This window comes from Xenopus tropicalis, chromosome 5 (genome assembly GCF_000004195.4).
Source record: "Xenopus tropicalis strain Nigerian chromosome 5, UCB_Xtro_10.0, whole genome shotgun sequence".
NCBI lineage: Eukaryota > Metazoa > Chordata > Amphibia > Anura > Pipidae > Xenopus > Xenopus tropicalis.
Window position 1 is genome coordinate 92,807,640 of NC_030681.2, and position 72,089 is coordinate 92,879,728.

The window sequence follows — 72,089 nt, forward strand, 5'->3', positions numbered from 1 at the left end:
GCACAGACCTAGCAACTTATGAAGCAAATGGGCTTGCAGGAAAGGACAACACATTTCAATCTCACCTAGGCAGGAGTTGAACTCTCAACCCTATACTTGCAAGGCGGCACCTTAAGCCCTAGGCCACAGGAGAAACACTGCAAGCCTTGGAAATTTGTTGACTGGTGGTTCTTCATAATGATGCAAAGTTAATGTACCTAAAGCAACTAGAGAGGAAGCAGTTATTGAGCTTGCAAGTTTCCTCTAACACAGATGGAGAGACCTTTCTCAGAGAGCCAAGGCATTTCAACCAGACCAAATCAAGAACTGAACTCTTGACCCCACGCTCGCTAAGGCAGCCGCCTTAAGCCCTAGGCCACTGGAGAAACACAGCAAGCCTTCAAAATTTGTTGGCTGGTGGTTCTTCATGATGATGATGATGAAGCAAAGTCAATGTACCAAAAGCATATAGTAACTAGAGATGAAGCAAGTATTGAACTTGCAACCTTCTTCTTATAACACAGTGGCTCTTCCCATTACACCGCTGAAGCCGTACAGTGATTTTGCAAATTAGGCAGAAAGGGCGCCATTCTTTACAACTAAGAAGGCACCCGGCAAACAGAGCAGCGGTTAAGACACCCGTCCATGGAGCGCAAGGTCCTGAGTTCAATTCCCACCAGAGCACCAGAAGAGCCACTGGTTGAGAACAGTACCCCAAGTAAGGTCTAAGAGTTGAAGCATGGAGTTGAGCAACCAATCACAGAAGCACCACCCCAGGCAATCCCAGCTCCCCCCACACACACACAAGCACACTGGACCCTCATCCATGAAGACAAGCAAGGCTCCTCCAACCACAGTTGTGCAGCAGCAGCAGCATTAGTAGCCCAGAGTGAAGAGGACCATGGGAGGTTCTAACACAAGTGGATAATCAGGGAGCCCCTCATAGATGCCTGTGTTGGAAAGAAAGGGGATCTTGGAACATGCAATCATATGCCGCCAAGCCAAGCTAGTTTTTGCCAACAGCATCTGATGCTTCCTTGCCACTTCTGGAAAAGCTGCCAATCAAGCCACCACTACGCTGTTGAAGACTCAGGCTTGGCTGGGCAAGGGGTCCTTCTTGAAGAACCAAGACAATTGTAACCTAACCATCCTAAAAAGACAGAAGTGGGAAGAATCTGTAATTTAATTCTCAACCTTCTTCTTCTTATATTGCAGCTTCCCTTACCACCACATCGCTGAAGCTCTACACTAAGGATGCAGGCATCCTAACCCTGAACTGGCTGCTGACGCACGCCCGTTTTGGCAAATTTGTTGGCGAAAGCAAAGTCACGCCGCTGACAGTAGCATCCCAAAAACACTGAGGAATCTGGGATCGCCCTCAGAAGCAAGGCCATAGGCCAGGTTCAGCAATGTACAGGCAGACAGCCCTTCACAATGAGTCAAAGCATCTCAACGTGTCTGAGGTGGTACTTGAACTTTCTGTTGGCAAGGGAGCCAACCTAACCGCTAGGCTGCTGAAGGCATTGTCCAGGTTGGGTATATTTGTTGGCTAGTGGTCCATCACGATGGTAAAGCAAATTCACTCTAACAAAAACATCCCAAAAAGCACCTCGCAAGCAAAAGCACAGACCTAGCAACTTATGAAGCAAATGGGCTTGCAGGAAGGGACAACACATTTCAATCTCACCTAGGCAGGAGTTGAACTCTCAACCCTATACTTGCAAGGCAGCACCTTAAGCCCTAGGCCACAGGAGAAACACTGCAAGCCTTGGAAATTTGTTGACTGGTGGTTCTTCATAATGATGCAAAGTTAATGTACCTAAAGCAACTAGAGAGGAAGCAGTTATTGAGCTTGCAAGTTTCCTCTAACACAGATGGAAAGACCTTTCTCAGAGAGCCAAGGCATTTCAACCAGACCAAATCAAGAACTGAACTCTTGACCCCACGCTCGCCAGGCAGCCGCCTTAAGCCCTAGGCCACTGGAGAAACACAGCAAGCCTTCAAAATTTGTTGGCTGGTGGTTCTTCATGATGATGATGATGATGATGATGAAGCAAAGTCAATGTACCAAAAGCATATAGCAACTAGAGATGAAGCAAGTATTGAACTTGCAACCTTCTTCTTATAACACAGCGGCTCTTCCCACTACACCGCTGAAGCCGTACAGTGATTTTGCAAATTAGGCAGAAAGGGCGCCATTCTTTCCGACTAAGAAGGCACCCGGCAAACAGAGCAGCGGTTAAGGCACCCGTCCATGGAGCGCAAGGTCCTGAGTTCAATTCCTACCAGAGCACCAGAAGAGCCACTGGTTGAGAACAGTACCCCAAGGAAGGTCTACGAGTGGAAGCATGGAGTTGAGCAACCAATCACAGAAGCACCACCCCAGGCAATCCCACACACACACAAGCACACTGGACCCTCATCCATGAAGACAAGCAAGGCTCCTCCAACCACAGTTGTGCAGCAGCAGCAGCAGTAGTAGCAGCCCAGAGTGAAGAGGACCATGGGAGGTGCTAACACAAGTGAATAATCAGGGAGCCCCTCATAGATGCCTGTGTGTGAAAGAAAGGGGGTTTTGGAACATGCAATCATATGCCGCCAAGCCAAGCTAGTTTTTGCCAACAGCATCTGATGCTTCCTTGCCACTTCTGGAAAAGCTGCCAATCAAGCCACCACTACGCTGTTGAAGACTCAGGCTTGGCTGGGCAAGGGGTCCTTCTTGAAGAACCAAGACAATTGTAACCTAACCATCCTAAAAAGACAGAAGTGGGAAGAATCTGTAATTTAATTCTCAACCTTCTTCTTCTTATATTGCAGCTTCCCTTACCACCACATCGCTGAAGCTCTACACTAAGGATGCAGGCATCCTAACCCTGAACTGGCTGCTGACGCACGCCCGTTTTGGCAAATTTGTTGGCGAAAGCAAAGTCACGCCGCTGACAGTAGCATCCCAAAAACACTGAGGAATCTGGGATCGCCCTCAGAAGCAAGGCCATAGGCCAGGTTCAGCAATGTACAGGCAGACAGCCCTTCACAATGAGTCAAAGCATCTCAACGTGTCTGAGGTGGTACTTGAACTTTCTGTTGGCAAGGGAGCCAACTTAACCGCTAGGCTGCTGAAGGCATTGTCCAGGTTGGGTATATTTGTTGGCTAGTGGTCCATCACGATGGTAAAGCAAATTCACTCTAACAAAAACATCCCAAAAAGCACCTCGCAAGCAAAAGCACAGACCTAGCAACTTATGAAGCAAATGGGCTTGCAGGAATGGACAACACATTTCAATCTCACCTAGGCAGGAGTTGAACTCTCAACCCTATACTTGCCAGGCGGCACCTTAAGCCCTAGGCCACAGGTGAAACACTGCAAGCCTTGGAAATTTGTTGACTGGTGGTTCTTCATGATGATGCAAAGTTAATGTACCTAAAGCATCTAGAGAGGAAGCAGTTATTGAGCTTGCAAGTTTCCTCTAACACAGATGGAGAGACCTTTCTCAGAGAGCCAAGGCATTTCAACCAGACCAAATCAAGAACTGAACTCTTGACCCCACGCTCGCCAGGCAGCCGCCTTAAGCCCTAGGCCACTGGAGAAACACAGCAAGCCTTCAAAATTTGTTGGCTGGTGGTTCTTCATGATGATGATGAAGCAAAGTCAATGTACCAAAAGCATATAGTAACTAGAGATGAAGCAAGTATTGAACTTGCAACCTTCTTCTTATAACACAGCGGCTCTTCCCACTACACCGCTGAAGCCGTACGGTGATTTTGCAAATTAGGCAGAAAGGGCGCCATTCTTTCCAACTAAGAAGGCACCCGGCAAACAGAGCAGCGGTTAAGGCACCCGTCCATGGAGCGCAAGGTCCTGAGTTCAATTCCCACCAGAGCACCAGAAGAGCCACTGGTTGAGAACAGTACCCCAAGGAAGGTCTAAGAGTGGAAGCATCGAGTTGAGCCACCAACATCAAGAAGCAACCAATCACAGAAGCACCACCCCAGGCAATCTCAGCTCCCCCCACCCACACACAAGCACACTGGACCCTCATCCATGAAGACAAGCAAGGCTCCTCCAACCACAGTTGTGCAGCAGCAGCAGCAGCAGCAGCAGCAGTAGTAGCCCAGAGTGAAGAGGACCATGGGAGGTGCTAACACAAGTGAATAATCAGGGAGCTCTTCATAGATGCCTGTGTTGGAAAGAAAGGGGGTTTTGGAACATGCAATCATATGCCGCCAAGCCAAGCTAGTTTTTGCCAACAGCATCTGATGCTTCCTTGCCACTTCTGGAAAAGCTGCCAATCAAGCCACCACTACGCTGTTGAAGACTCAGGCTTGGCTGGGCAAGGGGTCCTTCTTGAAGAACCAAGACAATTGTAACCTAACCATCCTAAAAAGACAGAAGTGGGAAGAATCTGTAATTTAATTCTCAACCTTCTTCTTCTTATATTGCAGCTTCCCTTACCACCACATCGCTGAAGCTCTACACTAAGGATGCAGGCATCCTAACCCTGAACTGGCTGCTGACGCACGCCCGTTTTGGCAAATTTGTTGGCGAAAGCAAAGTCACGCCGCTGACAGTAGCATCCCAAAAACACTGAGGAATCTGGGATCGCCCTCAGAAGCAAGGCCATAGGCCAGGTTCAGCAATGTACAGGCAGACAGCCCTTCACAATGAGTCAAAGCATCTCAACGTGTCTGAGGTGGTACTTGAACTTTCTGTTGGCAAGGGAGCCAACTTAACCGCTAGGCTGCTGAAGGCATTGTCCAGGTTGGGTATATTTGTTGGCTAGTGGTCCATCACGATGGTAAAGCAAATTCACTCTAACAAAAACATCCCAAAAAGAACCTCGCAAGCAAAAGCACAGACCTAGCAACTTATGAAGCAAATGGGCTTGCAGGAATGGACAACACATTTCAATCTCACCTAGGCAGGAGTTGAACTCTCAACCCTATACTTGCCAGGCAGCACCTTAAGCCCTAGGCCACAGGAGAAACACTGCGAGCCTTGGAAATTTGTTGACTGGTGGTTCTTCATGATGATGCAAAGTTAATGTACCTAAAGCAACTAGAGAGGAAGCAGTTATTGAGCTTGCAAGTTTCCTCTAACACAGATGGAGAGACCTTTCTCAGAGAGCCAAGGCATTTCAACCAGACCAAATCAAGAACTGAACTCTTGACCCCACGCTCGCCAGGCAGCCGCCTTAAGCCCTAGGCCACTGGAGAAACACAGCAAGCCTTCAAAATTTGTTGGCTGGTGGTTCTTCATGATGATGATGAAGCAAAGTCAATGTACCAAAAGCATATAGTAACTAGAGATGAAGCAAGTATTGAACTTGCAACCTTCTTCTTATAACACAGCGGCTCTTCCCACTACACCGCTGAAAACGTACGGTGATTTTGCAAATTAGGCAGAAAGGGCGCCATTCTTTCCGACTAAGTAGGCACCCGGCAAACAGAGCAGCGGTAAAGGCACCCGTCCATGGAGCGCAAGGTCCTGAGTTCAATTCCCACCAGAGCACCAGAAGAGCCACTGGTTGAGATGAGTACCCCAAGGAAGGTCTAAGAGTGGAAGCATGGAGTTGAGCCACCAACATCAAGAAGCAACCAATCACAGAAGCACAACCCCAGGGAATCTCAGCTCCCCCCACCCACACACAAGCACACTGGACCCTCATCCATGAAGACAAGCAAGGCTCCTCCTACCACAGTTGTGCAGCAGCAGCAGCAGCAGCAGCAGTAGTAGCCCAGAGTGAAGAGGACCATGGGAGGTGCTAACACAAGTGAATAATCAGGGAGTCCCTCGTAGATGCCTGTGTTGGAAAGTAAGGGGGTTTTGGAACATGCAATCATATGCCGCCAAGCTAGTTTTTGCCAACAGCATCTGATGCTTCCTTGCCACTTCTGGAAAAGCTGCCAATCAAGCCACCACTACGCTGTTGAAGACTCAGGCTTGGCTGGGCAAGGGGTCCTTCTTGAAGAACCAAGACAATTGTAACCTAACCATCCTAAAAGACAGAAGTGGGAAGAATCTGTAATTTAATTCTCAACCTTCTTCTTCTTATATTGCAGCTTCCCTTACCACCACATCGCTGAAGCTCTACACTAAGGATGCAGGCATCCTAACCCTGAACTGGCTGCTGACGCACGCCCGTTTTGGCAAATTTGATGGCGAAAGCAAAGTCACGCCGCTGACAGTAGCATCCCAAAAACACTGAGGAATCTGGGATCGCCCTCAGAAGCAAGGCCATAGGCCAGGTTCAGCAATGTACAGGCAGACAGCCCTTCACAATGAGTCAAAGCATCTCAACGTGTCTGAGGTGGTACTTGAACTTTCTGTTGGCAAGGGAGCCAACTTAACCGCTAGGCTGCTGAAGGCATTGTCCAGGTTGGGTATATTTGTTGGCTAGTGGTCCATCACGATGGTAAAGCAAATTCACTCTAACAAAAACATCCCAAAAAGCACCTCGCAAGCAAAAGCACAGACCTAGCAACTTATGAAGCAAATGGGCTTGCAGGAAGGGACAACACATTTCAATCTCACCTAGGCAGGAGTTGAACTCTCAACCCTATACTTGCAAGGCGGCACCTTAAGCCCTAGGCCACAGGAGAAACACTGCAAGCCTTGGAAATTTGTTGACTGGTGGTTCATCATAATGATGCAAAGTTAATGTACCTAAAGCATAAAGTAACTAGAGAGGAAGCAGTTATTGAGCTTGCAAGTTTCCTCTAACACAGATGGAGAGACCTTTCTCAGAGAGCCAAGGCATTTCAACCAGACCAAATCAAGAACTGAACTCTTGACCCCACGCTCGCCAGGCAGCCGCCTTAAGCCCTAGGCCACTGGAGAAACATAGCAAGCCTTCAAAATTTGATGGCTGGTGGTTCTTCATGATGATGATGATGATGATGATGATGAAGCAAAGTCAATGTACCAAAAGCATATAGTAACTAGAGATGAAGCAAGTATTGAACTTGCAACCTTCTTCTTATAACACAGTGGGGCTCATTTATCAACGCAACGCAGCGCACAAACGGACGCAATCATTATTATGCGCCATTATTTACGCACACGCAATTGCATATGCGTTACATTGCGCTGTGTGTTTTTTTTTACGGCAGTTCTTTTATTGCGCATGTCGCAAATACTGGGCAATAATGTCGCAAATATTTAAATTGTGGGGGTGGGTGTGGCCAGGGGCGTGCTCTAACTGCGCGATTTTTGCGCGAGCGCGCCCTTTGCGAGTGTATGAACGCTATTTGCGCTTATATATGCGCAAATGTGCGCAGGTGTAGCTGCATTAAACTTTTAACGCCAGTTCATTTGTGGCGTATATTTGCGCGTTCTTCACCACTTGCGTTAGTATAGTCGCATATTTGCGCTAAAATGAAATTAGTGCAATATTTATAGTAATTAATTTATGTATGTCATTAATAAACTATGTTAATGTCTCTCAAACTTATGATATGTTAATTCTAATTATGAATGAACTATGATTGTTAATTTGTTTATAATGTTTCAATACATTTGTAATATTTTTTCATCTTTGTTTTTTTATAAACACAGTTGCCCTTGATATGAAATGTTAATGTGAGTCTTTCATATCTTTTTTTAATTTAAACAACAACTTCCTAACAAAAAGGTTGTTTTGTTAGGAAGCATGTAGTTGTTATGGATTTCTTACATTACCACCATTGTTCTCTCATATTAATAATGTTACATATATTTGCACATAATGCGTAATTGTTTAAAAAAAAAAAATATTCCTATTAATTATTTCATCCATTTATTGATTAGATCAAGTGTATTTACAGTTCAGTAACATAAAAGGGGCATATGTCTTTATTAGTACCGTTATTAATAGTAAATGATACACCCATAGGGGGTTATGTAATAAAGGGAGTAGTAAGGTTGCCAAGTACCAGTAAATGATAGCAACAAATTAATAGTTATAATTTTCTGCTCACCTTTTTTAAAAGCAAACATATTTTTGTTTGCTATGGGTTACTTAGTGTCATTTCTTACATATGTGATTTATATTTTTTTATAACAATACAGAACTTTATAAAATAAATGTAACCCTGAAAGAGTGTGTGACTATTATGAATTGCTCAGTTTGATTAAGTACTGGAATATTTTTTTAATAATTGAATGCAGACATCATTTATGTTGTCATCTTTATTTCATATTTCTTTATATTAACAGGTTAATATTTTTTTTTTTTTAAATAATAGACACGATTTACAGTTTTTTTCTTTGCAAATGTTCTTCCACAGTTCTGCCAATTATGCATCTGCAAAATAATAAATTCAATACATGTCAAAATATGAATTATTTATATTTGCACAAACATATCATTATGCTTTACATTTTGCACTATGCCTTTCTTTCTTGTATTTTTTTCTATTTAATAAATTTGTCGTTTGACATAACATTGTGTACAGATGGTCATTCTAACAGAATAGTGCTTTACTACTTACACTTTGAATAATCTGTGACATTTATCTTCTTTTTTCAATGTACAAAATTTGTAGATGTTGTTATTTTGTCTTTTCTTTTTTGTTTGTAAATGAGCTCGGGCTGAATTATCATTAATGTTGTAGCCTTTTATAAATTTCTTAAGTAGTTGTTACCTTTCTGCTAATTGTCCCTGCTGAGCTTAATTCATTAATCTCATTAAAGGCCAATTATTTTCAAACAACATTAACTTACATTCGATGTATGCTGTAGGGCAGTGCTGTCCAACTTCTGCGTTGCCGAGGGCTGGAATTTCTCTCGCATCCACTCCCCCTTTAAACCACACCCACTTCAAACCACACCTATTTTATCACAATGGTGGTAGTGCAGCAAAAACCCAAATGCATGGTCCTCACTGCGGGGATATCAACCACCATTCATATGTGAAAGAATTATATTATGTCATATTAAGACACACCCTTAAATCCATATAGTTCCTCCTCCCCGTGGAAAGCAAAGAAACCCCCAGCATATAATTACACACCTTAGGGACCATTTAATGGCTATTTCCAACTGCTAACAAACTCCCACAACAAACTTCTGCAAGGTTCACCTCCCACAGGCACCATAGGGCAGGCAGAGCCATCAAAACAGCCAGACAGGTGGGGGGCCACACAGAGGGGGGTCACGGGCCGCCAGTTGGACAGCACTGCTGCAGAGAATATTTAACTAAAAATTAATATTTCACTTCAGATGTAGCATATTGCACTCTGGGCTGCTTGAGTGAAACTGCAGAATCAGGAATTTGCAATATTAACATTCAATAAACTTACCAGTAAAAAAATCACGAATAAGTTGCCTGCGTATCAGCACGCCTTCTTGATTTATTTCACTATTTGGCTCAATGACATCCTCTGATTGTGGTGTCAGATCCTGTGCAATCTCCATGTTTTCCTTATGCAGGAGGGCAAAATTATGCAGTATGCAGCAACAAAAAATAATCTGACAGACTTTTTCAGGTTTGTACATTAAGGCACCCCCTGTTTTGTCCAAACATCTGAATCGACTCTTCAGAATTCCAAAGGTTCTTTCAATGATACACCTTGTGGCTTTATGGCTGCTATTAAAATTCTCTTCTGATTCATTTTGTGGATTAAGTAGTGGTGTTATAAGCCATGGTTTAACGGAATAACCACTGTCTCCTTAAAACATGAAAAATAAGAAATTACAAAAGTTGCCCTTTAATTAATGTTTTACATCTGACTAAAATGTAAATTAAAAACTATACCAACCAAGCAGCCATCCACTTCCAGCTTCTCCTGATTGCAGCCTTTCATGCAAGTGTGAGTTTCTAAATATAAAAGAGTCGTGTGTTGATCCAGGGAATTTTGAAACAACATCCAGGATTCTGCACGATGCATCACAGACAACCTATTTTGTTGATATTAAATGAGAAGGAAAGGCTAGTAAAGAGTTAATTTAAAGCTCCAGGCATACCTGCATTTTTACTTTAAATCAAGTTTACAATCAATAAGGTTAACATGTAAAAGTTTTAATTATATATAAAAATATATTGTCACCTACCTGTACATTAATGGAATGAAACCCTTTACGATTATAATAAAATCGCTCTTTGTCAGCTGGTGGAATGAGAGCTACATGAGTGCAGTCAATGGCCCCAATGACATTTGGCATTTGAGCAATACTGTAGAAATCACTCTTCATTTTGGCCAAATTTGCAGGATCCATGTCATATTTGAGCAGCTCTGGTGCTAAACTGCAAATACCAGCCAGGACAAATTTTAAATGTTTAGAAAATGATGGCTGACTGTAGCCAGTGCATGCACTAATTGTTGTCTGGAATGAGCCCGATGCAAGAAAGTGTAATGTCCCTAATAGTTTTGAAATTCCAGGAATAGGAAGGCTGCGCTTTGTGGTTGGCTCTAGGTAATGTTTGATTTTGTCATATAATTCACAAATAGCTGTTCGACCTAGCCTGTATCTCAGTCTGATTTCCTCATCTGTTAATTGGGACAAAACAGTGCGAGCATTAAATTTTCGGGCAACTCTCAGCCTAGGTCTTTCAATATGATCTGAATCATCAAAATAATCTATTAGCATTGCTAATAGGACATGGTGGTGATTATTAAATAAAGCCATGTATCTCTGAAAAATATCCTCACAGAACTAAACCTGCTCGCGGTGTTTTCAACGCACATTTGCGTCACTACGCACGCGGAATATGTGGCCGGTACGCCACGAATAGCAAATGCGTTTATATGGACGCAAACACACCTACTATGCGCCAATTAAGCAGCATATGTGTGATTTTTAAAATACAAATAATACAAAAAAATGTTCATAAGATCACACCGTTTTGATATGACACTTGCAAATGTAACAATTAAAAAATATTTCTTTAATTTTTACATTGTTTATTTAATTTCTAGTTAGTTACAGTGGGGCCAGTGCTGTGTATCAGTGCCAGTGTTATAGTTGCAGGGCCTGAATATCTGCCATCTGTACCCAACAATTCTCACTGCATATAATGTGCCTTGGATGTCAGTACCCACTGCCTGCCTGTCTATCAAACTAACTTTAACACATCTAAGGCCTCCGACACACAGGGAGATTATTCACCTGCAACAACACAGATTTTTCTATGACAAATAATATCCCCGTGTGACACAGACCTAAAGGGGTGTTTCAATTTTAATGTAATGTTTGTGTTTACATTGGTCTATTGCTAAAAAATTTGCAATTGGTCTTCATAATTTATTTTTTATAAATTAATTTGTATTGTTATTCTGCCTCTTTCCATAGTTCAAATGGGGGTTAAAAACACTACTTGTTTACTAGTGTAAATACCACCCCAAGTAACCAAATAGCTGGTAAAATCAAAAATTTTGAGCTGATGAACAGAAACCTGAATGAAAAACCATTAAAATTAAAAAAATTGCAAATAGTCTCAATATCAATGCTGCCTACATTAAAAATTAATTGAAAGGTGAACTATGTGTTTGAACTAACTGATCACACTTATGGACTTAATTGATCAACACAAATGTACACATTAGATTTAGGTCAGTATGTGTATGGCCCATGTGTAGCCTAAACAAACGAAGAAATCACCCTCCACCTATGCTTGAAACTCTTTAACCATATTATTTTGGTGAAGTGTGTAACTGAATGCTAAAATTGCTCTTGAATGTCACCTTATCAAAACACAGTCTACTGTTTATCCCTGGCTGCATGACACAATAATTATTTAGGAGTTAAAAAAAAATACAATTCAATCAAAAGCTGATCAACAAATTAAATTTTTATTTGTGTTAACAAAAAAAAAAACAATCATTGTTGATTGATGAAACAAAAAATATTTTGCTTATTGCCTCCTCCAGCAAGTCAGATCTGCAAATATGCTAACACAATAAAATACAAAAAATATAGAAATTATATATCTAAATAACTTAAAAGCCAGTTCAAAATAACAGAATGCATATTTCAAAAGAACCTTGAATTTAAGTTTATGCTAATAGGAAAAAACCTATTTGTTGTTTTGAATGTTTTTTGGTTTCCCTCTTTTTTGACTGGCTAATTCAACATTACATTTCCTCTTTCGTGTTGAGCGCCTGAGGAGTTTTGGTTCCTGAGAATTCTCCTGAGAATGTGCCTCTGTGTCACACTTTGGTTTGCCACCGTCACAGCATTGGGCATCTTGCTGGCTTAATAGATTTTCAACTAAACATGTATCGTTCGGTGCATTGTTTTGCTTTTGGGTAACGGACAATGGTGAATTTGGTTTACTTGTCAATTCTATTGTGTTAGTTTCTTCTTGTTTTGGCAAATCCCCTGTGTCAGATTCAAACAAACTACTATTTAGATCATCCACAATGTAATCAGTTTTGTCCGTTTCTACTGCCAGTACAAGGTGCCTTTCCAATTTCAAAAAGTCCAAAAAGGCTAACTCAACAGACTTCATAGAGGAGCACATGCTTTGTAATATGTTACTGTTGTCTCGTGCCAGTTTGAGTTGTTCTTTAGATACTGACAAGATCTCATTTAATACATTTAAACATTTATCTTGTGCAGGTCCTGTTTCCTTGCACAGATGTAACATTTCTTCTAGAATCACTTTTTTTTGACTGTCAATGCACACAAATGGTTTGGTATGGATTTTTGAAGTGGAGGCGATATCCTCATTATTTGTGTCTTGAATAGCGTCCTCATCCATGAATAATTTTTCAATTAGAGCTAGAAAAAAATAAAAAAAAAATTATAAAAAATTATATATATATATATATATATATATATATATATATATATATATATATAAAATACAGACATAGTAAAACTTAAGTTGTGTTAAAGGATATTTTGAAGGGTAGTAGATAAGTGGATTTTCTCAAAATATGCCTAATATACTACTAAGAAGTATATTAAAAGTGTTGTTGTAAGCTTGCAAATAGTTTCACAATTAGCATTATGAAGGAAATAATGGCTAATATAAAGATGTATATTAATAAATTAAATAAAAGGAAAATACAAATGTTTTTAAGTGTTATAGTTAAATAATTTTTAATGTTTACTTAAAAATGTGCACAAATCTCAATCAATTCTGTCTCTCGTACTTTACTTAATACATATTTTATATAATAACTTTTTATTACCATATGTGCCGACAGATTTGAGATCACTACTATCAAGCGTAGAATCCCCTTTAATTAAGAGCTCGGGTATGGTCTCTTGTACCTTAAAGAAAAACATAATTTTTAATTTAAACCATTAAAAGTAGTTAAGTGCTGACAATGCTATTGGTTTGTTAACATGTCTACACTGAAACTAAACTCATATCATTTCAAATTCATCAACACAGAAAGATAGTGATAGAAAGACAGATAAATATTATAATACACCTAAAAACATTTCAGTGGCAAAATAAATGACAGCTACGTGGTTTGCTGAATACTTGGTCATATTTAATAATGCAATATTAATAATTTTAGTGTAATCACTTTATATTATGTATTCATCTATGGTTTTTTGTTATTTTACTTAGAAGTGTCTAAAATTATTCTTGCATTAAGTAGAGCTGGTTTTTTATTTAAATTTTTGGATAATTATTTAATTTCATTTACCTGCGTTTCAAACCGATTAAGAGATGCAGTGTTCTCTTCACCACCACCAGTTTTGTGTCTTATTTTCTCAAGTTGGCCGAGTTTATCCTTTGTACGTCTTTAATTAGGGAATAAAAATAGTACATTAAATATTGCAACAATACAAATGTTCATGATGCCTTATAATACACTTGATTTCACAAGTCATGTGACAAGTTAACTCACTAAGCTACTATTCTAACAAATATCACTAAGTAGCATTTGTAAGAATATAATTTATTGGATAGTCACCAGGTCACAAGCATTCAGGATAACTTGTCCAATACCTGTATATACATTTTGACATTAATATATTATTGAGCAAATGGTATTGTTTAAAAACAGGCTAAAATAATGAATTACACTTTTTTAAAGCAAGAAAAGTTTTTATTATTAATAACTATTAAATAACTGTAGGGACCCATAGGGTTCAGCTCCCTATGGCCTTATTTCCCTACCTCTTCACATCTTTACTGTTATTGGATAGAGCCCACTATGCTCAGGTTACCGTTCTAAAGCTATTCCCTATAGGTTTAGCCTATTGGAATTGAATAACTTTTTAGGAATACTTACCGGCGAATATCCAGCCACCGTTTCTTAAGCTGAATAATTGATCTTGGCTTAACTCCAACAGCACAAACTTTACTTCTGATGGTTTCCCATATTTGTTTTTTCCTTTGATTAGTAAGTTTTGAAGCCAAAGATCCATAGAGCATCTCATATTTCTCAGTGACCTTAAAACAAAAATGTTTACAAATATTAATACGATATACAACACAGATAGACCTGCATTAATATTTCTGTAATTTTACTAATGTTATATAAAGCACATTGCCAACAGACATAACACATAGTATCCACTCATTTCTATTTAACTAGTCTTATGTTTAATAAACAAAACATTTGGAGATACTCTTGTGTACTGATAATGGCCAATTATATTGTTATTATGTATGGAGTTTTGCCCCTTTTTTTTTTATAAAATATTAAACATAATTAATATAAACTTTTAATTGTGAATTTTTCATAAACACAATCACAATGTTAATAAATCTAAATTTTTGAAAACCTTTTCAGCTACTATTTTGACTTTTTTGAAAAATAAAACAAATATCAATTAAATTAAATTGCATGCATCCTGATACATGACACATGTTAAATTCATTAATGAAATATAAAAACAAAAACAGGATACACTTACTTCACGAATTAAGACTTCTAATTCTTCATCAGAAAATTTTGACATTCGCTTCTGGCTACTCTCAATAAGGCCAGATTTGGAATGGCCTTTTAAGTCTTCTGAATCCTCACTGGAAGATAAATCCTCACACTGGTTCCTCAAATTGTTGCCTAATTCTTCATATTCCAATACATTTTGGTCACAAGCAACACTTTTATGTTTAGATTTAGTTTGGCACTTTTTAAACGGAATCACATTCTCTGCTTTGTCAGTAGTAGAAGTGTTTTCAGACAAACCTTGGCAAATCCGATTTTCCTCAGTCACAGGTGGTTCAGCGCTTGCAGACTTTGTAGACTCCAAAATAATTGTTGGTCCAGCTAATTGTGGAACACTACTTACCACAGATGTGAGGTTTGTAGCTGTGGGAGCATTATTCAGGGAGCCTGCACTCTGAATTGTAGACTGAGCTCGAATAAAAGGCAAAAACTGCAGCAACTGTTGGAATTCTTTGTCAGTAAGTTGTTCTGCCATATTTTTCTCCTCCTGGAAACTTTTCATACACAACCTTCATGCACAAAACTTCTTGCAAAAATGTTTTCAACAAACGCACTTTCGCGCCATAAATTGCGCATAACAGCGTTATGACGCAGCACGCACCCGTAGCGACGCAACTTATCTTTCTTGCGTCTGCTTTGACTTTATTTGCGTCTATAGCGGCGCTTCTTCGATAGGTTAGCTGGGTGTGGCAAATGCGTGACGTCACAGGCGCACTGGATCTCGGCCGATTGCTAGTCTCAGAGAAAGATAGAGGAGCACTATGGCAGACAGTCAAAGAAGTCAAGCATTCTCTTCAAGAGAAATTTATTTTCTTGTCAAAATTTTAGATAAGAGAAGGTAAGCATGTGTTTAATAGACTAAATTAATTTATATAAATCTAATGAAGTTAATACTTTTAAAGGTCATTTGATTGTTGGAATATTATTTTCAAAACTTTCTCTCAATGATAACAGTATAAACTTAGACTTCATTCATGATCAATTATTTGGATTATTATACCATTAGCAAGATTGTGTTAAGAACAATTAGGAAATAATAAAATTATAACTTTAAAGAAATAGGGATTCAATTATTATACAATACACCAGAAAATGCAACCTGCCCTTTCCAAGTTTGTGCTTCCAAATTTATAATTTGACTTGTGCTGTTTTATATCTATGTGCAGATATGACCGCATCCCAAGCTATGCGCAAAACTATCACTTTATGCGTATTAGCATAATTCAGGAGGTGCAAAAAATTATTGCAGAAAAAACAGGTCGTATGCGAACATTACGCCAACTACAACGGCGCTGGAATGACTTAAATAGACGAGAAAAGGAACGAATAAAGCAGATCCGCCACAGAATAATGTTAAGTAAGTGGATTTAATATGACCCATGTTATTGAACTGACCAAATCTGTTATAACGCACAATAAGACCAAGTTTTTGAACAATTTTCAGATATAGCGGCACATTTACGAAGGCACAAACGCTCCAAGCGTACGTGCATGGATTTTTTCATGCGTCTGGGCAATTTTTTGTTGCGCGCGCAACTTTTTGCACGACTGTGCGATTTTTAGCGCGTCCAAAACAAAAATTCTGAAAGGCTCTGCCACTGTTTCCAATGGTTTGTTCCAAAAATTTGGTGACTTTCAGATCGCAAATACAATATTATCGTGACTAATACGATTTTTTCATGACTAATATGATTTTTTTCATAAGCATTTTTGTGATATTTGCAATATTCAAAAAATTTGGGATCCAATCAAAATTTTGCCCATTCGGGATTCAAATTCAGGTTTTGATAAATGTGCCCCATAGTTTATTTAATTTGAACAAAAATATCTAACATTTGTGTGCTAATGTCCCATGTGAAGTTTCATTTGTCCAGATTGTACTCTAGATCAGTTAGGACTCTGATCACATCTATTAAAATTAGGTAATGCAAAATAACATTGTGGCAGGACATCCAGTGGTTATGTTGTGGGGTTAAATAAGTCCTGAGTGTATTTATTTGATTTAAAACATATTTGAATAAGAACATTTATATCTTATATCTTATTTTTTTCACATAGACTGTGCAGAGACAAACAGCTCTTAGACATAGAAATACTATTAATAAATTATTTATATTTGTTTGTTATTATAAAAATACTAATTTCATGCATTTGATTATATTGTAATAAAATTCCATGACCACTATAACATTCTCCCTTAATATGACGTAAATTTTTTTTTTTTTTATGAACATCCCCAATAAGGATTAGGTGAATTACTTCATTAAAATATAATTGTATATTTATTTTTTAACAATTTTAATTTTCATTTCAATAGATAGACAACACATAATGAAAAAGAGGTGTAGTAAAAGGACACACCACCATTCCAATGTATCATCTGATAAGATACCTGGGGCCCAGACTACATCCAAAGCTCAAGCACATCCTACAGTGAAAGAGCCAGTAGCCGGACCATCTGGCCTGCAAGCTCAAGGAAAAAAAGGTCAAAATTGCAATCTAAACCACCTGAACACCAGCCTGTAAAAAAATCAGCAGGCAAAATACCTCAACAACACATTTTATCACAGGCTGTACAAGTAGAAGAGCAACAGGCAGAAGCTGAGGTATGTGCCCATATCACTTTGCCCTCAACTACACCTCAGCCTTATATACAACCGGCAGCCTATGATGATCAGGCTTCTGATCCTTTAGAGCCTGCATCTCAACACCATGACGAGCAGCCTGAATTGCCAACATCTGATGATATTTCAGATATGTTTTCTACACACATGTCATCACCACAAGCTTCGGCAGGACCAGAGGCTGAAATTGAGGCATGTAGCAGCTATGCCGAAATCCCACTCTCTAACTCACAAGAGTCAGTTTTGTGTGTCAATATGGAGGCATCCAAAGTTCCTTCATCATATTGTAGTTATTGTCATTCCTCTTTACTTGAGAAAATCGATGTTATTCGTCAAGAGATGGAAGTGTTCAAACAGGAAATTTTTTTGAAAATTGATGATAAATTTGCTAGTCTGGAACAAATAAAAAATAATTAAGTGTGTTACGACAGAAAAGTTAAAATCCCAAAAAAACATGTTTATTATAACATAATGTTAAATAAAACTACTGTTTGTTTGCATAATTGTTTCTTTATTCTTTATTTTATCCTTTATACAGAAATGCATCATATCTGGATGTTCAGCACCTGTAGATTACATTACTCATAGAGCACCCTGAGTGGGGCAGGAGGGGTCTATACTTTAAGGGATAATTACAGGGGCCATAAATCTCACTGGCAAAAACAAACAGCACAATATAACACAATAACACACAGTACTCTGTCAGGCAACCACCCCTGGTATCTTCCTCACCCCCCTCCCAGGACATATTGCACTTTTGTTTACTTCTTGGGTCCTAGATTTAATTAATGGGGTGCAGGGCCGCCATCAGAAATCACGGGGCCCCTCACAACAACATTTTCTGGGCCCCCCTCCCACCAGTACAAAGGACTCACAAACATGAGACATTGGTAGCCAGCAGGCCCCCCCTAGTCAGGGCCGGATTTCTACTTGGGGCGCCCCAAGGCCGCCACCATTCGGCGCCCCCCCACCCCCGCCGCGTAAACGCGAATGCGCATGCGCCTAACTTGCGCATGCGCGAACAACCCCTATCGCTAATGCGCATGCGCAAGCGCCTAACTTAGAACTCCCATACGGAGCAGTGGGGAGATGTCCCCATTGCTCCGTATGGGAGCAAAATGTTAACATTTGCTTGCGGCGGGGCGGCATGCCGCCCCTGTGTATTTGCTGCCCTAGGCCCGGGCCTTTGTGGCCTTGCCACAAATCCGGGCCTGCCCCTAGTACATTGGTAGTCAGCAGTGCCCAAACCCTAGTACATTGGTAGCCAGCACAGCACAGCCCCCCTTGTCTACGGTGGCTCCTCCGTTCACGATAGCACTGCACTTCTGAGTTGCGAAAGACGCCAGGTCTTTTTATAAGGTTGTGCCCCGTGCGTACTGACATGCATGTATGCACGGAGCGTGACCAATAGGATCACCTGCTGACCACCAATGACAGGGCCCGGAATTGATTTAAGGGGGCCCGAGCTAATAAGAAAACTGTAGCCCCCTTTTAAAGTTAAAATTGTCCGGGCCCGGGACAACTGTACCCCTGTGCCCCCCTAATGGCGGCCCTGATGGGGTGTAAGGCTATACTGTGGGAAGGGAGTTTAGCCACCCACGGTTAGCAAAGGGTTAATGTTATACTGAGGGAGGGGAGTTCAAGGCCTTGTAAGGAATAGGAGGATCATTAAATGTTAACTAAGATGCATTTCAGTTTAACATAGGCTACACGATAACAATCATAAAGCCAAGTTAGGCGCAAATAAAGGCGCAACACCGTCGCACTATGCGAAACAACGAACGCAAAAACCACACCGTTTGCGTCCATATATGCGCTACAAATGCGCCGTGACCTTGCGCCATCCATGCACATAATTTATCATACTGTTTGCGACCTCACGTGCGCAATTCTGCGGCCACATAAACGGATTTGTGCGTGGCGCATCTGTTTGCGTTCAAATTAACGCATGAAACGGTAAGCGACCGTGTTTGCGATATACTGATAAATATGCTTATGCGCAGGGCAAAAATTATGCGTCTGCGACTACTACTGCGCTGCGTTGCGTTGATAAATGAGCCCCAGTGGCTCTTCCCACTACACCGCTGAAGCCGTACGGTGATTTTGCAAATTAGGCAGAAAGGGCGCCATTCTTTCCAACTAAGAAGGCACCCGGCAAACAGAGCAGCGGTTAAGGCACCCGTCCATGGAGCGCAAGGTCCTGAGTTCAATTCCCACCAGAGCACCAGAAGAGCCACTGGTTGAGAACAGTACCCCAAGGAAGGTCTAAGAGTGGAAGCATCGAGTTGAGCCACCAACATCAAGAAGCAACCAATCACAGAAGCACCACCCCAGGCAATCTCAGCTCCCCCCACCCACACACAAGCACACTGGACCCTCATCCATGAAGACAAGCAAGGCTCCTCCAACCACAGTTGTGCAGCAGCAGTAGTAGTAGCCCAGAGTGAAGAGGACCATGGGAGGTGCTAACACAAGTGAATAATCAGGGAGCCCTTCATAGATGCCTGTGTTGGAAAGAAAGGGGGTTTTGGAACATGCAATCATATGCCGCCAAGCTAGTTTTTGCCAACAGCATCTGATGCTTCCTTGCCACTTCTGGAAAAGCTGCCAATCAAGCCACCACTACGCTGTTGAAGACTCAGGCTTGGCTGGGCAAGCGGTCCTTCTTGAAGAACCAAGACAATTGTAACCTAACCATCCTAAAAAGACAGAAGTGGGAAGAATCTGTAATTTAATTCTCAACCTTCTTCTTCTTATATTGCAGCTTCCCTTACCACCACATCGCTGAAGCTCTACACTAAGGATGCAGGCATCCTAACCCTGAACTGGCTGCTGACGCACGCCCGTTTTGGCAAATTTGTTGGCGAAAGCAAAGTCACGCCGCTGACAGTAGCATCCCAAAAACACTGAGGAATCTGGGATCGCCCTCAGAAGCAAGGCCATAGGCCAGGTTCAGCAATGTACAGGCAGACAGCCCTTCACAATGAGTCAAAGCATCTCAACGTGTCTGAGGTGGTACTTGAACTTTCTGTTGGCAAGGGAGCCAACTTAACCGCTAGGCTGCTGAAGGCATTGTCCAGGTTGGGTATATTTGTTGGCTAGTGGTCCATCACGATGGTAAAGCAAATTCACTCTACCAAAAACATCCCAAAAAGCACCTCGCAAGCAAAAGCACAGACCTAGCAACTTATGAAGCAAATGGGCTTGCAGGAAGGGACAACACATTTCAATCTCACCTAGGCAGGAGTTGAACTCTCAACCCTATACTTGCAAGGCGGCACCTTAAGCCCTAGGCCACAGGAGAAACACTGCAAGCCTTGGAAATTTGTTGACTGGTGGTTCTTCATAATGATGCAAAGTTAATGTACCTAAAGCATAAAGTAACTAGAGAGGAAGCAGTTATTGAGCTTGCAAGTTTCTTGTTACACAGATTGAGAGACATTCCTCAGAGAGCTAAGGCATTTCAACCAGACCAAGTCAGGAATTGAACTCTTAATTACACACTCACCAGACAGCCGCCTTAAGCCCTAGGCCACTGGAGAAACACAGCAAGCCTTCAAAATTTGTTGGATGGTGGTTCTTCATGATGATGATGATGATGATGAAGCAAAGTCAATGTACCAAAAGCATATAGTAACTAGAGATGAAGCAAGTATTGAACTCTCAACCTTCTTCTTATAACACAGCGGCTCTTCCCACTACACCGCTGAAGTTGCACAATGATTTTGCAAATTAGGCAGAAAGGGTGCCATTCTTGCCCGCCCATGGAGCGCACGGTCCTGAGTTCAAGTCCCACCAGAGCACCAGAAGAGCCACTGGTTGAGAAGAGTACCCCAAGGAAGGTCTACGAGTGGAAGCATGGAGTTGAACCACCAACATAAAGAAGCAACCAATCACAGAAGCACCACCCCATGCAATCTCAGCTCCCCCCCAACCACACACAAGCACACTGGACCCTCATCCATGAAGACAAGCAAGGCTCCTCCAACCACAGTTGTGCAGCACATTAAGCAGCAGTAGTAGCCCAGAGTAAAGAGGACCATGGGAGGTGTTAACACAAGTGAATAATCAGAGAGCCCCTCATAGATGCCTGTGTTGGAAAGAAAGGGGGTTTTGGAACATGCAATCATATGCCGCCAAGCCAAGCTAGTTTTTGCCAACAGCATCTGATGCTTCCTTGCCACTTCTGGAAAAGCTGCCCCTCAAGCCACTACTACGCTGTTGAAGACTCAGGCTTGGCTGGGCAAGGGGTCCTTCTTGAAGAACCAAGACAATTGTAACCTAACCATCCTAAAAAGACAGAAGTAGGAGCCAGCAAGGCTACGTAAACTGTCCGTCCTTCAAGTCCCTGCCCATCCCTCTCCCTCTCCCAAAGTCTGGAAGATACCATTGCAGTCTAGAGACAATTCCATATCACAGCCTGAGCAAAGGCTGAAAGAAACCATTGCAGCGTAAAGACCGTTACATATCTCAGCCTGTGCAAAGGCTGGAAGATACCACTGCAGCCTAGACACAGTTACAGATCTAAGCCTGGACAAAGGCTGGAAGATACCATTGTAGCCTAGAGACAGTTACATATCTCAGCCTGGGCAAAGGCTGGAAGATACCATTGTAGCGCAGGGACAGTTACATATCTTAGCCTAGGCAAAGGCTGGAAGATACCATTGCAGCCTAGAGACAGTTACATATCTAAGCCAGGGCAAAGGCTGGAAGATACCATTGCAGCGCAGGGACAGTTACATATCTCAGCCTGAGCAAAGGCTGGAAGATACCATTGCAGCGTATAGACCATTACTTATCTCAGCCTGTGCAAAGGCTGGAAGATACCACTGCAGCCTAGACACAGTTACATATCCAAGCCTGGACAAAGGCTGGAAGATACCATTGCAGCATAAAGACGGTTACATATCTCAGCCTGTGCAAAGGCTGGAAGATACCATTGCAGCCTAGACACAGTTACATATCTAAGCCTGGACAAAGGCTGGAAGATACCATTGCAGCCTAGAAACAGTTACATATCTCAGCCTGGGCAAAGGCTGGAAGATACCATTGCAGCACAGGGACAGTTACATATCTCAACCTGAGCAATGCCTGGAAGATTGCATTGCAGCCTAGAGACAATTACTTATCACACCCTGGGCAAAGGCTGGAAGATACTATTGCAGCCTAGAGACAGTTACATATCTCTGTCTAGGCAAAGGCTTGAAGATGCCATTGCAGCCTAGAGACAGTTACATATCTCAGCCTAAGCAAATGCTGGAAGATACCATTGTAGCGCAGGGACAGTTACATATCTTAGCCTAGGCAAAGGCTGGAAGATACCATTGCAGCCTAGAGGCAGTTACATATCTCAGCCTTGGTAAAGGCTGGAAGATACCAGTGCAGCCTAGAGACAGTTATCTTCAAGCCTTTGCCCAGGTTGAGATATGTTACTGTCCCTGCGCTGCAATGGTATCTTCCACTCTTTGCCCAGGCATAGATATGTACCATTGCAGCCTAGAGACAGTTACATATCTAACCCTGGGCAAAGGCTGGAAAATACCATTTCAGCCTAGAGACAATTACATATCAAAGCCTGGGCAATGGCTGGAAGATACCATTGCAGCGCAGGGACAGTTACACATCTCAGCCTGGGTGAAGGCTGGAAGATACCATTGCAGCCTAGAGACAGTTACATATCTATGCCTGGGCAGAGGCTGGAAGATACCATTGCAGCGCAGGGACAGTTACATGTTTCAGCCTAGGCAAAGGCTGGAAGATACCATTGCAGCCTAGAGACAGTTACATATCTATCCCTGGCCAAAGGCTGGAAGATACCAATGCAGCACAGGGACAGTTATATATCTTAGCCTAGGCAAAGGCTGTAAGATTCCATTGCAGCCTAGAGACAATTATATATCACAGCCTGGGAAAAGGCCGGAAGATACCATTGCAGTCTAGAGACAGTTACTGTCACGGTCGGTATCCCAAAACTCAGAGCAATTTCCAAGGGCTTGGTCTCGGCTCACGCTTCTGCCTATAACCGCCGCCTTTCACGTCGGGAGAAGCCCTTCGCTACTCGGATGCCGCCAGGTCTTACAGTGAGGAGCCCAAGAAAAGAGTTCTGAGCAGGCAAGGGAACCAGAACCGTTCTAAAGGGAGAATGGGCACAAGAAAACACAGTCGGAGATCAGGCCGGGGTCAGCAATGTTCAGAGAGTAAAGTACCAAATCAGAGTCCAAAAGGGTAGTCAGAGGTCAGGCCGGGGTCAACAACAATAAGGCAGCACGGTACCAAACAGAATCCGGAAGAGTAGTCAAAATACAGGCAAGGGTCGGTTCAGGCAGCAGTACAGGAAGGTCAAGGACAGGCAGAGGTCAAAACAGATCAGCAGAACAGGAATAACACACCCAGGAACTCACAGGAGGAAAACCTACGTTGGGCAATGATTCTGCTACAGAAAGCGCTTTAAATATTCAAATTTGGTGCCATAGTGACGTCACACGCCGAGAAGGACCATAGACGCAAGTGCGCATGCGCGCGCAACCAGGAAGAGGAACGCGCATGCGCGCGCGTCAAAAGGAAGAGAAAGATGCGCGCGCGCCTAGAGGAGGTAGCTGGCAGGCGTCCCCGCACAGGAAGCGGCGGGCGTCCCCGCCGACCCCCAGGTAACCTCACATTACCCCCCCCTCCAGAGGGGGCCACCGGACCCCTAGGTTTATGAGGAAACCTGGTATGGAACTGTTGCACAAGACGATCAGCCCGAACATCAGATGCTGCCACCCAAGACCTCTCCTCTGGACCATACCCTTTCCAATGTACCAGGTATTGAAGTTTACCCCTTGAGACCCGAGAGTCCACTACCCTTTGTACTATATACTCAGATTGACCCTCCACCGAAATAGGAGGAGGAGGAGTCCTCTGCCGAACTACTCTAGCGGGCTTTAATAAAGAAACATGAAAAGAGTTAGAAATTTTGAGTTCAGGAGGAAGCTCTAAACGGACAGTATTGGGGTTAATAACTTCAGACACAGAAAAAGGACCAATAAATTTGGGACCAAATTTGGAGGATGGAACTTTTAAGGGAACATTTTTTGAGGAAAGCCACACTCTATCACCAACCTGATATTCAGGCGATGCTTTATGATGCTTATCAAATGGGGATTCCCCAGTGGATGAGTGAGTGGAATTATTGAATGCAAATTCAGCCCATGGAAGGAAGTCTGCCCAAAGGGATTGGTTACCGGAAACATAACATCTAAGGTACTGTTCCAGAGACTGATTTGTCCTTTCCGTCTGCCCGTTAGTCTGTGGATGATAGGCTGAGGAGAAGGACAACATAGTAGTAACATAGTAAGTTGGGTTGAAAAAAGACATACGTCCATCAAGTTCAAATCTGTACCCATCAAAGAGCAGAAGGCCCGCCAAAACCTGGAAACAAACTGAACCCCCCTATCAGAGACAATATTCAGCGGGGCACCATGGAGCCTAAAAATATCAGACAAGAACCGTTCAGCAAGGGACTTGGCAGATGGGAGGGCTGGGAGGGGAATAAAATGCGACATTTTACTAAAGCGGTCTATTACCACCCATATGACTGTATTCCCATTGGAAGGAGGTAAATCTACAATAAAATCCATGGAGATGTGAGTCCATGGCTTTTCAGGAACAGGAAGTGGCTGTAGCAGACCCTGGGGCAAAGACCTGGATGGTTTGGAGCGTTGACAGACTGGACAGGAGTCAACATAATTACCAACGTCTTGTTTCAAAGTAGGCCACCAGAGGATACGGGATAGGAGAGAACAGGTTTTGTTGCGACCCGGGTGCCCGGCCACCCTAGAATCATGGGTTTCCAACAAAACCGCCTCACGAAGGTTTTCAGGGACAAATAATTTTCCTGGAGGTAAATTAGGAGGTGGATTACCCTGGGCTTTGGACAAGGAAGAATGTAAATCCGGACTCAGGCCTGCAATAATCACAGTTTCAGAGATAATAGGACCAGGGTTCCCCTCTTCCCGTGGGTTGGAATCAAAACTCCTGGACAGGGCATCTGCTTTGACATTTTTGTCCCCTGGTCTATAAGTTATGATAAAATTAAAACGAGAAAAGAATAGAGCCCATCTGGCCTGTCTAGGATTTAGGCGCTTAGCAGACTCAATATATAAGAGATTCTTATGATCTGTAAACACCGTAACCACATGTTTAGCCCCCTCCAGAAGGTGTCTCCACTCTTCAAATGCCAACTTTATGGCCAATAACTCCCTATTACCAATATCATAATTCATCTCAGTAGGAGAGAATTTTTTGGAAAAGAAACCGCAAGGATGGACCTTATTGGTGACTGGGTGACGCTGAGACAGAACTGCTCCTGCCCCAATCTCAGAAGCATCCACCTCTACCAAAAATGGGAGAGTAGTATCTGGATGCTGCAGTACAGGAGCAGAAACGAAAGCTTCCTTTAATTTTTTGAAGGCAAGCAAGGCTTCCTCAGTCCACATAGTCGGATCAGCACCTCTCTTAGTAAGGGCAGTGATTGGAGCCATGAGGGAGGAATAGTTCTTAATAAATTGTCTGTAGTAATTAGCAAAACCCAAAAATCTTTGAATGGCACGCAAAGACAACGGTTGCACCCACTCTAGAATTGCTTGAACCTTGGCAGGATCCATTTCCAGACCCCTTTTGGAAATAATATACCCCAGAAAATGAACTGACGAGACCTCAAAAACACATTTTTCAATTTTAGCATACAGATGATTTTGTCTCAATCTTAATAAAACTTCCTGGACATGGGCACGATGATCAGACAAATTGTTAGAATAAATCAGAATATCGTCCAAGTAAACTACCACAGTTCGGCCTAAGAGATCACGGAAAAAGTCATTTACTAATTCCTGGAAAACTGCGGGAGCGTTACATAAACCAAAGGGCATTACTAGATATTCGTAGTGCCCATCACGGGTATTAAAGGCCGTTTTCCACTCTTCCCCCTCCCGAATTCGTATTAAGTTGTAAGCTCCTCTAAGATCGAGCTTAGAGAAGATAGTGGCTCCCTTCACCCTGTCAAAGAGTTCTGAAATCAGAGGAAGGGGATAACGATTTTTGACTGTGATTTTGTTTAGACCCCTATAATCGATGCATGGCCTGAGCCCCCCATCTTTCTTCTCCACGAAGAAGAAGCCTGCGCCAGCAGGAGAAGAGGAGGGTCTTATGAATCCTCTTTCTAAGTTTTCTTTAATGTACTCTTCCATAGCCTGAGTCTCTGGAAGAGATAAGGGGTAGGTTCTACCTCTAGGGGGAGTAGAACCAGGAACCAAATCTATGGCACAATCGTAAGGTCTATGAGGGGGAAGGGTTTCGGCTGCCTTTTTAGAAAAGACGTCCGAAAAAGGGGAGTAATGAGCAGGTAACCCCTCAATAGAGGTAGTAGCAAGCATTTGAGAAGGCTGGGTACAAGAATACTGGCACTTATCTCCCCATTGGAGTATTTTATTAGTTGGCCAATCGATTTGCGGATTATGCTTACGTAACCAGGGGAGACCTAAAATCACGGGGGTAATGGGACAATTAATGATGAAAAAAGAGATTGACTCTGCATGGCAAGGGTTCAAAGACATAGAACATTCTACTGATTTGGAGGAAATAAAACCGGAGCCTAGAGAAGTTCCGTCAATAGCAAGCACTTTAACTGAAGGGAATAAAGGAACCGTGGGTATACTGCACCTATGAGCAAAATCACCATCCAGAAAGTTCCCTTCTGCCCCAGAATCAATGAAAGCTAGGGTTTCCACAGAGCGCGTACCCCATCCCAAAAGGACCGGAACCATGACTTTAGAAGAACATTGTTGGGGAGTAGAAATGACATTGCCCAAGCAGAACTCCCCAGACCTGCTTAGGCTCTGTCGTTTCCCGGCCTTTTGGGACAGGTACCACGGAAGTGACCCCTATCCCCACAGTAAAGACACAACCCGTTAGGCCGCCTGCGAGCTTTTTCCTCAGAAGATAAACAGGTTGAACCCAACTGCATAGGCTCTTCAGAGGACCTAGAGAAAACCGCTTCAGGTTTGGGCACATACTCTGCAGGAATGGTGTGGGGAGTGACTACTGGGACCCTCTCTCTCCTATCGATCTGAATGACAAGATGCATCAGGGAGTCTAAAGAGGGTTGAGCAGGAAAATTTACCAGACTATCTTTTACAGCATCAGATAGCCCAATCCTAAACTGACTACGTAAGGCAGTATCATTCCAGCCCGTTTCAACCGCCCAGCAGCGGAACTCAGAACAATAATCCTCAACCCGTCGTTTGCCTTGTCTGAGGTTACGAATAGCCGAATCAGCAGAGGCAGTACGATCGGGATCATCATAGATTATTGCCATGGCCTTAAAAAAGGAGTCTAGGGATGTACGGGCTGGATCAGAAGGGGATAAGGAGAATGCCCATAATTGAGGATCCCCAATAAGAAGAGTCATGACAAAGCTAACTTTAAGCTCCTCAGTGGGAAAAGAGCGAGGGAGGAACCCAAAATACAATTTACAAGCCTCCTGGAAGGCAAAAAATTTACTTCGCTCCCCGGAAAACTTTTCGGGGAACGGTACCTTTGGCTCCACTACTTGCATCCCTGGAGCGGGAGACGGGGATCGGCTTTCAGGAAGAGCAGGAGTAGCAGCGGACGGCTGTTGCTGGAGCTCATCTAACCTCGCAGAGAGTCTCTGAAGGCATTGGATGATTTGATCCTGTTGAATCTCTTGTTGCCCAATACGCTGAAGTAGGCTTGCCCGAAATGCCTTGGAGGAAGTAGATGACCCAGCAGGCCCTTCAGCATCCATATCTGGCCCAACGTAATGTCACGGTCGGTATCCCAAAATGCAGAGCAGTTTCCAAGGGCTTGGTCTCGGCTCACGCTTCTGCCTATAACTGCCGCCTTTCACGTCGGGAGAAGCCCTTCGCTACTCGGATGCCGCCAGGTCTTACAGTGAGGAGCCCAAGGAAAGAGTTCTGAGCAGGCAAGGGAACCAGAACCGTTCTAAAGGGAGAATGGGCACAAGAAAACACAGTCGGAGATCAGGCCGGGGTCAGCAACGTTCAGAGAGTAAAGTACCAAATCAGAGTCCAAAAGGGTAGTCAGAGGTCAGGCCGGGGTCAACAACAATAAGGCAGCACGGTACCAAACAGAATCCGGAAGAGTAGTCAAAATACAGGCACGGGTCGGTTCAGGCAGCAGTACAGGAAGGTCAAGGACAGGCAGAGGTCAAAACAGATCAGCAGAACAGGAATAACACACCCAGGAACTCACAGGAGAAAAACCTACGTTGGGCAATGATTCTGCTACAGGAAACGCTTTAAATATTCAAATTTGGCGCCATAGTGACGTCACACGCCGAGAAGGACCATAGACGCAAGTGCGCATGTGCGCGCAACCAGGAAGAGGAACGCGCATGCGCGCGTCAAAAGGAAGAGGAAGATGCGCGCGCGCCTAGAGGAGGTAGCTGGCGGGCGTCCCCGCACGGGAAGTGGCGGGCGTACCCGCCGACCCCCAGGTACCCTCACAGTTACATATCTAAGCCTGGGGAAAGGCTGGAAAATACCATTGCAGCCTAGAGACAGTTACATATCTCAGCCTGGGTAATGGCTGGAAGATACCATTGCAGCGCAGGTACAGTTACATATCTCAACCTGGGCAAAGGCTGGAAGATTGCATTGCAGCCTAGAGACAATTACATATATCAGTCTAGGCAATGGCTGGAAGATACCATTGCAGCTTAGAGACAGTTACATATCCCAGCCTTGGAGCAGGCTGGAAGATACCATTGCTGTGCAGGGACAGTTACATATCTTAGCCTAGGCAAAGGCTGGAAGATACCATTGCAGCCTAGAGACAGTTACATATCTAATCCCGGGCAAAGGCTGGAAGATACAATTGAAGCCTAGAGACAGTTACTTATCTCAGCCTGGTCAAAGGCTGGAAGATACCATTGCAGCCTAGAGACAGTTACATATCTCAGCCTGGGTAAAGGCTGGAAGATACCATTGCAGCCTAGAGACAGTTATATATCTCAGCCTGAGCAACGGCTGGAAGATAACATTGCAGTCCAGGGACAGTTACATATCTCAGCCTAGGCAAAGGCTGGAAGATACCATTGCAGCCTAGACACAGTTACATATCTCAGCCTGGGCAAAGGCTGGAAGATACCATTGCAGCCTAGAGAAAGTTACATATCTAAGCCTGGCCAAAGGCTGGAAGATATCATTGCAGCGCAGGGACAGTTACATATCTCAGCCTGGGCAAAGGCTGGAAGATACCATTGCAGAATAGGAACAGTTATATATCTGAGCCTGGGCAAAGGCTAGAAGATACCATTGCAGCCTAGAGATAGTTACATATTTCAGCATAGGCAAAGGCTGGAAGATACCATTGCAGCCTAGAGACAGTTACATATCTCAGCCTGGGTAAAGGCTGGAAGATACCATTGCAGCCTAGAGACAGTTACATATCTCAGCCTGGGCAAAGGCTGGAAGATGACATTGTAGCCTAGAGACAGTTACATATCTCAGCCTGGGCAAAGGCTGGAAGATACCATTGCAGCCTAGAGAGTTACATATCTCAGCCTGGGCAGAGGCTTGATGATATCATTGCAGCGCAGGGACAGTTACATATCTCAGCCTTGGCAACGGCTGGAAGATACCATTGCATCCGAGAGACAGTTACATATCTCAGCCTTGGCAAAGGCTTGAAGATACCATTGCAGCCTAGAGGCAGTTATATATCTCAGCCTGGGCAAATGCTTGAAGATACCATTGCAGCCTAGAGGCAGTTACATATCTCAGTCTGGGTAAAGGCTGGACGATACCATTGCAGCCTAGACACAGTTATATATCTCTGCCTTGGCAAAGGCTGAAAGATACCATTGCAGCCTAGAGACAGTTACATATCTCAGCCTTGGCAACGGCTGGAAGATACCATTGCATCCGAGAGACAGTTACATATCTCAGCCTGGGCAAAGGCTGGAAGATACCATTGCAGCCTGAAGACAGTTACATATCTCAGCCTGGGCAAAAGCTGGAAGATAGCATTGCAGCCTAAAGACAGTTACATATCTCAGCCTTGGCAAAAACTGGAAGATACCATTGCAGCCTAGAGACAGTTACATATCACAGCTTGGGTAAAGGCAGGAAGATACCATAGCAGCCTAGAGACAGTTATATATCTCTGCCTTGGCAAAGGATGGAAGATACCATTGCAGCCTAGAGACAGTTACATATCTCAGCCTGAGCAAAGGCTGGAAGATTCCATTGCAGCGCAGTGACAGTTTCATATCTCAGCCTGGGCAAAGGCTGGAAGATACTATTGCAGCCTAGAGACAGTTACAGATCTCAGCCTTGGCAAAGGCTGGAGGATACCATTGCAGCACAGGGATTGTTACATATCTCAGCCTAGGCAAAGGCTGGAAGATACCATTGCAGCCTAAAGACAGTTACATATCCCAGCCTTGGAGCAGGCTGGAAGATACCATTGCAGCGCAGGGACAGTTACATATCTCAGTCTAGGCAAAGGCTGGAAGATACCATTGCAGCCTAGAGACAGTTACATATCTAAGCCTGGGCAAAGGCTGGAAGATACCATTGAAGCGCAGGGAAAGTTACATATCTCAGCCTAGGCAAAGGCTGGAAGATACCATTGCAACCTAGAGACAGTTATATATCTAAGCCTGGGCAAAGGCTGGAAGATACCATTGCAGCGCAGGGACAGTTAAATATCTCAGCCTGGGCAAAGGCTGGAAGATACCATTGCAGTGCAGGGACAGTTACAGATCTTAGCCTAGGCAAAAGCTGGAAGATACAATTGCAGCCTAGAGACAGTTTCATATCCCACCCTGGGAGCAGGCTTGAAGATACCATTGCAGTGCAGGGACAGTTACATATCTCAGCCTAGGCAAAGGCTGGAAGATACCATTGCAGCGCAGGGATAGTTACATATCTCAGCCTAGGCAAAGGCATGAAGATACCATTGGAGCCTAGAGACAGTTACATATCTCAACCTTGGCAAAGGCTGGAAGATACCATTGCAGCGCAGGGACAGTTACATATTTCAGCCTGGGCAAAGGCTGGAAGATACCATTGCAGCACAGGGACAGTTACATATCTCAGCCTAGGCAACGGCTGGAAGATACCATTGCAGTGCAGGGACAGTTACATATCTCAGCCTGGGCAAAGGCTGGAAGATACCATTGCAGCGCAGGGACAGTTACATATTTCAGCCTGGGCAAAGGCTGGAAGATACCATTGCAGCACAGGGACAGTTACATATCTCAGCCTAGGCAATGGCTGGAAGATACCATTGCAGTGCAGGGACAGTTACATATCTCAGCCTGGGCAAAGGCTTGAAGATACCATTGCAGCTTAGAGACAGTTACATATCTCAGCCTGGGCAAAGGCTAGAAGATACCATTGCAGCGCATAGACAGTTACATATCTCAGCCTGGGCAAAGGCTGGAAGATACCATTGCAGTGCAAAGACATTTACATATCTCAACCTGGGCAAGAGCTGGAAGATACCATTGCAGCCGAGAGATAGTTACATATCTCAGCCTGGGCAAAGGCTGGAAGATACCATTGCAGCGCAGAGACATTTACATATCTCAGCCTTGGCAAAGGCTGGAAGATACCATCAAGTTCAATCCTTCCAAGTAAACCCAGCACATATAAACCTATACTGACCTATCCATACACTCACATATTAAACCATCGATACCAACATCAATACAAACTGCAGATTTTAGTATCACAATAGCATTGGATACAATGCTTGTTCAGGAACTCATCCAGGTCCTTCTTCAAAGCATTAACATGGGGGATGGGATGGAAGATTTAAACTATGAGGTTAGACTGTCGAGGTTGGGGTTGTTTTCTCTGGAAAAGAGGCGCTTGCGAGGGGACATGATTACTCTGTACAAGTACATTAGAGGGGATTATAGGCAGTTGGGGGATGTTCTTTTTTCCCATAAAAACAATCAACGCACCAGAGGTCACCCCTTTAGATTAGAGGAAAGGAGTTTCCATTTGAAGCAGCGTAGGTGGTTTTTCACGGTGAGGGCAGTGAGGTTGTGGAATGCCCTTCCTAGAGATGTGGTAATGGCAGATTCTGTTAATGCCTTTAAGAGGGGCCTGGATGAGTTCTTGATCAATCAGAATATCCAAGGCTATTGTGATACTAATATCTACAGTTAGTACTAGTGGTTGTATTTATAGTTTATGTATGTGAGTGTATAGATTGGTAGGTGTGGGTTAGGTGTGCTGGGTTTACTTGGATGGGTTGAACTTGATGGACACAGGTCTTTTTTCAACCCTATGTAACTATGTAACTATGTAACTATGTAACAGAATCTGCCATTACAACATCACTAGGAAGGGCATTCTACAACCCCCACTGCCCTCATTGTGAAAAAACCCCTACGCTGCTTCAAATGGAAGCTGCATTACTTTTAATCTAAAGGGATGGCTGTAAGGTTTGATATAATATCCTATATTCATATAATCATATATTCATATATACATGTATTTTGATAACTTTGATGCTTAGCATATCATACTCCATTTTATAAATGTATCTCCATTTTGTAACAGCAAACAGCAAGGTTTGAACATCCCATGATAGTTGTTTTTCCCAAATAGTACCCCTGCACAGCTTGCACCTTACGAAATACACAGTTTTAAAAACAACTTAATCTCATCTGTGCCCTCCTTAAAATTCCTGTCCCGCATTAGCCATCCTTGAAGGCCATCCTACTCCATCTCCAGTTCTACTCCATCTTTTCTTTTAATGATCCCTTTGTATCTGCACGTACACAAGGGGTATAAAAGCCCTGATCGCGTAAGAATAAACTGAACAAGTTTGAACTTCCATTTGGTTGTGTCTTTCTTGTTCCCGTGCACGTCTTTGTCCTGGCAGGAGGTCTCCCACGGATTACTAAATTTACAGTCGGAGGTCAGGAACCTTACAGTTTTATGGTACCAGGAGTGGGGTGTCGTCAGCTGGAAGGGTGAGTATAACTATTAATTTTGAGTTTTACTCTATCTGGCTGCGGCACCGCCACGTTCGTATTTTGGCAGCAAGCCATCGGAGTCTGCCTACAACTGATTTATTGCGCTGCTGAAAGCGCAAGCCTTTTTGTTTGCGCTGGTGAGAGCGCAAGGTTTTTTGTTTGAGCTGTAGGAGCGCAGGATTTATAGAGGTTAATTTATAGTCTGCTGTGGTAGCAGGAGGTTGGCCGCTCAAGTTGTTCATATTTGACTGGGAGCCTCCTGAAGGGATTTTCTTATTTTTCTCTATCTGCCAATATTATACTGTAAAATATACAAATGTTCACATAAACACGCAAGGCATTAAGAGTGATCGCATGTCATTGCGGGTATTGTTGGGACCTTGATCTCAGTTCAGCCCCGACGACTTTGCTTTGCCAAGCGTGCTTATATTTTTGATCTTTGGAAATTAACGTCATTAAGAGTTACTTGTGGGAAGTAGCCAAAGGTTATAAGGAGTTTTTTTTTTGGTAAACTCAAAGATAAGCCTCTAAAGGAGGGGCATTAGGTAGGCACAGGTCTCTTGTTGCAATACTGTTGGATGAATTACTGTTTGTCTGTGTTGTGTCTTTGTTATTGTCTTTAGAAGTAAATGTTATATTTTTAAACCGGTCATCTAAAATTTATTGCAACATTAAGGAATACCTCTGAATGAGCTAATAAGGCTTTGTAGTTTTGTAGGGACCTTGATCCCAGTACAGCCTGTTTGCTTTTTCGAAATTGTTGCAATTAATTTTCATTATAAGGAGTTGAAAATAAATGAAATAAATTCTAAGAAATTACCATCACCCATTCCTGATAAAACCTGTAAGGAGTACTGAACCTGGTGTCAGTATGATTCTTTCGGTGCGCACCCACAGGCTTTGCTGAACTAATTCGGACAGGAATAAATACCATGAGAACTGATTGTGACCCTGACAATTTGAGCCCAATGTGAGACTGCAGGTCCTGTCTGCCTTTTAGCCAAATATAAGGATTCCGAACAGTTGACACTGGACGGGACGGAGACTTTAGTTTCTTTACCGTGTCATCCCCATATCCTATTGTGAATTAGTCCGTAGTCCCCAGTGGCTTTCTGGCAGCCAGCAAAGACAGGTTCCTCTTGCCTGCAGCCCATTTATTGAACCTGCACATGGTATCTATTGCCTGATTTATGTTTTCTGTCTTTCTGTTTTCTTTTGCCTCCCTATAATTGGTCTCCATTAACAGTCCAAAATTGTGCCCGTGAAGGTCAGTGCAGGCATAAGAGGGGTTAATAGCTACATTCCAGCTGAGCAGTGTGCATGCTGGAGTGGGGATAATCGCACTGGATTGCGCTTGTGTGTGGGGTATCTTAACTTTGGTGGGTTAACCTAGTACAGTGCACTGGGGAAGATATGTCGTGTCATAATTGTGTATGTGGACTTCTGTTTGGTATTACAGAAGGGGGGTGGTGAGTAGCTAAGATCATGGAAGGGGGGTATCCTGAAGTTTACCTTGGTAGAAAACGTGTATCGTTCAGTGTTCCGGACATTCTGTGTTACCGGCTTAATGTCCATTTCCCTGTGGGACAAGAAAGTCTAGGGAAAAGTATAATACAGATTTGGGAAAATGCTATTTCCAGCGGATACCTACCCGTGGAGTGTGCTTGCCACCCTAAGGAAGGGATCCCAGCATGTGAGCTGGTAGCAGCCATAGAGGGGAAGAAATATATATATAAAAATAAATAAAAATAAGAAACACTCAAAAAAATGCAATTACCTGACAGATTGCCTGTAGCTCTGTTCAGTGTTAGATACTGACCAAGGGGGGACTGTAAACTGTCTCCTTCAAAATTTTGTTTGAGTCAGCTCCCAGATTAAGGTGTTACTTTCCCCGACAGCTGCAATTACACTCTGATGCTTTAACTAATTTTGTATCTCGATTGACTTGTGAACTAAGGTATTCTCAGGTCAGGTATTCTCTTTTGTTCCAGATCCAACCTTCACTGAGGGAACTGCAGCCTGTGGTGCGCTGGTCGTTTTTATGGGAAAAAGAACATCCCCTATCTGCCTTTAATCTCCTTTTATAATCTCCTCCTTGTACAGAGTAATAATATCCTCTCACAAGCGCCTCTTTTCCAGAGAAAACAACCCCAACCATGACAGTCTAACCTCATAGTTTAAATCTTCCATCCCCTTTACCAGTTAAGTTGCAGTCTTTGCACTCTCTCCAGCTCATTAATATCCTTAAGGACTGGCTTTCCCTAGAAATGCATTGGCCCAGGGGACTATTCTAGTGAGAACCATGCCACCAGTTTGCCTCCTTTCCCAGCACCTTGTTTGCACATGCACTTGGCTTTTACCATCTAATTTCTGATGTTACACATACACACAGAATGGGGAAACGGAAGAGGAAAGTTGGGATAGGAGGCAAGATGGTAGTGTGGTGCTTACTAGAATACTATCTAGGGCCAGTGTGTTTTTCAGCAAAAAAGGAGCGCCAGCTAAAGAGTGCTTATAATCACTGGATGTTTCTGACATTGGCCCCTTGCTTTGATTCACATCCATCATGGGAATCTCCGCCATAGTGCTTAAAAACTTATGCCCCATGTGTAATAAAAGAGAATTTTGTTTTGCCCAGGTACAGTATCCTTTACCAACCAGCAAGATTGTTGCCCTTAAAGCGGGTGAGCTAATTGTGACTAGACCTATGACAAACGTTGTACCTTTTATTGCATAACCCCCATGTATTTTTCATAAGATTACTAGCTATATCAGTTTTAACACACCATGGGCCTGATTCACTAAAGGGCGATAAAAATTATCACACGCTTTTTCGCGTTAAAAAACGCAAAATAATTTGCGTGCGATTCACCATAGTATTATCGCGTGCGAAAAATCGCCATTTTCGCATGGGTTATTTCTCGCACTAGTTTTACCGTTTTGCGTTAATTTCCGCGCTGAAAAGAATACGATCGCATGATTCACTATAACTTTTGCGCGCTAAATATCGAATTCGGCTATGCGAAAATTAACACCTACTACAGGCAGGCGAAAAATTATACAAAAGTACAGTAAATGATTTTTTGCAATAAAATATGGACTTACAGTGTTATTTATTCAAGTATGTGTTTCCCCTAGAGTGACGCAGCCGCCAGTTTGCAGCGAAATGGTCATTTTTAATACAGTAATTTTCTGCAAGTATTGGCGTGTATGGCTAACATGGCGTGCGTTCATTTGCGCGACTATTTCTATTTGGCTACAAGTGATGAATTGTTTTGCCAGGCATGGATTCGCAGCGAATTTTTGGACGTGCGTTGAATTTTTTTCGCGGCGGATTTTTTCATGCGTTTCTCAAAACATTCCGCCAATGGCAAAACGCATGAAAAAATTGGCCACGCAAAAATTCACCGCACATCCAAAAATGTATACAAGCGTCAAAAAATAATAGTCACAGCAACAATTTTTTTGCCCGCACAACATTTTTGCCGTTTTGTGGATCTTTCGAAAGATTTGCTAATTTTTCACTAAAGATAACCAGAACACATTTGCTCATCACTAGTGGCTACTATTTATAAGCATCTACTATTTATATGATACCATTTATATGTGGCTAATATTTATATACATCATTTATATGCGGCAACAATTTTTATACACTATTTCTATGCTACCATTCATATGCGGCGATTATTCGGGTAATTTTTAGCGCATGTACCGGCAAATACCGCATTGAAATAGTCTTTTCGCGAGTTAAATAACGCATGCAATATCGCGCGTAAAAAAGCGCGAGTATGCTTATAGTGAATCGTGCGAAAAATCGCCAAAATTAAGACGCGGTAAAAATTTTAGCGCACAATAAAAATAGCACACGTTTTATCGCCCTTTAGTGAATCAGGCCCCATAGCTTTTCAGATACTTTGGGGCCAAGTCACTAAAGGTCGATAAAACGAGCACTATTTTTAACATGCATTAAAAATTTTATCGCTTCTTATTTTTTGCGACTTAACGCTTGATTCATTAAAAGGACATGTGTCATAATTAAGAAGCGATGTTCTTTGCGTTACTTAACTCGCGTTGAGCGTTTTTCTTGTGCCACGTGCTATATTAGTGCACAATATTGCGCATGTAACCATTACTTTCGAAAAACTACTGTTCTGAAAAATGAGAATTTCACTTACCTCTTATCGTAAATTCCATTTCTTCTAGTCCCGACATGTCAGTATGCATGGGCAGTATTGCCCCCCCCCAGCTAGGAGGTAGGACCTATATACCAAAGCCAATCAAAATTAATCCTTACCCATAAGACCATGTGACTTCCTCCTCACCACTGTTATACATTTGCCAAGCAATACAAGAACCAAATTATTGGGATGGGAAACCCCGTATTGACATGTCGGGACTAGAAGAAATGGAATTTTAGATAAGAGGTAAGTGAAATTCTCATTTTCTTCTTCGTCCCTTCCATGTCAGTACGCATGGGATCTACCAAGCCATGCCCCTAAACAATAAGGGGTGGGAATAAAAATATCAACAGATGCTAAAACAAAAATCAAGCATCACAAGAAAAAAAAACTGACCATTCCCTGCTACAAGAATCCTCTCCGGGACCAGAGGCATTTCCACACTATGGTCACCATAAATATCCAGGCCCAGCTGGGGAGGATCCTGTGCCAACAAGAAGAAAACGGTCACAAACATAACTCTGGCATTGGGCAGCTCACTGGTGTTACCAGCCTAGCAACAAACAAACCTCCTTCATCTTGTGTTTCTGACTCTTATTGCAACTGTACCTTGTATTTATTTGTATTTATTGTTGTACTTTGTATTTATCCATTATCTTTAACCCCCCTGTCTGTATTAATGAATTCTACTGTACAGCGCTGCGTACATAAGTAGCGCTTTATAAATAAAGATATACATACATACATACAACAAACAGGCCAGTTAGCCATAACTCTGATGCATTTTCCACTAGTGCTGCCTGCCCCCGATCCTTAGCACTACCCCACTATGGCACAAGCAAGCTAGGGACTCCAGCCTGTAACAGAGCATGACAGGCTGAAACCCAACTTCCTACCACTCACTGTAGCTACCAACTTTGAGAGGCTACCGAACCAGCAATGTTAGGGCCAGGTTTAGGGACTGTACACAACCTGCAGATGGAAGATCAGCTAACCAGTTTACCATGACTGGAATCAACTGGAAATCATGCATGGAACGACTGGTGCACAGCCAGCCCATACTCAATGCAGTAGCTAACCACTCTGCATGAAAGTCAGAGAAGAGCCATATACTATGCATGCTAAACAACCTGTGGACAAACCAAATACCCTGTCAGCAAAGCACCGGTGGACATGCCAAGCAAAGCACTGGTGGACATGCCAGCTGCCACCCCTGCATGCAAGACACCAGACTGAATGACAGCTAGCACACAAGAAATGGCAAATAAGCTAGTGCCGTGCTTGCAATACATGACTCTCAAGAGAACTTAAAACCTGCAACCACTGATGCACTGTTCAGCTACTGTAACTGCAAATAAACCTGTCCCCAAACTAGCTAGTGCTAGCAAGCCAAAGGCCCGAACCGGGCCAATGGTCAAGCAAGCCAAAGGCCAAAACCAATGGGCAAGAGAGCCAAAAGGTCAAAACTGGAGCCAATGGTCAAAACCAGAGCCAATGGCCAAGCAAGCTAAGGGTCAAACCAGAGACCAAGGCCAAAAACAGAGCCAACAGCCAAGCAAGCCAAAGGTCAAAACCGGAGCCAAGAGGCTGAAACCAGAGCCAAAGGCCAAAACCAATGGACAAGCAAGTCAAAGACCAAAACTAATGGCCAAGCGAGCCAAAGGTCAAAATCAGATCCCACTGCCGAGCAAGCCCAAGGACAGAACTGGGAAAAATGGCCAAGCAAACCAGAAGCCAGAACCAGCGGCCAAGTGAGCTAATGGCCAGAGCGGAGGTAGCAGCCAAGTAAGCCAAGGCCAGAACCAGGGCCAGCGACCAAGCAAAGATAACGGCCAACCAAGGACCAGTGGCCATTCAAGCCAACAAGGACCAGCAGACAAGCAAGTCAGAGTCCAAAACAAGGACCAGCAGCCAAGCCTATAGCAAAAATTCTACATATATGAAATAGCAATAGCAAGGAGCCCAAGAAGCATACAAGCACCTAACAAGTTAACACTGGCTTGTAGGTAAAGGCAAACTCCAGTCAGAACCCTGGAGAAAGACTGGTTATAAGGTGCAGACTCCCTGCGAGAAAAGGAGATACTATACTGCTACAGCAGTGCAACTCCCAGCCAGTCTGGATGTACCCGGTGTAATAATGAGCTCCAATACCTGCCGAGTCGGCATGGTAGGCACTACTCACAAAGAAAGGCTAACGATATGAAACAGCAATAGCAAGGAAGCCTAGAAGCATACAAACACCTTACAGGATAAAATTGGCTTGTAGGCAAAATGCAAACTCCAGTCAGAACTGTGGAGAAAGGTTGGTTACAAGGTGCAGACTCCTTGTAAGAAAAGGAGATACCATACTACTACAGCAGTGCAACTCCCAGAACAGTCTTGGGAAGCACCTGGTGTAAATGAGCACCCATACCTGCTGTGTCTGCACAGAGGACTCAGGCTTACAGTAAAAATACTAAAGATATCAATAGCAAAGTGCCCTAAAGAAGCACTTACACCTTACCAGATAGCATTGAGTAGTCAGCAGGATGGAAACTCCGACAAGAACCCAGACAGCATTCAGCTGTATACTTTCCCACTAAGCAGCTGTTTGCATACTGTGCATACATGGGAATAGAGCAGGGGAGCTATTTTAGGACCATGGGTATGCCCACACCTGCATTTCTTCCCAATAGGTGACAGTTTGCTTACTTTACTTATTGGGGCATCAAGTAAAATCTTCTCCATTACCTGGGAATCATCCCTCTATGTATACACAGAGGTAAGAAATAAATAAATAAATAAATAAAATGACAAGAACAAAAGAAAAATCAAAAGTGTGAAAACACTTCCTAGAATCAAAAAATGGTGAGGAGGGAGATCCTACCATCTGTTCAGTAGGACAAAAAATAACAGTGGTGAGGAGGAAGTCACATGGTCTTATAGGTAAGGATTAATTTTGATTGGCTTTGGTATATAGGTCCTACCTCCTAGCTGGGGGGGGGGGGGGGGGCAATACCGCCCATGCATACTGACATGGAAGGGACGAAGAAGAAATTACCATTTCCCTGAAAACTGGAGGTTGCATCACTCTAGGACGATCACATACTTGAAAAAATCCCACTGCAAAGTCCATGTTGTGTTGCCAAAAGCTCACCAACCACAATTTTTATTTATTATTGTTATTATTATTATTTAGTATTTATTTGTAGCAAACAAAAAAGTTCACAGCTGCACTCACCTTAAGAATTTGTGTGGTGCAAACTCTCCTAGACGTATGGTAACGCCCCAACAATGTATAGAAAAGAAGCAGAAATAGAGACTGCACTCAAACAAATTTTGGCTGGGGAGCTTACCTCATTTATTCTGCCAGTGTACCACAAAGAATCAAAGATTCCATCAGCAATTTGTTTTGATCACTTTACTACAAGATTGAATATCAAAGCAAATATTAGTTTAGCTGCTGTGGTTGCATCACAATTTGAAATAACTACAACTAATACTTTCCTGAGTATTTCCACAACCTTTCAAGAGATGCTCATTGGTCACTTGGTATTAAGATACTGTTGTTGAAAGTTGTTCCACGTGAGTAAATTTAGTTAATTTTACATGGATACATAAAGTTTACACATTACATTTACTCACATTGGTATGGTTTTTGTACTACATCTGCTCTCTTATTACGCAGTTACATAGTTAAGTTGGGTTGAAAAAAGACCAAAATCCATTAAGTTCAACCCCTCCAAATGAACTCCAGTACATTCTGATTTCAATTACATTCTCATGCCCATAATGTTTATTTAATTTGATTAGAATGTAGGAAATACTTTATAGATCTGTAATCCTGTAAATTGTAAATAAACTCCATCAGGTTTTGTTATTAAAAAATGAAATCCTAACTGATAACTAATGGATAAATAATGGATAAAGCATTAATAACTAACATATTAAATAAACATATTTACCTTGTAAATCATTTAAAAGTCTTCTAATCACATTATTCAGCAGTAGTTGCTTAATGTTTTTGAGTTTGGATCCATTTGTTACCTTTTTTCTAATTTGCTTTTTAGGAAATGTAAAATTTTACCGTTTAGGAGTCCGGGAAACCAAAGTGGAGTATAAATTAAATGAAGCAAAAGCAATAAAGTTAATGCTCCATACTTAATCTGAGATGAATGGCATTTAGACTATAATGAGCTCATCTGTATGTTATTGAGACAGAGGATGCTCAAAGAAAATCATTCTTTTTCGCAAAGAAGTAGAACCTATTGAAGTTACTGGTTGCTTATTTGTTTTCTGTTATACGACTTTGCAATTAATGTCTTGTTAAATTGGGTAGTGATGCTAGATCAACTTAAAAATGATCCAGACTGGTTGTTAAATGCTTTCATCTTTTTAGAGTAACGCCAGTCGCATAATGTGGGAGGGCATGCCATAAACAGAAGTTTCCAAGAAAATCAAATGGGTATCATACCTTTGTAATAAATTGTTTCTAGAATGGCTAAAACATTTTATGGGTGTCTGAATAAACTGTTTATTCCTGCTCCTGTCACATACTAAGTTGCAAGACAGATATCTGCAATTAGAGTATTTATTTATAGTGAGTAGTAACAGCAGAAAGCAATAGTGCTCTGTGAGACATCATTAGAATAGTGACCACTATATGGAGAGTATATTTCTTGGCAATGGAAATGTCTACAAAATTATTATTAGGTTTGTGTTTTTGGAACCCTGCCATACTTGTTACCTTGTTCAGCAGAACAACTGATGAACCTGTAAGTGCTGGTAAGTATACAAGGGATTACTGATTACACACATCAGTAACAAAGCATGGGTTCTCAAACTTTTTAAACAGGGGGCCATCATGGTCCCTCAGACTGTTGGGGGGCTGGACTATAGTCGTCAAACTATCCCTCCCCCGCTGCGTCCTCAAACTACAGCCCACTCCAGCTCCCTGCTGTGTCCTCAAACCATGACCCACTCCTACACCTGCACCCCGCTTCCTGCTGCGTCCTCAAACTACAGCCAGCTCCTGCATCCTCCTTCTCTCTGCTCTTTGCTGTGTCCTCCTGCTCCCTGCCGTGTCCTCCCACTCCCCGCTCCATCCTCCCGTCAGGTAGTAGCCAGTGTTAACGCTGGATCCAGCCTGTGGGCCATAGTTTGAGGATCTCTGCTCTAAAGCTATAAACTCTGTCAGTGGCATAACTATAGAGAGCTTCCACAGTGATAGAAATCCCCCCTCCCCAGCTGCCTTCTTACCTGACAGCAGGTGGGGAGTGGGAAATCCAAGCAGCAAGGCTATAGGGTAGTGGGGTGCGAGGCCGGGAAGGTGTGGATGTGTGCACGGGGCCCCTCAAAGGTTTCTTCTGCAGGGGGGCCCGGTGCCATGTAGATACGCCACTGAACTGTCATATTATAAAAAAGAATGCTGTAATTTTAGACCCAAAAGCTAAACTGTTAATGTATTTTAAATTAAAATAAAGTTATACTGTGTAAACAATTTACAAAATACTGTAAAAACAGTGATGTGGTTCAATATTTTAAAAAATAGACTTATGAGAGCATTTAAAAAAGAGTTGCAACTTAGAGCAGAAGCAGATAATTGGTAGACACAAAAACTACCTTTTCTGATTAGACCTGTAAACCTGCAGAATGCTGTAGATGCCCACCACCTTCAGTCATGTTACTTCTATTCCCAGCATAGATATCTGTGAGTGGCAAGCAGGTCAACGGACACTGGAAGCCTACCCATGATTCTTGGTTGGTCCCCATGCTGGGAAAAAAGTGGTGGCCAAAGTTGGCAGCCACCAGCATGGCTGGGCAGCAGTGCAAAAACAACCAATTTGACAGCAAGGGCTTTTATAATATATACTGTGTATATTACAGTATGTTTTACCTACTAGCACATTAAAGATTTTTTAACAGTAGCATACCTCCCAACATTTGAAAAGTGTAACGAGAGAGAAATGTTTGAGCACATTAAGTTTGAACACATTTCTGGGGATTTTGATGCTTGTTCTATGTGTTATTACAGTTTTGCTTAAAAAGTAGTGATGAGCGAATTTTTTCATCAGGTATGGATTTGCAGCGAATTTCCGCATTTCGCCATTGGCGAATTGTTTTGTGAAACTTCTGTGAAAATTTTGTGCAGAAAAATTTGACGAGCGTCAAATTGGTCGCTTCAAAAAAAGGGTGGTCCCGTCAAATTGGGCGCGATTGCGTCAAAAAAGTGCGGGTGACAAAAAAAAAAGACCAAAATTTTGAATCGAAACGGGACAGATTCGCTCATCACTATTATAAAGGTAAAATTGCCCTTTAAGGGCAATACAGGAGATCAGAGAGAAATGAGGGACTTTTCAGTAAGAATCTGGGACTGGGGGCTGAGCTGTCAAAACCGGGACTGTCCTGCGAAAATTGAGGGAGGTTTGCAGTGCTGTTCTAATTAGAGATTTGATTAAACAGTTACATACATGCCTCTGTAGTTGGTTAGATTTAACGCTCATTTTATGTGGTATTTGCACAAGGCTTATTTATAATTTGACATGATAAAATTCATCACTGGCAACATTATTGTTAACCCTTTCACTGCCAGCCGTTTTGGACAAAGCGGAACTTCAGTTTTTGAACATTTTGCACTGTTTCACTTTAGGGGCCTTTCCTCGGGGGTACTTTTAGTTTACCCAGGAAAACAATATATTGTTTTTTTCAGGACAACCTAAGCTTTTAAAATATGGTAGAATTTTTGTGTAATTCCATTTTTGTAAAAAGATATAGGCTTCTAAATGTCTAAAAAATTTTAAAAAATTATATTTTCCATAATATAAACACATATACCAGAAACAAAAAATATATTATGCATGAAAATACACCTGATTTGGAAAGTCCCATGTCTCCTGAACGTGCCAATACCAAATATATATAGTTTTATGGAGATTTCTCACTTGTATAGGTCAAAACCCTCCAGCAGGACACTACCAAATTTCCAAAGCACTGCTCGAGAAAGCTGCATACTTTAGATTTTAAGGCCAAAAATTCCGCTAACAGAAAGTTTATCCCAGAAAATTTTACATTTTTAGAAAGAACAGATTCTGGGGAATCCAGAATAGGTAGAACTGTCTGTCTGCTCCAAACTACCAAGTCGCAATGCTTTCCTAAAGTTATTGGTTTTTATCAAAATTTGTAAAAATTTTTAAAAATCGCTTCAAAGTTTCCAGTCTATAGTATCTTAACTCCTAAAGGTCATAAAGTAACCAAATAAAACACCCTAAATATGAACGCCAGAGGTCCACTGAACAGTTTGATGCCCAATATGTATAGGTTTACCTAAGAATGTGGCATGTAGGGGCCCCAATGTGAACATACCCCCATATGATCTATCATTTCTGTCATTTCAGCTTCTGCAAAATCAACACATTTATATCATAATATGTGGGATAATGCTAGTAAAAAGTACATTCACCCCAGAAAGTCATATATTTTTGGAAAGTACACATTCTCCCGAATCTAAAATGGGTACCCATGTCTTTCTACTCCAAAGTACCAAGCTGCAAAGCTTTCCTAAAGTTGGCAATTTTGATAACATTTCCAAAAATCCACTCAAAGCTTCCAGTTTCCAGCATCTTATCTCCCACATAGCATTAGGTACCAAGATAAAACACCCTAAATATAATTGCCAGGGGCCCACTGAACAGGTTGATGCCCAATATGTACAGGTTTACCTAAGAATGTGGCATGTAGGGGCCCCAATGTGAACATACCCCCATATGATCTATCATTTCTGTCATTTCAGCTTCTGCAAAATCAACACATTTACATCATAATATGTGGGATAATGCTAGTAAAAAGTACATTCACCCCAGAAAGTCATATATTTTTGGAAAGTACACATTCCCCCAAATCTAAAATGGGTACCCATGTCTTTCTACTCCAAAGTACCAAGCCATAAAGCTTTCCTAAGTTTGATGATTTTTATGGCATTTCCAAAAATCACCTCAAAACTTCCACTATGCAGCAACTTATTTTCTACAGGTCATTAGGTACCAAGACAAACCTCCATAAATATGAACCCCAGAGGTCTACTGAACAGTTTGATGCCCACTGTACATAGGTTTATCAAAGCACATGGCACTTAGAGACCCCCAAATATGCCTTGTGCACACTAATTTCATGGCTTATCTTTACCTAATTCATAAACACACTGCAGTTTTATGAGTGGTAGAAGCCCTAAAAACCATATATTTTTGGAAAGTACACATTCTGACAAATCCAACAAGGGTAAAGAGTCCTTTCTACAACAAAGTACCAATCTGCAAAGCTTTCCTAAAGTTAGTGGTTTTTATGACATTTCAGAAAATCACATAAAAATGTTGCAGTTTGCCGCATTTATCTCACACAATTTCTTGCGTACAAAGGGAAGTCACCCCATATAGTAACACCAGAGGCCTACTGAACAGTTTGATGCCCAATATGCATAGATATACCAAAGTCTGTGGTGTGTACTGACCCCAAAATAAAAATAGCGCATAAGGATTTCTCGCCTGCCAGCTCAGCTTTTGCACACAGAGTCCCCTGTCAGTGTATTATGTGCCGAAACTTCCCCTAACTATACAGAGACCCCCAGAAAACCATATATTTTTGGAAAGTACACATTCTGACAAATCCAACAAGGGTAAAGAGTCCTTTCTACACCAAAGTACCAATCTGCAAAGCTTTCCTAAAGTTAGTGGTTTTTATGACATTTCAGAAAATCACATAAAAATGTTGCAGTTTGCCGCATTTATCTCACACAATTTCTTGCGTACAAAGGCAAGTCACCCCATATAGTAACACCAGAGGCCTACTGAACAGTTTGATGCCCAATATGCATAGATATACCAAAGTCTGTGGTGTGTACTGACCCCAAAATGAAAATAGCGCATAAGGATTTCTCGCCTGCCAGCTCAGCTTTTGCACACAGAGTCCCCTGTCAGTGTATTATGTGCCGAAACTTCCCCTAACTATACAGAGACCCCCAGAAAACCATATATTTTTGGAAAGTACACATTCTGACAAATCCAACAAGGGTAAAGAGTCCTTTCTACACCAAAGTACCAATCTGCAAAGCTTTCCTAAAGTTAGTGATTTTTATGAAATTTCAGAAAATCGCATAAAAATGTTGCAGTTTGCCGCATTTATCTCACACAATTTCTTGCGTATAAAGGCAAGTCACCCCAAATAGGAACACCAGAGGCCTACTGAACAGTTTGATGCCCAATATGCATAGATATACCAAAGTCTGTGGTGTGTACTGACCCCAAAATGAAAATAGTGCATAAGGATTTCTCACCTGCCAGCTCAGCTTTTGCACACAGAGCCCCCTGTCAGTGTATTATGTGCCGAAACTTCCCCTAACTATACAGAGACCCCCAGAAAACCATATATTTTTGGAAAGTACACATTCTGACAAATCCAACAAGGGTAAAGAGTCCTTTCTACACCAAAGTACCAATCTGCAAAGCTTTCCTAAAGTTAGTGGTTTTTATGACATTTCAGAAAATTGCATAAAAATGTTGCAGTTTGCCACATTTATCTCACACAATTTCTTGCGTACAAAGGCAAGTCACCCCATATAGTAACACCAGAGGCCTACTGAACAGTTTGATGCCCAATATGCAAAGATATACCAAAGTCTGTGGTGTGTACTGACCCCAAAATGAAAATAGCGCATAAGGATTTCTCGCCTGCCAGCTCAGCTTTTGCACACAGAGCCCCCTGTCAGTGTATTATGTGCCGAAACTTCCCCTAACTATACAGAGACCCCCAGAAAACCATATATTTTTGGAAAGTACACATTCTGACAAATCCAACAAGGGTAAAGAGTCCTTTCTACACCAAAGTACCAATCTGCAAAGCTTTCCTAAAGTTAGTGGTTTTTATGACATTTCAGAAAATCGCATAAAAATGTTGCAGTTTGCCGCATTTATCTCACACAATTTCTTGCGTATAAAGACAAGTCACCCCAAATAGGAACACCAGAGGCCTACTGAACAGTTTGATGCCCAATATGCATAGATATACCAAAGTCTGTGGTGTTTACTGACCCCAAAATAAAAATAGCGCATAAGGATTTCTCGCCTGCCAGCTCAGCTTTTGCACACAGAGCCCCCTGTCAGTGTATTATGTGCCGAAACTTCCCCTAACTATACAGAGACCCCCAGAAAACCATATATTTTTGGAAAGTACACATTCTGACAAATCCAACAAGGGTAAAGAGTCCTTTCTACACCAAAGTACCAATCTGCAAAGCTTTCCTAAAGTTAGTGGTTTTTATGACATTTCAGAAAATCGCATAAAAATGTTGCAGTTTGCCGCATTTATCTCACACAATTTCTTGCGTACAAAGGCAAGTCACCCCAAATAGGAACACCAGAGGCCTACTGAACAGTTTGATGCCCAATATGCATAGATATACCAAAGTCTGTGGTGTGTACTGACCCCAAAATGAAAATAGCGCATAAGGATTTCTCGCCTGCCAGCTCAGCTTTTGCACACAGAGCCCCCTGTCAGTGTATTATGTGCAGTAGCCCCCCTAACTATACACAGACCCCCAGAAAACCATATATTTTTGGAAAGTACACATTCTGATGAATTCAAAATAGGCAAAGTTTTTTTTGTACACCAAAGTTACACATGGCAAAGCTACGCTAAAAACAGATCAGGAATACTAATATAGGGATAAAAATGTAATAAAACCACAAAAATTGTGCAAATCAATGAAACAACAAAATAAGTCACATGACAGTGTAATTAGTGGTTAGAATATCTGATCCAATAGTCACACTGTCAAAATAAACAGTTTTTGGGGGAAATAAAATTTAAAAAAAAGAAGTAAACTGAAAAAAAATTTTTTTTTAAAGTTTTTGTGAGTTTGTGTATACATGTGCACATGTAAAAGTTGTGTGACAGTGTGTATATGAGTGTATATGAGTGTATATAAGTGTATATGAGTGTATATAAGTGTGCAAAGTGGAAAAAAAAAAACCTGTGCTAAATTGTGTTGTATGTGTGTATAAATGTATATAAATGTATATAAATGTGTGTAAGTGTGTGTAAAAGTGTGTATAACTAAAAATAAAGTCACACTTACCTGTCTGAAGGTCAGATCGGTTCCCTGCTTCTACTTCCTGCAGTCGCCGAGGAAGTAGGTGGGAGGCGGCTCTGGGGGGGGGGGAGCAGGAAGCTGTACAAGCAGCAGATGCTGCTTGTAGGATGGTCCTGCGACAATCGCATCGCAGGACCATCCCCCCCAACCCCCTCGGCTCGTTGCCGAAGGGGTTGGGGGCACATCTGTCTCTCTGCACCGGTGGCTTTTGCCGCCGATGCAGAGAGAACCGATCAGGAAGAAAGAATGTAGGTACTACGTCGTTAGCAGGAAACTGCTTTTTTTTAAAACGACGTAGTACCTACAGTCTTGGCAGGGAAAGGGTTAAAGGAGAAGGAAAGGTAAAATGACTGGGGCAGGCAAAATGTTAGGCACCCCCCAGTGATTGTAATTGCTTACTTTACCTGGGTTGGTGCTCCTGTTAGGAGAAAACTGTACCAGCCCGGGGTAGCTGTGGGCTGTGATCCTCTTCCTTCTCTCATCTGCCTTCTGAATCCCAGAGCTGACGCGTGTGCAGTAGGGTGAAAAAAACGTTTTTTGTTAAAGTTCAGCTTTTCTCTGCGCTACGCAAGCGGCGGAAAGACAGAAGAAGGAAGAGGATCACTTGCTCCCAATTTTCCCCTAACAGGAGCACCAGCTTGGGGTAAAAGGTATGAGATTACAGTCACTGGGGGGTCCCTAACATTTTGGCACCCCCCCCCCAGTGATTGAACCTTTCCTTCTCCTTTAAAAACTGATGACATATATACCTTCTTTGTAATAGCAGTATATGTATCTTAAAGGGGTTGTCCACCTTTGAGTTAACTTTTAGCATGATGTAGAGAGTATTATTATATTTGCATATGGTCTTTATTTTTTTGTTATTTGTGTTTTTTTAATTATTTCACTTTTTGTTCAGCGGCTCTCCAGTTTTCAGCAGTTATGTGGTTGCCAGGGTTCAAATTACCTTAGCAACCAGGGAGTGGTTTGAATGAGAGACTTATATATAAAGAGGATCTCAATAGAAAAATAGGTAATAAAAAGTAACAATAACTATAAAATTGTAGACTTACAAAGCTGCTGAGGTCAGTGACCCTATTTGAAACTTGAAAAGAGTCAGAAGAAGAGGGCAAACAACTAAAGAACTATACAAAAATCAATAAATAATGGAGCCCAATTTCAAAGTTTCTAAGAACTGGCCATATTAATATACTAAAAGTAAAGTTAACTACATGCAACAGATATGAACAAAATATGACAATTTGACAAAATTGGCACATTTGACCAGCTCTTTGGATTCTGCAACATTGAAGAGTTAATTGGAGGCTACAAGATCCCATTGTTTGTACTTTCAAGTTATCCAACTACTTAAAGTATTATATATTGACATGACACTTTCAACCTGCATTTTATATATGCAGACAGCTAAACCAATGGTCTTAAGCTTTACTTCTCTCATGCTCACAATAAGATGGCCCAGCCAAGAAAACAAAAGTTAGACATTAGGTGATTAACAAATGATTTCCTGCTAAATAAGTTCTTGAACTTCTGCATGCTGCATAATGAAATTGGCCAAAGGGCTCATTACTCATAAGATGTATTGAAAGCTGTAGTGTAAGGCAACTCCATTTAGAAGATTAATTTTCATAATAAAAACAGGGAAAAGCTGGATAATTTAGAAAAATTAAATATCACACTTGAAAATTATTATATTAATAACCTTTCTGAAGTAAAGAAACATAACAGTCTAGAGGCAAATAATGAATAATCCAATTAACTTGTAGAGCAGGTTATTAAAATGTGTTTAGGCTACATTTAGACATGTCTGAACATTGGCTGTGAAGGCACGGGAGATATTAGCCAGGCTCTCAAATGAATGCATGATACTGAAAGTATTACAAAGTGGTGCTTTGTGAAGCTGATCCTAACTAAGTGGGGCTGCTCATACAGGGATCAGAAAATGACTTTTGGAGAATTCCCAGCAAAGCAGACAAGCTAGTGGTAGGGTGAGATTTTTTACATTCCTGTTTATGCCAACAGGTGAACTAGGATGAACAGACTGCCTGGTTTAGCTTGGGGAATTAAGTTATGCTGCAAGCTAGGTAAGGGTTAATTTGCTTTAGTGCAATTCTTTGCAGTTTCTTCCTAGGAGTAATCACAGGATTCCAACACATTTAACTCTCTGGAATACCCTTCAAAAGACCTGTCACCAATATACAGGTATGGGACCCGTTATCCAGAATGCTCGGGACCTGGGGTTTTCTCGATAAGGGATCTTTCCGTAATTTGGATCTCCATAACTTAAATCTGCTAAAAATAATTTAAATATTGAATAAGCCCAAACCCAATAGGATTTGCCTCCAATAAGGTTTAATTACATCTTAGTTGCATATAATGGAGTCTATGGGAGATGGCCTTTCTGTAATTTGGAATGGGTTTCTGGATCTTATGTATATAACAGTACAGATAAGAGGCTGAAATTACATTTGAATTTGGTAGCATACATGTCAGTGTTTCAACAAGAAGACTATGTTCATGACCAAGTCTATGCTAGCACAAACTGAGCCATCTCTTCACTTCAGCTTAAGGAGCAGATATTATCCATAAAGAAAACAGCAGACACTCAAATGAGCAATCCTCCAGACAGGCATGTAAAAGAAGTTCCTGAATTTTTTGTGTGCAACTTAGGCTGAAGGCTGAGGGCAGTGCAACTGAGGCCCCCTTAAACTGTGGTGAGTTACTGTCTGCAGACACTTCCAAACATTTATCGTATTTATTTAAAGTTATCGAAATGTATTCTTTGCTAGACATATCCTAAAAGTCTTTTCACAACTGATGTTTAAAGAAATCAACAATATCAGACATGTTTTTTTAATATATGCTGAATCAAATTGTGTTTTATTGATATGACAAGCAAACTTAGAATGCAGTTGTGACATAGTAAAATCCAAGAAGAGTTTTATAAGGACTACTAAACATTCTGCAACAACCAAGGGAGAGAAAATCTAGCTCAACAATAGTTGGATTGTCTGTGTCATATACACTAGGATGTCTAACTCCAGCTGACGCTGAATTTCTGCTTTAACCCCCCTCCCCCAAATCCATAGACTGTCAAGGATGTAGGGGTTGGAGTCCAACCATATATTTCTTTGTGTAATAAGGAAGACTCGTTCACATAAAAAACTCAAATACCTCAAATTTTTACCTCGAGTTTACAAATTCGTAAAATTTGGGTCTGACAATACGGCTTGACTTTGTCTAGGTCTCTAGGTCTCTGTTACCTTAGAGTTTTTTTGCACTTAATAAATACCTGACATTTGAGTTTTTGCAACATAATTTAAGTTTTTTTTAGTGCCAAAAAAACTTGAATCAGAGAAAAAAACCTCGAAAAACTCGAACATTGATAAATCACCCCCCAAGTGTTGTAAAATTACATATTCCAGCCTTCTTCACAAGCATATTTGGTGTGATCATGCTGAGAAATGACTTACTGGTAGAACTATTAAAGAGGTGCACTGCCCTTCACTGTCTGCACCTTTAGTGACAGCACCTATTGTAACTGACCAGTGTCACACAAGGGATTTGAATACATACAGAAATGTTTTCTAACTAGACCCATATCATAAAACAATGAGAATAGGATTTGGCATCTACAATGAGGTACACCTAAGGTGCTTCTAAATGGAAATGATGGAGAAAATATTAATAACATAAGAATAACATAAGAATAAACACACATTCACATACACATATATGTAATTCTATACATGTTTTGTCAGTTAATAATCAGAACAGCATTAAATATTTAGGCTGAGCTCATACTTAAGACCTGGGCAAAGCATACAGAGAATTTTATTCTGTCTCCTAACAATGGGTTAGAAGCTTATTTGATTCTTACTCTAGCAGAGCTAAAGCTAAATGGGCAGCCAACTTAAGAAGGGTCTGGAAGATTGATTTAATTGTATCTCGAGCAAGTAAAATATCACTCCCTACACAATTCATTATTGTGGATATTTATCCCACCACTGGGAGTAATTAGAAGACTGTCTACTTCAAGTGTAAAACTGTGACAGCGTTAAAAAAAACAAAAACAGAATTTTCTGATTTCTGCTGTACAGATAGTTATAGGCTTGGAAATAAGTGTAAAGGGCAGTATTGACTTTACCTGGACTGATGGTTGAAGGGGTTATACAATTATAAAACGGGACCAACCCTACATCCACCATCACAATTCTCAGTTGTGTTAAATTGGTTTGTGCACTGTTCTGATCAGTCAAGGGTTGATATCTGGAAAGGACTATTGTTATTATCTATATCTAGTATATGATCTTTTTGCACTAAGCACTTTTTTCTTTGCCTCCAGGTTTCTTTATATAAAATAAGTAACATTTTCTCTCACTCTGGCTGCATTATAAAATTATTTTCTGTCTCAAATTCTAATTCTGTCTTTTTATAAATCTTTGAAAGTAGCAGCTCTGTGCAAGGCATTACAGTATTACCTATGTTAAATAGCATTAATACTAGACAATGCCTTCAGAATTCTAATCTGTGCTTGCATGATCCCATGCCAATGAAATATGCTCATGCTATTCAGTGCTGAGATTTCTGACACTTTAGTCTCTAAGAACTGTCTGACCAATGCTATATTTAAACATTGATTTCTAAGCAGTCGATTTCATCCACGGTCATTTAACAATTTATATATGATTGCGGGCATGACAGTGGTGCTAAACTTTCCACAACACTGCGTGATGATGACATGCAACACTGATGGGCTGGAAAATCAATAGTTCTTTGCTTGTGTTAACTGATTACCTACAGAAGTTGTTCTTTTAAAATTATTGTACCCCTGGAGCTTATACGGTGCCTTATACAAATAGGGGACAAATCTACTTCCTTTCAATATCCCTCCACGCCCTGCAATGCTCCCACATATCCAAAGCCATTTAACTTCTGTTGTGTCACAAAGACAAATGAATAGCTGCTGAAATACTGTCGATGCTGAGCATGCCATATGCATTTTATACACTTTATTTGTGGGAATAGAAATTTGGTATAGTGTTACCAAGGGTTTGAAAATTTGATACATTATATATATATATATATATATATATGTATATATATATAGACAGCCCATTTTTAAAAAGTGTTTTATATATAAAAATTCTAGTGTGCCTCCCAACCAATGTACCACACAGAGGGTTACTAAGAAATTTTGGCCTGGAACATATTTGTACTTGGACAGAGAACTGGCTAAGTGATAGATTGCAAAGAGTGGTGGTAAATGGAATATTTTCTAATTTGATCAGTGTTGTTAGTGGAGTACCGCAGGGGTCAGTCCTTGGTCCTTTGCTTTTTAATTTTGTAATAATGACCTTGAAGTTGAAATTGAAAGTACTGTTTCTATTTTTGCTGATGACACTAAATTGTTCAAAGTTCCATGCAGGAGAATTTGGCAGCAAATTGGCAGATAAGGTTCAATTTGATAAATGTAAGGTTATGCACTTTGGTAGAAATAATATAAATGCAGGTTATACACTAAATGGTTGTGTGTCAGGGGTATCCTTAATGGAGAAGGCTCTGGGGGGTTTTAGCTGTGTAAATCTAGGCACTGTCTCTCAGTGGTGACTAAAGCAAATATATTAATGTATAAAAAAAGATCATCAAGGGATGAAAACACCTAACCTTGAGTATGCAATGCAGTTTTGGGCTCCAGTCCTTAAGAAGGATATTAATGAGCTGTAGCGATTGCAGAGACTGCACCTAAACTGGTTAAAGGGTGGGGGGACATTTAAACTACAGTATGAGGGTACACTGTTAAGTGTGGGGTTGTTTTCTCTGGAGAAGGGCACATCATAGCCATGTGATGTTGTAATGGCAGATTCTATTAATGCCTTTAAGAGGGGCTTGGATGATTTCTTAAACAAACATAATTTCAATATTGGATCTTTAGATCTATGGTTAGCTAGTATACAACAGAAGACAAAACATGGTTTTAAGTAAATTTCTCTCCAAAATAAAGAATTTTCACTAGTGCTTCCCCTTTATTCCACTACTCAGCTTCTCAATATAATAATACAGTATTTTAGTCTGCAGCATACATTTTGCTTTCTGTTACACATTTACAATATTTCTTAAATGACTGATTTATTTACCTTTAGTTCCTATTTGCCTCCCACTAGATGGTGCACCAAGACCTTAAAAAAACAAAAAACAAACCCATTATATTTTATAAGTTGTAAAGAAATACATTGATAGGTTTTAGTTATATAATGGTTTGTAACTGATTACTTGGTTCCCTCTCACCTTTCAGCATTGAGCTGATTGAATGTTTTTATTCTTTTTTTAGCAGGGGATAATGAATGACGTCATAGTTCACAAGGTGCCGAGACACCTTTGAATAATTCAACCCTTCTAAATTGAGTGTACTTAAAATACACAAATTATTCCACCTTCAGGCAATTATGCCTCTTGTACTTTTTCCATTTCATCTGAGGGAATGTAGTCACATGGCTTGTATTGAATTTCCTGTATGTGGCTGCTGTTAAACCTGCTTCCACCCAGAGCACACAATAGCAGTCGTAATTTGCAGTCATTTTCCAAGGGCTCTTAAAGATCTAAAAACAGTATAAAGTTAAAATATATTTTTATGTTTAATGGTTGTCTAGTCGTCCAAATCCTACAAATAATATATATAATATATGTATTCTATATTAAGAAAAAGCTCTCATGCAATTGTCCTGGACAAAGCCACAAATGGCATTTGACCCCATTATCTGCTACCTGCTATGTAAACATATCTTTTTTGTCCTATTCAATTTGAATAGCTGCCACCATGACTAAACAGCAGCTTACTAATATACACTACAGTAGTGACACTAGTGCAGGGTAACAGTACATTATATTTAAATGTATTTATTGAACACAGAGCCCAGACACTTGTTATAACCTGCCTCTAGCACATACAGTTGTAATTTCCTTTATGCAGTGCAACAGTAGCCAGAGCTTCTCCTCTTCCTCCAGCCTAAATAGTCTAGTTGAACAACAAACACACAACTGAAAAGTAGCAAGTAAACAAATGATAGCTTGATATTAGCAAAAGGCCCAACCAGTCCCACAGAGGCCTAATTGCCCTTTTGGATTTTTACAGAATCCACAGATTGCCAGTCCAGGCCATATTCAACATTTCTGCTACATTCAAGGCCTATGCGACCATACACAGTTCACAGTTCTCCTTACTAGAATAATACAAACAATGCTAAAGACAAAACCAGAAAGAAGAAGAAATTGTACTAAGGGTTGGCACTTTTTTTTCGCTTTTAATTCTAGCCTTTGGGTCAGGGGTGAGCATCACAAAACTTGGGGATGGGGCAGTAATGTCATGGGACAAGGAAATGGGCAGGCTGGATGGGGCGGGGAAATGGGCAGGGAAGAGGTGGGTCTGTTCTTTTAAGGGTTGATTGGCAGTGGAGTGAGTAAAGGAAGGGAGGGATATATATGAAATTACAAATTTACTGACAAATGCATTGCTGGTAAATGTGTAACACCAGCCAGATGGCAAACCTAATTACAGTAAAACAGCCCAAAACATGAGTTCTGAGGGTTCCAACTCTGTGAGAGGCTATGTACCTCTAAAGTGGGTCTTATCACCTATATACTGTGCTATTGTTTAGAGCCCAGCTGCAGGCACCGGCCCCCTTACTTGGATGGATGCTGTTCTCAAGCTAACCTTAGTTCGGCCTTGAGTGCTGTGCCACCTGTTGTAGCATAAGAACAGTTCTTTGTTGGAATTGGTAACACCCATATTCATACCTAATTATGTTGTATGCTACCATATCACAAAGTCTATAAAAACCCAGTGCTGTCTTTGTTCTGATGTTTGACTCTTTGCTTTGTTTAGAACCCATGTACATGTCTAATAAATATTACACTCTCTGACAAATAAATCCTCACAGTATGGCCACCTGATCATTTATGCAGAGTGTGCACAAGACCAGTTAAGTGGAAAAAAAAAAATACATGTAACCATTGCAGAGTCCAGTATTCAGTATAAATCCCATTTTATGATAGCGTATATAAAAAAAGATATTATGCAGCAAAATTCTGCAGCTGTAATGGTACGCAGAAATCTATAAATGCATTGAAAAGCCAGAGATGATGAACTAACGTCAGGATTCTATTCAAGTGCATTTATTCTCATTGGAAGATGTAACACGGTATTGATCTATGGAACATTTCTTATCAGTGATTTTGCAGGCTTGCTTAACAAATGCGTTTTCCCCCTTATTTTTAACAATGGTTAGCCGTGTCTGTAACTACTGAAGTAAAAACTTCTATAGAAACATAACTGACACCTTTGGTCTGCCTTTTTATTGGTTTATATAACAATGTACAGTAAGACATTTATTCTTAATACTGGCTCTTCTAAAAAGCTTTCAAATGATTTACTGTAACAGCTCCCAGAATTTCTATAGCATAACTATTCTTAGGGCTTCTTCAAACTAGTGGTTTTGCACAATGGCTTCTGTTTTATGTCTTAACAAAACAAGGCTGTATCATTATGAAACAGCAACTCACAGCACTACAATATGGTACATTAGTCTTCACATGCAGGGGTTGTACTCAAGTAGATCTGTATCAGGTCTAATAATGCAAAGCAGCTAGTACCATATAGTGGTCAGCTGTTTAAAGTGCAAATGGCTAATAGGTTTGTAATGACTAAGATTAAGTGGCAGTTCTGTTGTGTGGGGCAGGGGCCATGTATATGGGTTTCCATATAAATCTATAAACATCATTTGCCAAATCCCTGGATAGGAGAAGTGCGCAGAGCCGCCAGAGGTGCCATCTACGTTCTTCCACACACCCTTCATGAATTCAGGCTATTCTGATCTTACTTAATTAGTATAGTTACTGGTATATATTGTTTATATATGTGAGTGTATAGATAGGTCTATAGGAAAAAAATGTAAGTAAACTCTAAAGGGAAGGTTGGAGAAAAGAAGTTATGGCAAACAGGATATTTACACAGTATTTGCCAAGCAGCAGCCTTTGCTCTTTATGCTGGAATTTTACACACAGCTACGGTACCTAATTGCTTTGAATCAATACACAGCTTGAGAAATACCCTGAGTTTTATGCAACAATGCTTTGAATTCAGATGGCCAGGATGGAAGAAAACATTTTTTAGGCAATCCAATTAAATAATGCATAGTAAATGGCAAATATCAAAGGCACACCATGGGCAATGTCGGTCAAGACTGTAGCAACATCCACTCAAATGCCTTTACTGGCCTGCAGCACTTGTCTCAGCTGATCTGGTTACCTGTCTCCTGAATATATTCTGTACCTACAATCTGGTCAGTAAAGTCTCTACCTATCAAATCATAGTTTTACAGTGTTCTACATATTTATGTTTAGTGTATAATACAGGAATATAACAGGGCTTACAATTTGTGTATCCAGCATCTATAAATATGTATATATTTATGTTGCTAGTCTGAAACTTGTGAATATGTGTTGGTATAAAGGAATTCTCAAGACAACAAAGGCTCTTCTTCACATCTGACCATCTGTGCAACCATCTGCACACTTCCTCTGAGCACTGGGCTCGACAGAAAGAAACATTGTAAATTGCCTCTCTAGCTGTTAGCACTTTGTGGAAAAGCAGAATTATGTCATATGGGTATATGCACTGAGGCAGAAGCTACAGTGTTACAGGCCAAAGCAGTGCCCCAGAACTATAAGGAAACCAGATTCCAGCAGAGGTAAACTTAATAAATATAGTGAGGAGAGAATATTATGTTACTGCTCAGAATTGCACCACAAACCTCTGCATACATAATAGCCTTTGCATGCTTTCCCTCTATTTAGGAGCAGTAGTAAAATAGAGGGAGAAGCTAGATGTGTAGAAGTCAATGGCAGGTGTTTTTTTTACCACTGGAAGGTCTTCATCATTTTAGAGGTTTTTGGTTTACGACCCTGGCTTTTGCAGACAACTTTTTTTTGTTTGTGCTATTTCAATTTGGATCTTTTGATAAATGGCATCATGGAAATGGGTTTAGTGGTTCAAAAAATATATAAAACCACAAAAATTTCATGGATAGCCACACCATTTGTGTTAAACATATAGATATATATTGTTTAAATTACTGATATTATGTATATAAAGCAGTGAGATATATATATATATATATATATATATATATTCCTTCTTAAGTCATGCTAACACGATTTCCTTTTTCCCTTATGCTTTGTTTGATGGGATGAGAGATAACCCTGTTATGTATACTCTATATATGTAATTCACAAAGTTCCCTTTAACATCTAGTAGCTTGATTGGGGAGTGGCCAGTGGGCTTGCCCCTATTTATACCCTGTGTGCCATGTGTTCATTATCTTGATACTTGGTAAAGAGACGGGAGCCACGAAATGTTGTATTTTGTCTGGACCTTTTTGTTTTTTTATATATATATATATATATATACATACACACTAGGGGGCCCATTCATCAAGGTACGATTGATATACTAAAAATTCATATTTTAATATTCAAATATTATTTTTAGAGCACTTGGGCTATATTTTGGATTTATTTTTTGGGGGGCATTTGTCTTTTAAGCTCCTTTTAGGGTGTTTAAATAAATAAATATATATATAGTTCAAACAGGTCGGCACTCACGACAAATTGTCCATTGGTGCCTGGGTGCAGTCCTTAAAGTACTTCTTAGATAACTTCTTAGATAATCAAACAAAATGGGCCGCTCCACTAAGGACTTATGAAGAACAACGTGATTTATTAGATGTATAACCAGACTGACATTTTGGTCGCTATTGCAGCCTTTCTCAAAGTTACAAAATAATCAAAAGAGCAAACTTAAATACTGAGTGTGTCAGGAAACACAGAACAGTGACATAAGTCCATGACGTATAACTTAAGTGACACACCAAAGTGAAACACATGATAAAAAATCTCAAGCATTTGAGGATATTAGCTGCCACCGGTAGAGGAGATTAATTGTGGGGTGACTAATCTCGTGTGTCATTGCCCTAAATGTAGGAATTTCCATATCATTTGCTGCACAGTTAAGTTAGAGAGAATAGTATATACTGTTGATATAATATAAACAGATATCAAAATAAAAAAAAGTTGTTTTATCACACTGAGCCCCATTAACAAAGCTTGAATGAGATTTTGAATGAGTATGCTTCCCATCATGTCACTACCAGCCCTGTCATGCCTGTCACCCTCACTCATTTCCCTCTATTCACTGATTCTAATGTAATTATTATTCATTGCCCTGCAGTTATTTTGCATCGTCTATCCCATGAATTATGCACTTGTTTAGCAATGTTGTAACTGACAGAATCCTGCTTGAAGGGGAATATCTTACATACAAGATATTAAAGTTTTTTTTGAACATAGACACATAGGGTTACTTTTATCTAAATATAGAACAAAATGGGGGAATGAAATAAGTCGTTAACAGAAAATATTTGTCTACTGCATGATGGGAGCCTGTTACCCTGCTTCTATTATCTTTTCCTGAACACCTTCTTCTTTTCTCAAAGGCTTCTTTCTCTCATCACACCTTTCCTTATCTATTGCTGTCAGTGTGTGCATTGACTGTTGTTGTTTTATAAGCAATTCAACTCTCAGCTGCCTCATTTCAGTTTCATATAATTAAGGTTATACTTAATTTTTGTGCCAGCACATCATGGGAAATGCTTTCATTTATCTCCGGAATAGATTATTTAATTCTGATGTTCTAGTGGTAAGGTGATAAAAGTCAGCAATTTCAACAAATAGCAACTCAATCAGGTATTTGCTTTCAAACAATTGATAATAAATGTCACTTTCTGATTGGCTGCTATGGGTTATTTTCAATATTATAAAGTTGGAACTTGTACCTTTAATTGTTAGTTGCAGTCTTTCTGTACTCCCCGTTATTGTGCTTCAGTTTTTCATACTTTCATGCTTATTTTTTTGTTGCTATGGGTTACTAGACCTAGAACAAACATTACAACTTTATTTACATTAACCCCCTGCCATTTTTATAACAGAGCATTGAGACCAGAGTCTGGTATGGTCTTGCAAACTGCTACTTTTCACGGACTCCTTAAAAAATACAGACCATAGTCAGAGATGATCAACTCCAAAAGTAAGCATGAGACTTCTGATTTTCATGTCAGTCTCCTTCTTCCTTAGGAGATAGAGAAAAGTAAATGTCTTTCACTACATGCTACATATATAGAAATAAACCATGTGCTGATTGAATGGACAATAGAGGCATTTTGCCTGCGTCAGGGAAGCCCACCATCAGCTATTTCATCTGCAATAACTTGGATGAAGCATTCCCTAGAAATGGAAGACCCATGACTTTAACCATCTGAAAAATTACTATAAATTAAAAATAACCAAAATCTGAATTACCATAGCCATAATTCCTTTATATTCTTCTTTGTTTTTAACTTTATTTTATAAAATAAGTGCTTATGCCCCTGCCTTATTTACCTTAAGTACTAATGCAAGAATGTATACTTCTAATATTAATGGTCAAATAAGAAACTTCACTTGATTGTAATCAAGCAGGTACAAAGTGCTACCCTTTAAAGGAAAAATATCCACCCCTTTTTTACATTAACTCATTCATTTGGGCTTATTGGATCTGAACTTACTGAACTGAACTTGTCTGTTTTAAAAAGACATACTTGATTCCACAGATTGAAAGGAAACCCTCTTAGTCTGTACCCAGAAACCATTTCACCACTTAACCATTTCCCTCTTAAACTCACAGATTGATTCAGTGCCTCCTTCACCTTGTTCCATTGTGAAGAGGTCAATTCTGGGACTTCAGTCCCCTTTTCAGAAAATCTCTGCACCACCAACTTCAGTCCCAGAATCCATCACTTTAAAATAGCACAAGGTGATAAATTGGTTGGAAAATGGTTCTTACAAGTATCATGGTTGCCTTTGATCATAGTGAATCAGTTCTTTATCTGTAACAAAAAAATCAAACAGTGTTTAAGCACCTTTTCTATGGAAGCCCAACTGAATGAGCTGATGTCAAAAAGGAAGGGGGGGGGGTGTATATTGCTTTAATTGGGAAAATCAGACACTTTAAATATTTGATCTGGAATATGAAGACCTTCTTAAATTAGCTTAAAAAATGCAGAAATGGAGCAGAAATAGAGAAATGCACAAAATGAAAACATTCAAGCAATGTTTTAGAATCCATTGGCATGTAATGGCCAGTAATGCAAGGCAACAACATTTTTACACATTCAAAACCTGTAAAATCGTTTCACTTTTTCTCTGTGATCTGACAGACTGTAGTCCCCCCTTCCCAGCCCTTCTCCTACCTTAAATATACCGGAGCGGTTGGGCCCAGGAGGGGAGGCAAAGGAGGAGGGACTGGTTGTGCTGGGCCCTCTCTAAAGATTTCTCTGCAGAGGGGCCCAGCGCAACCAAGTTACACCACTGCAGACTGTCCTTAAGGGGACACCCAATGTAACTATTTAATATAGGACAGTGGTCTTAGTTTTTCTATACAAAAGTCCTATGAGAGATGCTACTTCAGAACGGGGTTAAAAAATTGGAACATGATTATGGAAATACATATTTTAAAATGTGATGTTGGTAATCTAGTCTTTTCCAGTAGCTCAGTATTTTTCTTTGATATTCTCTAATATTTCTTTTTTGAACATCTCTGTAATTAAATATTGAGCTTCTTCTTTATGAAGCGCAGAAAGAAGCCCTAGAGAGAAAAAGAAAATCATCAATCAAGCAGTCATGTTTAAAAGGAATGTTTTCAAGTTCAGATTACAGAATATGGGATAATTGTTTTTAAATGAAACCGTACAAATACTTCTATTAAAAGTAACTTAAGTTTGTTTGATAGGAATTCTCATTTGTTTGTTTTTTTCCATTATTTAATGGTGGACTGCAATTTGTTATATCTATGCAGTAAAAAGAAAAAGCTTGACAAGAAAGTTGCTAAAAACAAGTTGGTTTATTATTATTAACGCATGTTTATAAAGCACCAACATATTCAGCAGCACTGCATGAATGGATTTCTACATTGAACATACAGATTTACATACAGAGCAGTTAATAACCAATACAAAAGGTTAAGAGGGTCCTGCAAAAATAGCTTTAGAGTCATAGAGACTCATAGGGTTATATCCCAGGAAATCCCTTACTGGCTAAGGAAGTCCTGGTACATGTAATGTATTCCCTCTGGGTAGTATTGCATTCCCTTTTGGCTCAGGAGAGAAGAGTACCATAAAGTAAACTCCCCTTTAATGTAAGTCAGGAAACAGGGACCCTGTGAATGAGGTATTAGAAACTGACATACTAACATTTCTAATATCATACTTTAGGAGTGTAGGATAGGATCAGCTAGAAAGAACAGCACTGAGCTTTAATATAACATAGATAGTATTAGGGTAGCTCTCCCCAGTGTCGGACCGAGATGCCAGGGGCCCACCAGAAAACCTTGGCCCATGGGCCCTCCTCTTTTTTAATCTTTTTATAATCCTAGTTCCTCTTTGTTCTCAAACAGGAATAAGGAATGACCATGAAATAGGCCACTGGGAGTTTTACTGGTATCCCCATGGACCAGTCCAGCAAATAGTTAAAAGCAAGAGGGCCCACTGACACCTGGGACCACATGAAGTTTTCCTGGTATTCTGGTGGGCCAGTCCGACACTGGATTTTCCAATATATTTCTGACCTTAAAGTGAAGGAGCAGCATTTGAAAAGGGACTCAGGCTAGAACTTCTGTCAGAGGTTTTCTCTACAGGGCAGGGGATCCAGACCAATAGATATTGGTATTCTAATAGATGGACCTAATTACTCCATCTCAACCAGTGTACATGTGAAAATCATTGCTTAAATTACTTTATCTGATAAACTATACTACGTAAATGTCATCTCTGTATGTCATATTAACATATGTTACTTGTTTATGAACTTCTGGTGTCCACTATCCTGATAACAGCATGAAATGTGAAGTATAACACAGCTCCCTTCTTCCACATAACATTGTGAGAACCCAACTGGAAGAGAGGGTCCATGATAGTGTAGCCATGCTCTGCAGTCACTATAAACCTTGTTTTCAGCCAAGAAAGGGTTACAAAGTAAAAAGAATGAAGGCAAAGGGGGAAGGGAATGCAGAGAGTGACAACCGGGCCAGACTGTGGATCAACTTGCCCTCACTTAAACTATTTGCATAACTTCACAGCTCTCACTGTAAAAACCCTTTCTGAATATTAAGATGGAACCTTCTTTCTTCAGAATGGGTGCTCTAGTGCCTGCTGAAAGGATCTACTGGTAAATAAAGCATTAGAGAGATTATTATAAGGTTCCCCTATGTATACATATTTATCGATATTTCCCCTTAAAGGAAAAAGAAAGTCAAAGTCACTTGGGGGTGCCAAAATGTTAGGCACCCCCAAGTGACTTTGACCACCTACCTTTTACCCCGGGCTGGTGCCCCTGTGAGGAGAGAACAGCACCAGCCCGGGGTAGCTGCCGGCGCTTACTTCTTCCTGACTCGCTGCGCGCGCATGCGCAGTAGAGTGAAAAGCCAAACTTAAACATTAAAGTCGGCTTTTCACTCTACTGCGCATGCGCCCACCGCTGGCATTTCAGCAACGGAAGCAGGAAGAAGGAAGCGACCTGCTCCAGTTACCCCGGGTTGGTGCTGTTTTCTCCTAACAGGGGCACCAGCCCGGGGTACGAGGTAAGCGGTTAAAGTCACTTGGGGGTGCCTAACATTTTGGCACCCCCAAGTGATTTTGCCTTTCGTTTTTTTTTAAAGGAACACTATACCCCCATAATGTATACTTAACCAACAGATAGTTTATATTATGTTAAGAGACATAATTAAAGAATCTCGGCACACTGAAATATATATATCACTAAATATTGCCCTTTTACATTCTTTCCCTTGAGCCACCATTTAGTGATGGGCTCCCTCAGAGATCACATGACCAGAAATAATGCAGCTCTAACTGTAACAGGAAGTAGTGTGAGTATGAGTGTGAGTATTCAGGAGTGCCTTCAGCCACAGGAATCCTTTCAGAAGTTGTGACTTTGTCAAGGATGCCAATCCTGGATAGAATTAATTGTTCATTGTCATATGCAAACATTGAGTAAACCTTTATGTACCATATGCTGTCAGCCACAGACTAGATTGTGCTGAGCCAACAGTGCATCTATTGGGTGTATATTGAAGAAAAGAACTGATTTAACACATTTGCCTTTTCTGTATCCTATATAACCACATTATTTACATTATTTAATGGAGCCACACTCTCAGTCTGCATCTTCTTGTTATCAATATACTTATAAATTTTGTGAGGATTTAGTCTTAGCCTGTGCTGCATTCTGTTCCTCATTTACTATATTTGCCCAGATTGCTGTTTTACCACACTTGTTATAGCGTTAATATTCAATAAACACAGCATTCTTGATGAACTTCACAGTGAATAAGGCTCTTTGTGCACATGTGCAGATGTAAAGTCACTGCTGTGTCAGAGGAAAAATGTCCGCCAGGTGAAAGCTGCTATTTGTTTTAGGAAAATGTGATGGTGCTGTTGAACAGAGGGGGCAGTGATAAAGGAGAAGAAAAGGCATTTTGGCATTTTACTGCCAATAGATTAGTCCCATTAGTGCCACCTAGAACACTATATTTATTCTGCAGAAAGCTTTATCATACCTGAGTAAGCAAACTGAGCAGACTTGTGCCTGTGCCCTGAAGAATTTTTCTAAAAGAGAAGATCTGATACCAAAGAACATGTTTACAAAAATAGAGACAAGCAATCCTGTGTTTCTTGTGATAGATGACTCAGTGCAGCGTTTCTGTGAGTGCTTATAGCTGTATTTACATAGACCTTTCTGATAAAGCTTAATTAGATTTTGCCTTTCCTTCTTCTTTAATAACAGGTATCTAGCCAAGAAGTTAATAAAAAAAACAGGATTATTATTAACAATATTATTAAATGCTATGTAGATTTTGTTTTCCTTTTCATGTTTTATTTAGTGAATAAGAGTATTATATGCTGGAAGTCCAATGCATTCTGTTTTCAAATATAGTGCTAACTGAAACATTGTTCAGAAAAAAACACAGGCCTGGCCAAAGATATAATGTGCGCTGCATGTTATGCCATGGTGGTAGCACCAGCAGGCACTTAAGAAGAACACACAGAAACCAGTGAGCATGAGATTGATACAAAAGTTTATCAGCAGGGATAACACATTATCATGTGAGCCAGAGTCCCTCCAGATCACTTCACACACCACTGAGCAAAGAATCACTGAACGAGCATCTATATGACAGAAGCACTGAGTTTATGAATCATGAAGCTCTGGTTATGGACCTTGAGCTAGTGTTGCCTATGTCACTTAAGAAGACAAAATAAAAAGGGTTTCATATCTTGATGTGTCATTTATTATCTACTTGGAAATGAATTTTCTGCACTAAATTACTATTTACTATAGCCTGTTTCTCTGTATTTAGAAGAAAAATGTGGATAAGAGATCAATAAATTATTAGCCTATGTGCCATTTGAGAAACTCAATACAATAACATGGAGGGAACCAAACCCAAACAAATGCCATATTGCAGTTTAACATCTATTTCAAAATTAATTCAGCACTCTTGGGACTTCATGAAAATAGTAACATTTATTGCGTGATCAACAATTTGGTCTATTGGTAGAATTTTTATATTTACAGGGTATAGACAAAAGTTAGTGGCTAAATCACTTCATAGTGACCCAATACACGAGGAGTGTTTAAACTAGACAAGGGGGGGGTGGGTGAGCTAGAATTCCATGGGAAAATTAGTGTAGACGGGGTAGGGGGACTAGCAAAGGGTTGTGGGGGAGGAGTGGGGGGGGCATATAGTTTATCAGATAAGGAGCTTCCGTTACAAGGAAAGCAGTCTCATAATTGCCTTAGCTCTAATTCTCCCTTAGCTAATGTAAACATCAGAGGGAGAAGTAATAATCTCCGCTGCATGCTGGCTAATGCGCGTAGCTTGTCGGGTAAATTAGGGGAGCTGCAAGCTATTGCATGTATTGAAAATTATGATTTAATAGGTATCACTGAGACCTGGTGGGATGATAAATGCGACTGGGCTGTGAATTTAAATGGTTATACACTTTTTAGGAGGGACAGAGAGATTAAAAAGGGTGGAGGGGTTTGTCTTTACGTAAAGTCAGACTTAAAGCCATGTAATAAAGACATTACCAATGAAAACGTCGAATCTCTTTGGGTAGAAATTTCAGTAGGGCTGAAGGTCACAAAGAAAATGATCATTGGTGTATGTTATAAACCACCCCGTATAGATGAGGGGGATGAGGCCCAGCTATTGTTGCAAATGGAGGAGGCTTCAAAACTGGGTCAAGTTGTTGTTATGGGGGACTTTAATTATCCGGACATTGACTGGAGTAATGGGGTGGCTAAGTCAGAAAAAGCTAGTAGGTTTGTAAATATGCTAAATGACAACTTTTTATTTCAGGCAGTTCAAGAACCCACTAGGAATGACGCTATTTTGGACCTGGTGATTTCTAATAATAATGAACTTATCTCTAACATTTGTGTGGGTGAGCATTTGGGGAACAGTGATCACAACATGGTCTCCTTTGAGATAATGCTGCAGAGACAGCGCTATAAGGGAGTAACTAAAACACTCAATTTTAGACGTGCAGACTTTGCCAGTATAAGGGCATCTCTGCAATGTGTCAACTGGGAAAGGCTTTTCATGGGGTTAGACACAGAAGGAAAATGGAACATCTTTAAAACATTGCTTTGTAGGTATACACAACAGTATATCCCCCTAGTAAGCAAGGAGAGGCATCGCAAAGCAAAACCTTTATGGCTGAATAAAAGTGTTATTGTCGAGGTTGATAAGAAAAAACGTGCTTTTAGGGCATTCAAGTTAGCTGGGACAGCGGAAACTTTCATCAGGTACAAGGAAGCAAATAAAGCATGCAAAAAAGCTATCAGGCAAGCTAAAATAGAGATGGAAAGGGATATTGCAGCTAGGAGTAAAAAGAATCCAAAATTATTTTTTAATTATGTGAATAGTAAAAAAATGAAGCAAGAAGGGGTGGGAACTTTATTATCACGGGGGGGTACGTTGGTTGATGAAAACGGGGAAAAGCTGAAATTTTGAACTCTTATTTTTCATCTGTCTATACATCTGAGGAGCCAGATAATGAAGGCTTCCCTTGTAATATGCCCAGTTCTAGTAATTTAGCTACTGGCGCATGGGTCACTCGGGAGGAAATTCAAAAGAGACTTGAACATGTAAAGGTAAACAAAGGTCCAGGGCCGGATGGGATTCATCCCAGGGTATTAAATGAGCTGAGCGCTGTGATTGCCAAGCCTCTTCACTTAATTTTTCAGGATTCATTGAGGTCTGGCATGGTGCCAAGAGACTGGCGGATTGCTAATGTGGTGCCGTTATTTAAAAAGGGATCCCGTTCTCAGCCTGAAAACTATAGGCCTGTTAGTCTGACATCAGTAGTAGGAAAACTTTTGGAAGGGGTAATAAGGGATAGGGTACTTGAATACATTGCAGTTCACAATACTATTAGTTTGTGCCAGCATGGTTTTATGCGTAACAGATCTTGCCAGACTAATTTAGTTGCCTTTTATGAGGAGGTGAGTAGGAACCTTGATGCTGGAATGGCAGTTGATGTCATCTACTTGGACTTTGCTAAAGCGTTTGATACAGTACCTCACAGAAGGTTAATGATCAAATTAAGGAATATTGGCCTAGAACATAATATTTGTAATTGGATAGAGAACTGGCTGAAGGATAGAGTACAAAGAGTGGTTGTAAATGGAACATTTTCTAATTGGACCAGTGTGGTTAGTGGAGTACCGCAGGGGTCAGTCCTTGGGCCTTTGCTGTTTAACTTGTTTATTAATGACCTGGAGGTGGGCATAGACAGTATTGTTTCTATTTTTGCTGATGACACTAAATTGTGCAAAACTATAAGTTCCATGCAGGATGCTGCCGCTTTGCAGAGCGATTTGACAAAATTAGATAACTGGGCAGCAAACTGGAAAATGAGGTTCAATGTTGATAAGTGCAAAGTTATGCACTTTGGTAGAAATAATATAAACGCAAACTATCTACTGAATGGTAGTGTGTTGGGGGTATCCTTAATGGAGAAGGATCTAGGGGTTTTTGTTGATAACAAGTTGTCTAATTCCAGGCAGTGTCATTCTGTGGCTACTAAAGCAAATAAAGTGCTGTCTTGTATAAAAAAGGGCATTGACTCAAGGGATGAGAACATAATTTTGCCCCTTTATAGGTCCCTGGTAAGGCCTCACCTTGAGTATGCAGTGCAGTTTTGGGCTCCAGTCCTTAAGAAGGATATTAATGAGCTGGAGAGAGTGCAGAGACGTGCAACTAAACTGGTTAAGGGGATGGAAGATTTAAACTATGAGGTTAGACTGTCGAGGTTGGGGTTGTTTTCTCTGGAAAAGAGGCGCTTGCGAGGGGACATGATTACTCTGTACAAGTACATTAGAGGGGATTATAGGCAGTTGGGGGATGTTCTTTTTTCCCATAAAAACAATCAACGCACCAGAGGTCACCCCTTTAGATTAGAGGAAAGGAGTTTCCATTTGAAGCAGCGTAGGTGGTTTTTCACGGTGAGGGCAGTGAGGTTATGGAATGCCCTTCCTAGTGATGTGGTAATGGCAGATTCTGTTAATGCCTTTAAGAGGGGCCTGGATGAGTTCTTGATCAATCAGAATATCCAAGGCTATTGTGATACTAATATCTACAGTTAGCACTAGTGGTTGTATTTATAGTTTATGTATGTGAGTGTATAGATTGGTAGGTGTGGGTTAGGTGTGCTGGGTTTACTTGGATGGGTTGAACTTGATGGACACAGGTCTTTTTTCAACCCTATGTAACTATGTAACTATAAATATCAAGTGTCCATAATAAAAATATGCATGAAATGGCATAGCAGGAAAGCTCACACAAACAGCAAAAATTGAATGCATAAACACAAAATACAAAGTAACAGACTCAACCCAGAGCATTATGTGCAGCAAGTGTTGCAGTGAACAGATTTAGTATCAATACTATTTATAATACATTTACCTGACAGGAAGCAATTTGATAAAGAAGAAAATAACAAAATGATAAAAGATAGCGTTGTAGTATTTTAGTATTATAGTATATATATTATTGTATATATAGTATATAATTATGGAAATCAAGATATACAAATATGGTTTAAAAATTCCCAGTTTAGTGCATCCAAGAACAAAAGACAGCTATGTATAATTACACCAAAACAGGTACCGAAACAGCAATAAAAGTATGGTGTCTGATCATCAGAGCTAACAATCTAAAGAGGATACTGTGCTTGTGAATCTTAAGCTATTATTGAACTACATAAATAGCTTATAAAAAAAGTGTAGGTGTAAATGAGTAAGTGGAATGGGAATAGGAGCGAGTCTAAATATAAACATAAGGGGGGGGGGGGGGGAGATGGGGAGAGCCTCTGGAAGCTGAAATTGTAAATCCGGCATTGGAAACATGCTTTTTTCTCCTAACCTCCTTTCCTGAGCTCAGCTTAACCATTACAGTTCCTAATCCAAGCAGAAGGTTTTATCAAAGTAAGTTCTGCCTGTGTAAGCCTGCATTCTCACTGACTGACAGGTTAGAGAGATGCAAAGGAGGAAGCTGTGTTCTGGCTATTATCTTATATGGATCTTATATGGATTTTATTTTTGGCTACCTAACTATATTGAAAACATTTTTGATTTTGCGCAAATGCAAAACTTGTTGCAAAGCGCCATATTGGTCCCATTGTGACCATTTTTTCCCCATTAGTGACACATATTACATTGTTATATAAATAAACTAGAAATCTGAAATAGAAGGTATAGATTAGGTTCCTTTAATAAAGACATTTCAGAACAGAGGGTTACCTCTTGTACCAACCACAAATAGTATGATGGTAGGTCTCTGGTAATATGCTGTGCTAGCTAATTTTATGATTCTTTTAAATGTTGCCCACTGCACAGCATTCAAAATGAGTCTTTACATCTGCAAATGGCAAAGCCTGTTAAATGACAATGAGCAGAAGAAGGTGCAGCCTGCAGACAAGGCTGTGCTATGTCTCCTAGCGCTGCTCTCTGCATTGCAGGGCAAGTTCAGTAAAATAAGCACTAGGGGGCAGGCTTTTGCTCTTTAAGTTAAACAGATGCTTTACGGTGATTGCAATGAGTAGCCTATGGTCTGTGATTACTGTATTTGTGTAATTTTTTTTAATGAGTGGCAACAGCAAAATCTTCAGAGCAATATTAAGTCACACCCTCGGTGTTGGTGAATGGCACATTTGTGAACATTTTTGATAAAAGCCCCTAAATTACCTTCATCAGTAAAAGGCTGTAGCTTTTAAAATTGAAATCTACCAAGTCTCAATGCATTTTTATAAAATTACATTTTTATAAATTTACTCAAATCTGCAAACTTGGCCTTTCATTAAAAATGAAAGTACTATGCTGTTCTCTGTAAAGCGGGATGCCATTTGGATTTCAACTGAAACAAATGGGTAACATAATATAAAGATATTTATATGCTGTAAAATATACCAATAGGTGTAGAATCCAAAGGATTAAACACAGGAGTGCTATTATATACACAATTTATGTTAGTATGTAACACTACCAATTGCAACGTGCTATCTCAAACTTTGTTCTTTTTTGGTGATTTAAAATCCTTGTGCACATTTGACATTAACTGGACTTGACATGACATTTAAACTACCCTTAACCTGTTATTTTGCATACTCTTGCAGTGCCAAAGGAGCAGCACATCAAGCCCAATTGCGGATTGCTCATTAATCTACAGTATTTTGTTAACCATTGCTGTCCTGGCTTTCAGACTTTCAGACAGTGAGAAATTCGAAATTCAATTCGTAGCTGAATAAGCTGATTTCATCTGGGTGAAAACCAAAACCTAAATGTAGAGGAAAAACAAAAATTAAATTTGTAAGCCTAAGGCAAATAACAACATTAAGCCTGGAAAAACTCTTTCTGAAACGTGATTTATAAAGAATGGGAAACCAGAGCAATGTAGCAAAATGTAGACAGACTCAGAAACACTGAGACTTATACTATACAAGAGAAAATGGTCCTAAAGTGGGTGACAGTAATATGTCACACTTATATAAAGCTGAAAGAAGGGCTTAAACATGACGGCCCCACTGAGCCATGGGTGATTCTAAATCAAACAATAATTCAAAGAAATTATGCTGTTTTTTATACTAGATAAAAAAATCAAGCTCATTTTTTATTATGTGCAC